This window comes from Sciurus vulgaris, assembly GCF_902686455.1.
Source record: "Sciurus vulgaris genome assembly, chromosome: 12".
Lineage (NCBI taxonomy): Eukaryota > Metazoa > Chordata > Mammalia > Rodentia > Sciuridae > Sciurus > Sciurus vulgaris.
The window spans coordinates 113094506-113164331 of record NC_136473.1 but is presented as its reverse complement, the minus strand read 5'-3'; the positions used below and the strand labels follow the sequence as shown (position 1 = coordinate 113164331).

Sequence of the window (69826 nt, the reverse complement as noted above, 5' to 3'; positions counted from 1 at the left end):
TGCCTCAGGATGCACGTCCTAGCACACGTCCTGTTAAGTGACATGCAGCTGAACATCTATCTCACATACCTCATGACAGAAACGCGAGAGGACCTGAAGAATTTCAGAAGAAATACGTGGATGCACACCGGTACGAGGTCAGAAGATGAGGTCCGGATGCAGCTCCGCGCCTCTCCCACCTCCGCTCTGCTCCAGGAGCAGCCATGGGAATCGTGTGCACCTTTGTTTCCGTACAGAGGTGTGAAGGCCCCACGCAGCTGCTTTTTCCAGGAATAGAACCATACTTCAAGCATCCGTTGCCCCCACCCCTGGCTTGACACAGAATTGCACATGGAGTAAATTTCCCTCCTACACCCCTGAGGTAGAGGTTTGATCTCTGTTGGTTTCTTGAATTCTGGGAAGACCCTGACTGGGGCCAGGCCTTGGGCGAGGAGTGGTCCCTCTGCTTCCTCTGTGAGTGGACAGGCGCAGGTGAGCTCCTTAGATGCAGAGAAGAGGCTGAACCAGGCACTGCCAGCCCTGGGGTTTGGGCGGCACACTCTGGAGGTCGGGTGTAGACAGGGCCTGTGCCCCTCCTCCAGCTCTCCACATTCTGCTCCTTCCCTTGGAGAAGCAGAGGGCCCCTCGGTGCTCAGAGCCTGCACTGAAGACCGGGACAGCCAGGCCAGGGTCTTTAGCTGTGGTGAAGGCAGGCTTAATCCCTCGGGCCCACCTCCTGAGCAATTCCAAGAATGGAGCCAAGTACACAGGAAGGCTGCAGCCCACCTGCCTGCCACCTGGCTGTCCACTGTCCTGGACAGGCCCAGGAAAGGAAGGGGCATCTGTGACAGCCCAGCTGCTGTGGCGGATGCGCACAGATGAAGGAGCACTTCCCTGTCCACCCAGTCCAGCCTGCTGAGTACCCGCAGAGTTCCCTGCTTCCACCTGCATGGGCTGCTCTGGACTCAGCCCAAGTGAGCGCCCACGGGTGCGTGCGTGCAAACTCCCCATGGTCCCTGCGGCACACCCACTGCCAGATGGAAAGACAAAGCCCCCAAGAAAGCCTAGCAGAAGGACCCCCAGACAGAGTTTATCTGTCTCCAGGCAGCCTGTGTCCGAGTCATGGACAATAGCTGGGCGCTTTCCAGCTTTTAAATCTCTTCGAGGAAATTGGAACATGACGGATCTCATCCTGGACCAAATTTCAAAATACATTTTTGCACACAAATTAACTTCCTCCTTGTGTCCCCTGACTTACTGCTAACCACGCTGTCTCCTTCCATCGACCACATGCCCCCCAACAGGAGACTTGGCCTTCCAGTTCATTCCTCATGAAGGAATTATTAATATCAGGCATTTGACAATGCAATTTTGAAAGAAGAAACACAAGTCACTTTTAAAACACATATGACACATTTTTGCTCAGTTCTTATTTTTACATTTTTCCAGCATTCCCCCTTCTTTCTTAGGCAGAGCAATGCTCTGCAATCCAGGGATGGCTCCTGGGCCCGCGGCTGTTTCTGATTACTGCACATCTAGAAGCAGTTCCAGACGGCTGCTCAGAGTTACGTTCCCACCACCAAAACCTGAGAGGCAGGATTCCTGGTTACAAAATGCTGAAGTTGAGGGTTGAAAGACGACTTGCATTAGAACCTCCTGTTTTCACTCACTTATAATTGTCAAAAATTGTCCTTTTGCTCCAAATCATTCCATGCTCTGTTTCCATCCCAGGGAAGAAATTGCTTGGAAAGTCTGAACAGACGTGGTTCAGCCAGTTTGGAAGCAGGCAACATGGGGGTGAATATCCTTCTTCAGCTGAAAAACAAATAATGCAAAGCTCTGGCTGTGGACAATCGCAGACAACTGTCCCCCATCACCTCTGCTCCCGGTGTGGGTGGCCAGTTCATCCAAGGGAGGAACAGACAGAAACCCAGAATGTCGAGAAAGGACTTGGAAGCAGTGGAGTCTGCACTGTGCCTTCTGGGGGTGGAGGGGTGCGTGTGCTCTCTGCAGAGCGAGGGCCAAGGGCCATCCTCTTCTTGGAACCAGCTGTCTGGTTTGTGAGGAGTGCAGAGGCCACAGGTATGTGACTGAAGGTACAGCATTCCTGGGTCTGAGCTTGGGTCCTGCCCATGACTCACTACACGAACTCAAATTAAGTTAAATAACATAGATGAGCTTCGATATCCTCACCGTGAAAATGGGGGTTGTGGAGCACCCCACCTCCCAGGCCTGCCTGAGCTGAGTGAGGCTTTGGATGGACATGGAACCCTGGCCCAGGGCCCTGCACATCACTGCCCCCCAGGTCGCCTGGAGGCAAGGCCTTGGCGGTAAGGAAGGTGCAGGTGGCTGCCTGTGAACCCACTGCTTGCCTCTGCATCTTGGGTCCTGGCCTTCCAGGACCCATTCCCTGTCCTGGTGATCGCCCCACGTTTCCATTTTGGGGAACCATTCCTCCCCATTCACAGCACCTGTGACTCACGGTGTATCTGGGACCCCATTCCAACCAATCGGAGTGCTGACTATCTGCCTTGGGGACTCCGCTGGACCATGGCAGAGAGCAGCGCTCTTCTCCTGGTGAAGGTCGCCGGCCTGTGAGAGCCGGCTTAGAGCCTGACATCACCTGTGGCAAGTTTGCCAGGAGGGCCTCCAACAGAGGAGAGCAGCCCGGGAGATGGCCAGCACTGAGGCTGCCTCTGAACCTGCCTGCTGGGCCCGCAGCCAGCCCTGCCCACAGACTTCGCAGCTTCGCAAGGCAGTGTCTTCTCTGCGCCTGAACCAGTGGCTTGCTATTCACAGTAGCTCCCCCGGAAGAGAAGCTCCAGGTTGGAAGTGCAGACTGTGAAGAAGAGCGCCTCCTGGCTTGTGGGAAGCACCTACTTCTCTGCCTCTCTTCCTACTGCCATGGGCAGGTCCCCTTGAGCTCTGAGTCTCCAGAACCTCAGCAGTTGGATCAGACAGTGGGAGAATGGTCCCCAGACTCTAGCATCCAGGGGGTCTTTGAGTTGGAAGAGATAGAACAGAAGAGATTGCGGTTTGTACTTTAGTTTTTAGAGAGAGGTTTTGAATTCTGGTTCTGCCACTTGCTGCGTGACCATGGGCAGTTACTCAACCAATCTGAGCCTCATTCCTGTCAACTGCAATATGAAGATATTAAGATTATCTAATGAAAAGAACTGTTACACTTTTCTCTTTCTGATCTTGCACTTCCATTTCAGCCCGAAGATGAAGACTTACTTCTCTGCTAGAGATAAAAGAACTGAAAGAACCCCTTTGGCTTCTCTCTACCCTGTCATGTGACTGGTCCCATCAGGGGACCGGTGGCCATTCACTCAGCCGTGCTTCTCTGTGGGCAAGGTGGATGAGCGAACGCTGGACCTGCGGGCTGGACCCGCATGTTAAAACCCAGTGGGCCCGAGCTCCCAGGAGCCCTTGAGCAGGCCGCTCTCCCCCACTCCCTTCCCCTCACCAGTGGCGAGTCAGGTCAGCCCTGCATGTGGCCATGGGCCGCTTGGCCTCAGGAACCAAGGGGCAGGAAGACTGCATGCTCCACAGCCCAGACCCACCTAGACAAGCAGACCCTTTGCCCTGCACTGCCGGGGCCTGTTGTTAGGCTGAGGAAGAGACTGCATCTGTCGGGACAAAGGAGGCTTCTCCAATAAGACTCCAACGCTGCAAACCACAAAGTGAGGACTGGGCGGACTGGACCACATCAGAGCTGAAGACCCCGCTCAGGTTCATGGCGGGCATCAGACAGCAAAGCCGTGCGGAGCACCTGCAGCTTTCAGAGTGCTCGAGAGGAGGTGTCCCGGGAACTCCTGCTGCTGGGTAAGGAAAAGTCGAGACACCACGTGAGGGAGCAGAGGTCCCTGTGTCTCCCAGCTGCCGTGACAACGCCACGAACCGTGTGGCAAACACCAGAAAGTCGTTGCTCACAGTGTCGGGGACTGCCAAGTCCAAGGTCAAAGTGGGGCAGGTGTGTAGGCTTCGTGTCTGGTCAGGGCTGCCTCCACTGATGGCCTCTCATGATGTCCACACATGTAGAAGGGCGCGGAAGCTCTCTGCGTCTCTTTTATAAGGGCACTAGCCTCTTGCACCAGGACTCAGCCTTCCCAGGCTGACCGCCTCCCAGCGCCCACCTCCTGACCCATCACCTGGCTTAGGAACCGAACACGAAGCAGGTGCATGAACCATCAGTGCCCTGCAATCCACAGGAGGCACTGCCAAAAATGAGAACACTACCCCATTCTAGGCCAGCTTGAGTTGTAATTCAAGATGAGCAACCGAGCAGAAATGGGAAATCCGGACAGGGAAGAACAACGAAGAGGCGCCCAACGTTTCCAGGAACACAGAAGGGCGAATCAGATGCCGGGGCCACTGTCTGTAGACCCCTGACTGAGTAGACACTTGCACCGTGCCACGCGCCAAGGGAAGCGTGGAGGTGGGCGCCTGCATGGACGGCAGCATGCACCTGTACCCGAGCGTGGAAGTGCTCGTGAAAATGAGCGTGAGTGTTACGTCAGGCAGGTCCCACCAGAGAGGCCCCCACACAGGAGAACAAGGAGGCCCCTGGAGTGTCCACCGAGGCAGGGCTCAGACCACCTACCTCTGCTGGAATCCCGTCCAGCCACAGAAGGACTGGAGGTGCAGAGAGTAGTGCCAACAGCTCTCAAAGCAGAGTCCGCGCATAACACGGAAGGGAGATGGACAGCAAAGCACTCAGCACATTACAAAAGCACACAGAACAACAGATCTGCATGGCGTCATCCGTGGCAGTGACCACATGGAAGGCAGATTTTCAAGGAAAAAAATAAAAAGTAGGCAAACTTTAGAGGAATTTGAATCTGAAATTGCAGATTAAGAAGAAAAAGAAACAAAGCAAACGGATGCCTCCAAGTTCCCGTCTATCAACTGAGGAGGAGGCTCTGATTCCGTCCTCCTGGGGTGGAGGCCCCTTTAGAAATGGGCCATTCGACAGCACCCATGGCAGGTGCCAGATTCGTGACTCAGTCACTTTTAATCTGTGTGTTTCCTCCATATTCTAGGCTTTCCAAGAGAAAGGACTGTCCATTTTCTCTGGGACCATTTCCTAGAACTCAGGGTGATCTGCTGCTTCCAAGTGAGGCACAGAATTTCAACCGATCTCTGAAAGACAGTATCCATGCAGTGAGGAAGAAGGGACCTGAGGGATCATTTGACCTTCGATGTCACCACACAGGACGCCAAAGCCCTGTAAGGTCTGGGTCCCTGCGAGGTCTGGGGCCCTGTGAGGTCTGGGGCCCTGGAAGGTCAGGCCCGGGCCCACTGCACGCCCAGCAGAGGACACTGGCCCCTCGCTGCCCTGCTCTTCCCACAGGTGTCCTGGCACCAGCACTGCCCCTCTGAGTGCGCTGACGACCTGGGCCTGCTGGAATGCGCCTGGCTGTGCTGGCCTGCAGATTTGGGAAGGGCTGGTCTGGCCCCCTCAGACTCTGCACTACCAAAAAGAAAAAGACCACAGGAAATCTCCCTAGAGCCTCGTCCTGAAAACTGACAGGCAGCCACTCTCAAAGTCCCAAATTCTACTTCCCAGAGGGAGGTCTGGTTGCCGGTATGGCCGTGGGAACCCGGTTGTTGGAGTGGGGACGCCCCTGTTGTCTCTGCAGTGCTGTGGCTGGCAGCCCCGTCCTGTCCCCTCGGGCGGGCGCGGGCGAGGGAGATTGTTCTCTCCGGCCTGGTCCCGTTTCTGCACCTTCTCCCTCAGTCTCGGACCTTCCCCCCTCTTCGAGCCCTCCTGCCTGGAGTCTGAACCACGCAGTCGCAATGAGACTTGTTTCAGCGCTACCTGGCCGGGCGGGAGAGATCACCGCGCTGCGGAGGCGGAGGGGAGCGCAGTGCCCTGCGCCGGCGGCAGAGGGCGCCCGTGCCCAGCGCTCCTGCGCGCCTGGCCGTCCAGCTGCGGATGGGCGGGCGCAACCCTTCCGCAGCTGCACAGCCTGAGGAGCCTCGGGGCGGAGCCTGGGCCCCCGGCCAGTTCTTCTGTGGTCTGTGGTCAGAGATGGCGCGCGCTCCAAAACTGCCACGGGAGGCATTTCCATGGAGCTTTCCGGGGAGGAGAGTAGGGCGGCTCTCCGTTCTCATCGCAGGCTGGCAGGGGCCTCCCTGGCTTTCCCTGCCTGCCCGGGGGACAGGGCCTTTCCAGCTTTCCCTTCCACTCCCTCTCGGCTCCCGGCAACGCCCTGGGCTCATCCCCAGCCAGGGCCCCCAGGAGGACACCACTGGTCTGTTGCCTGAAGTTCTGAGATCATGGGCGGGAGGCTCCGTCTGAATTTCAGAGGTGGCAGCAGATTATCACTCGCACGGGAGTCGGAGTTGGAAACCGTCAAGTGCCATTCAGCTCCAAATCCAACGAATAACGCAGGAGACGCCGTGGGGAACGTGAGGTGACCAGCGAGTCCGCGTGCAGAGTTGGGGGTCGGTCGGTGCATGAGTCCGGGCCACGTGAAGATGAGTCTAGTTGTTCAATGAGTTTTTAATACAAAACCATGAGATGGTTTTCCTTGGGAAGGTGGCCGCTAAACCAGTTCTGAAGGCAAAATCTAAGCGAGAACTCGCCAAAGAAAATGCCTCGGTGGTAAAACCCCTGAAGGAGAGGCCAACGGCCCCGGATCTGTGTCTCAATTCCACATTTATTTAAAAACACCCTTCCTTATTATTTTGTGTTTGCTCCTTGCCTACTGATTCCTCAACCTGCAGGTCCTTTTGGGGCACAAAGACCACGGCCCCTGGGTGTCATGGTACCTGTTCTCATCTGTAGGGTCCCCTAAAGGTCATGTGAGAGACAATGCAAGAAACTTCAGAGGTGAGGTGATTGAGTCATGAGAGCCTTAGTCTAATCAGTGAATTAATCCCCCAATATGGATTAACTGGATGGTAACTGTAGGCAGGCGGGGTGTGACTGGAGGAGGTAGGTCACTGGGGGTGTATTTTGTCCCTGGGGAGCGGAGCTGTCTTTGCTTCCTGGCTGCGTGTCCTGAGCTGATTCCCTCTTCCACACCCTCCCACCATGACGTTCTGCCTCAGCTCAGGCCCAGAGCAATGAAGTTGGCCATCCATGGACGGAACCTCTGAAACCATGAGTCCCAAATAAAAATTTCCTCCTCTAAAATTGTTCTTCTCAGGTCTTTTGATCACCGCAATTAAAATGTTGCCAAAAACATGCAGTGAGGGTAGCTGAGCTTCTTAACTGACCACAGGGTGTGTCCTGCAACCTGGCCTCTCTAGAGCCTTAGTTTCTTCATCTTTAAAATGGGTGCCTCATAAATACACAGAATACCATGTGCAACATCAACACAGGGGAAAAGCAACAGCAAGGCAACAGTTCCCATCAGCTCCCCAGGCCAGGACCGCCTCAGGCTGGCCTGTGCTCTGTAAGCGGAGGCGATACAGACCTAGTAATTCTTATTGCCTTAATACTTTCTGCTTTTCTCATTTTAAATCCCGTGAGGACAAGAACATGCCTCAACGCCTTTGGTCAGTGGCCACCACCTGTGAAAGGTGCAGATAGCAGAGGCTCTGCGCCTCCTGCCAAACCCAGCCCCTGGCAGCAGAGGGTGGCCTGGGCTTGCTGGGGCTGGACCTAGCAGGGGACCACCAGCCCCTGGGACAGAAACTGAAGGCACCAAGGACACTGTAGCTGGACTGAAGCCAGCGTGGGCCAGGCGCGCTGCTCAGAGCCCCTGTGGAGACACAACGAGTCAGACTGACCTCTGCTCTCGAGGAGCTTACAAGGGAAGTCGATGGTGTAACTGGTCACTAATGCCACCCCAGTGCCAAACGTGCTCAAAATGCAGGCACAAGTAATGGTGGAGTTATGGAGAGGGAGGGCTCAGCAGTGCTCCACAGAGACGTGGTCTAGAAGGGTGAGCAGGGCCTGGGCAGGAGCTGTGGGCGCAGCCGTGCCGCCGAGCAGTCTGACAGAGCCGCAGCAATGGAACACTGGAACTTCTCCTCTGGGCCCTGACCCTGGCCCTGCCAGCCCGGGCATCTCGCTGGAAAGCCTGTACTTGTCTGAGAGGCAAAACGAAGTCATCGCCGGAACTGGGACTGTTCTGCTTACTCGGGGGAGTGAGGACCGTGCTGCAGGGCAGGGTGCTTCTCACAGAAGGCAAACCAGAAAGGCACGTGTCCCTTCAGGCAGCTTCAGGCCAGTTCTGCCGCACTCGCTCGCCCACCCGGCGCTGAGGGCGAAGCTTGGCCTCCTGGGGAATTGAATCGTCGTCCTGGTGCCAGTTAGTGGTCGGCTCTCGCTCTCCCCGGCCCCCTACTTCTCTTTCGGGTCTTCCTTTGCCCCTCTGCCGAGGACTGGGCCCTTGAGGAAGGCTGAGGACCAGCGATGCCCCATGCAGCGCAGACGGGCTCTTCCTAGCAGCAGGTTGCTTGGGAAGCCCCAGGGAACGTGCAGAAACAGGCGACTGGCCAGAGGCAATATGTGCTCTGCAGGACCTTGCGTGTGACTCCAGTTCTTGTCCACCCTCTGATGGCCCCTGTGTGCCCGAGGCTCTACTTCCTGGGGTTCGGGACCTCCAGTGTACTCTCAGCTGCCCTCTTCCAGGTGTGCAGGTGGCCACCCACAGGAAATGCCTCATCCTGGGCCAACCAAGCACCGGGGCTGGGGGCATCACTGTCCTTTCGTTCCCTGCTAGCCCTGTCTCCACACTCACGGAGCTTCCACCTCCCAAGCACTCCTGCCCGATGGAGCTGGGTGCTCCCCCGACTGGGGTGGGTAAGGCGCCGCTCTCCTCAAGTTCCCCTGTTTCTAGGGCGCTCTCAGCTTTCAGGCTCAGGGAGATTAACAGGCGCAGAACCATCTCTACTTGAGGAAGCCCTTTGTAGAGGCATCTAGAGGTTTCTCTCTAGAGTAGGAGGGGACCTCCTGGCCTCACCCTTGGGTGGGCGATACAATAATCCCCTTGGGTACCATGTCCCACCAGCGACCTTGGCAGTGGAGGTCAGCCTGCGCTCTCTCGGCAACTGGAGCTGACTCTTCTTCCTTTGGCAGCACCCTGGCCTCTACCCAGTTGGTACCCCCCACACACCACAGTCAAAATGTCTGCAGACATTGCCGGACAGGAAGGAGAGGTGGCAGGGACCTTTGCTCACTGGTGAGACAGCTTAATAGACAAAAGAAAGCCCCTTGAAGTTTTTGAGCAAGGAGATGCCATACGATTACAACCAGATAGCACCTGGTCGGCTTCCCTGAGCACAGGAAGGGGAGGCAAGGCCAGCACCTGCTCCTCAGGCAGCACAGGGCTCCGAGGAGGCCGGAGCCACGTGCAGGCGCCCTCAGGGAAGTGGAAAAGGCCGTGGGCGCAGGGAAGGCTCTGCAGGGCCCAGACTGGCCCGCAGAGCAGGAGTCCTGTAGGAAGCACTTGGATCCTAATAGACATGGCCCTAAAGTTAGTTAGGCCTCCCGCCCACCCTCTGCTTTGGTTCTCCCAACCAGCCCCTGAGACCAAGCACCTCTGCTGTTCCCAGTCTGGGTCCACAGCCAGCACTGAGGGCGATGCCCACCCAGGTCACTGGTGCTGCACAGGCTCTAGCAGGGCCAGCTGGTGACTCAGCCCTGGCCCCCCTGGGCAGCCTCCCACAGCTGTGCCCTCTGAGCTGGCTGCAGACACATGGTCTTCCCTTCTGGGGCTTTCCCACTCACCAGCACCTCTCCCTAGCTCCTGTTGCCCTCCCAGAACCTTGGGGTGCAGAGGGTGTGGTCACCCATCCATGGTAGGCAGCTGAGGCCCGGGAGAATCGGGCCCCTCAGAGCACGGCACAGGTCAGCAGCCTGAGTGTGTCTTGTGCCAAGCACACGCTCTGCCGCTGGGCTTGGTGGCTCCCTGGCCTTTACCTGTACAAGGTGGGGGAGGAAGCAAGGCCAGTGAGGCTAGGCAGCTTCCCCAACGGGACTCCCAGCAGCAGGCCAGAGCCCACACACTTTCCGCACTTTCCGTCCAGAGCCCTGGGCCTGCCTTCTGCCATACTGGAAAACAGCCTGAGGGTGGGTTAGGGTTAGGGTCAGGCTGGATCCCGCTGGCGTCCCCTGGGTAAGTCAGGCTGGGCGCGCAGGGCTGTGCCCCCACAGGCCAGCCACTCCTCTGGGAGGGGTGCGCAAGGAGGAAGGGCCCGGCAGCCCAGCGACAGAGCACCCAGGGCGGAAGGAGGAGACCCCTGGGGCCCCAATGTCATGGCCCAGCCTGTGAGGAGGCCAGCCCATCTCCGGCCGAGTTTCTGTTCTGCCCCATGAGGCTGCGTCCCAGCAATTCTGGGAGACTCAGCTGGTGGGTGCGCAGACCCCCACACCCTGGGCCCTGGTCAGCGTCAGGCAGAGCTTGGGTTTGGCCAGACCAGGAAGAGATGAACGTGGGGCAGGACGCTGCCGGGTGGTGGAGGCTGCCATTTCCTGAAGGCCCCGCTCCCCCTGAGGCACTGAATGTGTCCTCAGAGGGTGGAGGTCAGGAGCCCACAGTTAAACCCAGCCCCTGCCAGCTGCTCACTGCAGCTCACAGCAAATGCAGTAACACAAAAAGGACACAGCACGGGTCCGAGATTCCGACAGGGCTTTGGGTCCAAGGCTAGGGGTCCAAGACTAGAGGTCCAAGACTAGGGGTCCAAGGCTAGGGGTCCCAGGCAGAGGGGTCCAAGACTAGTGGTCCAAGACTAGGGGTCCAAAACTAGGGGTCCAAGACTAGGGGTGCAAGGCTAGGGGTCCAAGGCTAGGGGTCCAAAACTAGGGGTCCAAGGCAAGGGGTTCAAGACTAGGGGTCCAAGACTAGGGGTCCAAGACTAGGGGTCCAAGACTAGGGGTCTAAGACTAGGGGTCCAAGACTAGGGGTCCAAGGCAAGGGGTCCAAGGCAAGGGGTTCAAAGCTAGGGGTCCAAGGCTAGGGGTCCAAGGCTAGGGGTCCCAGGCAGAGGGGTCCAAGACTAGGGGTCCAAAACTAAGGGTCCAAGGTAAGGGGTTCAAGGCTAGGGGTCCAAGGCTAGGGGTTCAAAACTAGGGGTCCAAGGCAAGGGGTTCAAGACTAGGGGTCCAAGACTAGGGGTCCAGGACTAGGGGTCCCAGGCAGAGGGGTCCAAGACTAGGGGTCTAAGACTAGGGGTCCAAGGCTAGGGGTCCAAGGCTAGGGGTCCAAGGCAAGGGGTCCAAGACTAGGGGTGCAAGACTAGGGGTCCAAGACTAGGGATCCAAGGCTAGGGGTCCAAGGCAAGGGGTCCAAGACTAGGGGTGCAAGACTAAGGGTCCAAGACTAGGGGTCCAAGGCAAGGGGTCCAAGACTAGGGGTGCAAGACTAGGGGTCCAAGACTAGGGGTCCAAGGCTAGGATCCAAGGCTAGGGGTCCAAGGCAAGGGGTCCAAAACTAGGGGTCCAAGGCTAGGGGTTCAAGGCTAGGGGTCCAAGGCTAGGGGTCCAAGGCTAGGGGTCCAAGGCAAGGGGTCCAAGACTAGGGGTGCAAGACTAAGGGTCTAAGACTAGGGGTCCAAGGCAAGGGGTCCAAGACTAGGGGTGCAAGACTAGGGGTCCAAGACTAGGGGTCCAAGGCTAGGATCCAAGGCTAGGGGTCCAAGGCAAGGGGTCCAAGGCTAGGGGTCCAAGGCTAGGGGTCCAAGACTAGGGGTCCAAGGCAAGGGGTCCAAGACTAGGGGTCCAAGACTAGGGGTCCAAGGGAAGGAATGGGTCCAAGGCAAGGGGTCCAAGGTAAGGGGTTCAAGGCTAGGGGTCCAAGGCTAGGGGTCCAAGGCTAGGGGTTCAAGGCTAGGGTTCCAAGACTAGGGGTCCAAGGTAAGGGGTTCAAGGCTAGGGGTCCAAGGCTAGGGTTCCAAGACTAGGGGTCCAAGGCAAGGGGTCCAAGGCTAGGGGTCCAAGACTAGGGGTCCAAGGCAAGGAATGGGTCCAAGGCTAGGGGTCCAGGGGCTTTGGGTCCAAGGCTAGGGTCCCTCTGCACTTCCCGGGGTCCCTTTGGGCTCCCAGGCTCAGGCAGTAGTTGTTGCTGTGCAGTTCCTAATCCCTGGCCGGTGTGTTTGGGTAGAGTCCACACTGCAGAGGGGCGTTCCAGAGGGCCAATGGTCAATGGAGAGAGAGAGGGTCCTGTGGTCCAACCTGCCCTCCAGGGAACTCTTTCCAATGTGTGGAACCCAGTTCAACAGCACACACTACAGTGCACCTACTTGCAGGTCCTGGGTCAGGTTCATGGTGCAGGGAAGGAAGCAGGCCGGTCACGTGCAGTTGTTCAGGTTGCACGCTTGCGACACTAGGGGGCACTCTGTGGAACCTGGCACAGGTCTGCACATCAGGTACACCCCACTGCAGAGGCCGGAAGATGCCTTGGAGCCGGTGGGCTGCACACAGACCCCTTCTTCAGGGAGCTCGCTATCCAGCAAACAGGAGCTTGGGACCACGTGGAGAACCTAGGTGCAGACAGTGGTTCCTATTTCTGCCTTGGAGAGGAAGGCTGTGTAGGCTGGATGTGGAAGGAAATAAACGGGGCGACCTTGGACATCAGGCTGGATGTGGAAGGAAATCAACTGGGCGGCCTTGGACTTTAGGCTGGATGTGGAAGAAAATAAACTGGGCGGCCTTGGACTTTTTGCTACAGTTGCTGGTTAGAATGGACAGAGTCCATTCCTTTGCTACCAACCCCCAACTCCCAGGACGGACAGCCTCCCCTCACCAAGGGAGTGTCCTGTGGCCTGATACTCAGTCGCTCCAAATCAGAACAAGGCTTTCTCGGCTGGTTCATCTTAAGAGGGACAAACAAAAAGACAACTCTGAAAGCCAGTGTCCCTTCCCTGTCTCCCCAGGGCCACCTGGGGCAGAGCTGGCTGCCCAGAACCCCAGCTGGACCCAGCGCCTGGCTCTGGGGTACCCTGTCTCAGGACCTCAGGGGCAACGCAGCCCCTCCCCCAGGAGAAGAGCCTCCCCTGCACAATAACGCCCACGCTCCAAGCAGTGCCAACATCATGTTTATTATTCTGTTCTTTGTTCGCTTTCCATGGCAAGTGAAAAAATAATTTAAACCAGTCCTATGTACAGAGGCTTGGTTCGCGTTCCCAAAACTTCCAGAAAGACCCAGCCCCGTGGGGTACCGTTAACGCCTGTGCGAAGCCCCACCTGTAAAAGGCTCAGTGGAGAAAGGTTTTATTGATCACGAGCATCGCATCGGGGAGCAGAGGGGCGGGGCGGGAAGGGCACAGGTGCGCCGCACACCTGCGGGGTGGGCTCAGGAGATCTGCAGCGGGGCCTCCAGCATCTCCATGAGGAAGGTGTCGATGGGCGTGTCCCCGATGAGCTTGAAGAAGAAGAGGTGCTCCAGGCACTTGAGCCCGATGGAGCGCAGGGCCGGCAGGCGCAGCAGCAGTTTGGCGAACCTGCAGGAGAGCCAGAGGACGCTGACCGCGCACGGGCACTGGCCGGGCACGGGCTCGCGGAGGCGGCTGCTGGGCTTCGCACCAAGCTGGCACCAAGCCCAGAGGGAACGGGGCCGGAGCCGCAGCAACACCGTGCGAGCGGGGCCGGTCAGGGCAGAAGTGGACGCCCAGGACCCCTGGGGCTCTCGAATTCTGCACATGTGCAGGAATCGCCATCGTCACAGGTGGAGGGGGCCACACAGCCAGCCCGTTCACTCCTGGGGCGCCTGCAGGGGTGAGCTGGAGCCTGAGACACCAGGAGCTCTGGCCCAAGCAGCCCCTGCCAGATGCGCATGAAGACCCACTGTGTGCTGGGCACGTAGGCTCTGCCACACAGAATGAGCAGGGGCCGAGGGAGCCCTGCTCTTCCGGGGAGGGAGCTTGTCATGCCTCAGTCGCTGGCCGCGCAACCTCGGTGTGCCCCGTCACCAAGTCTTGACAGCCGGTTTTGAGCCAGGAGGAGAGGGAGCCCGAGGCAGCTGCCTGAGCCTCAGGGCCCGCGGGCTGTGCAGGGAGGCCACACACGGGTGTGCACACGCACCTCACACGAGTGTGACTGCGTGGATTTGCGAGGGCCTGTGCACACGTGCTCTCACTCCCCACTGGCACACGCCCTGCTTCCTGGCTTCCCACCCTCTCACCTGGATACACTCGCCCTCACATGCACTTCCCTATCATTGAGGACATCCGCGAGACCAGCGTGCAGAACTTGTCCCCTGTGTGCATCAGCTCAGGACCCTCGCCCCGTGACATTTTCTGCTTCGCCTGTGCGCCCTCTGTCTCAAAGTCCTTTCTTGCCAGTGAAACTCATTCTGATGTTCAGGGCCACTAGAAATTCAGACACTGTACCCACAACTTTCCATCAGCAGCACAAAGGCCAAACTGGCCGTCTTCACAGCAGCCCTGACCCAGCGATTTCTGACTTGAGCTGGATCTTTACTGAGTGCTACGTTATTTCACGTTTCACACTGGAATTCCAATGCTCCTTGAAAATGTGAACGTGTGCATGTATCTACGTTCACATCGCGTGACACGTTAAGAACACGCAGCCCTATAAGAAAACACTGGTGCCATCTCAAAAAGTAGGAATTGCTCTTTCTCTAAATGAACACACTAAAGGTGAAGGCCGCTGCGGGGCAGAGCTTGGGAAGCCCTGGGAGCTGAGGCAGGCGACCGGCAGCAGGAGGGGGCTGGAGCCCACCGAGACACGGAGCCCCAGACACAGCTTGTCTGTCGTGTGCCAAGTCAGACTGAGACGTCAACTCTGAGGGTGGACTTTTCACTCCAAAAATGTTGAGTTTTACATGTGTGACAAGCCACAGCTGTTCTCTTGGCTGTCTGTGCTGGATTTAGGGGCTAAGCTCAGGACAGTGGCAATGAACTCACTCCTGAATGGGCACAGCCAGACTGACCCTGATTCTTCACTTGCTTGCACATTGCAGCAAGAAGGAGCCGCGGCCTGGGAAGGTCCTGAGCGGGGCACCTCCGGAGTTGGGGCCTCTGCTGTGTGGTGCACTTCCCCTAGGTGTCCACGTGGTGGCAGCACTGCACCGCTGAGGAAAGTGCGGGGACCTGGCAGCCCGCATCCCTTTGCCAGGCCCTGCAAGCCTGCCAGCCTCCTCATCGCTGCCCACCCGCTTGAGCCAAGCACCAGCCCCGGGTGCCTCTGAGCCTCGAGGACACTTGGAGCAGCGCCCTCTGCCAGGCTGGGTGGACAGAGCACACGGCCCACCGCCTGCCTGCGTTTCCGGGCTCTGCCCTCCTCAGGCAATGGGAACTGGCATCCCCTCCCAGCTGCAGTGGGAGCCAGGCCCCCAGCAGCCTCCAGGAAGAGCCACATTCCAGAGTTCTAAAGGTGACATTCAATAGGAACAACCATAGGGATAGTGGGAACATTCCTTAACATTGTAAAGGCCACTATGCTAAGCCCATGTCCAATATCATTCTAAATGGTGAAAAACTGAAAGCCTTCCCCCTAAAATCTGGAACAAGGCAGGGATACCCTCTTTCACCACTTCTATTCAACACTGTCCTCGAAACTCTAGCCAGAGTAATTAGACAAACCAAAGAAATTAAAGGGATACGAATAGGAAAAGAAGAACTTAAACTACCCCTGTTTGCTGATGACATGATTATATATTTACAGGAACCTGGAAATTCCACCAGAAAACTCTTAGAACTCATAAGTGAATTCAGTAAGGTAGCAGGTTACAAGATCAGTGCTCATAAATCCAATACATTTTTATACATAAGTGATGAATCTTCAGAAAGAGAAATTAGGAAAACTACCCCATTCACAATAGCCTCGAAAAAAATAAAGTACTTGGAAATCAATCTCACAAAAGAGGTGAAAGACCTCTACAATGAGAACTACAGAACACTAAAGAAAGAAATTAAAGAAAACCTTAGAAGATGGAAAGATCTCCCATGTTCTTGGATAGGAAGAATTAATATTGTCAAAATGGCCATACTACCAAAAGTGCTATACACATTCAATGCAATTCCAATTAAAATCCCAATGACGTACCTTACAAAAATAGAGCAAGCAATTATGAAATTCATCTGGAAGAATAAGAATCCCAGAATAGCTAAAGCAATCCTTAGCAGAAAGAGCGAAGCAGGGGTATTGCAATACCAGATCTTCAACTCTACTACAAAGCAAGAGTAACAAAAACGGCATGGTATTGGTACCAAAATAGACATGTAGATCAATGGTACAGAATAGAGGACATGGACACAAACCCAAATAAATACAATTTTCTCATATTAGACAAAGGGGCCAAAAATATGCAATGGAGAAAAGATAGCCTCTTCAACAAATGGTGCTGGGAAAACTGGAAATCCATATGCAACAGAATGAAACTAAACCCATATCTCTCACCATGCACAAAACTAAACTCAAAATGGATTAAGGACCTCGGAATCAGACCAGAGACCCTGCAGATTATAGAAGAAAAAGTAGGTCCAGATCTTCAACATGTCGGCTTAGGACCAGACTTCCTCAACAGGACTCCCATAGCACAAGAAATAAAAGCAAGAATCAACAACTGGGATAGATTCAAACTAAAAAGCTTTCTCTCAGCAAAGGAAACTATCAGCAATGTGAAGAGAGAGCCTACAGAGTGGGAGAATATCTTTGCCACTCATACTTCAGATAGAGCACTAATTTCCAGAATATATAAAGAACTCAAAAAACTCTACACCAAGAATACAAATAACCCAATCAACAAATGGGCTAAGGAAATGAACAGACACTTCACAGAAGAAGATCTACAAGCAATCAACAGATATATGAAAAAATGTTCAACATCTCTAGTAATAAGAGAAATGCAAATCAAAACTACCCTAAGATTCCATCTCACCCCAATTAGAATGGCAATTATCAAGAACACAAGCAACAATAGGTGTTGGCAAGGATGTGGGGAAAAAGGTGCACTCATACATTGCTGGTGGGGTTGCAAATTAGTGCAGCCACTCTGGAAAGCAGTGTGAAGATTCCTCAGAAAGCTTGGAATGGAACCACCATTTGACCAGCTATCCCACTCTTTGGCCTATACCCAAAGGACTTAAAATCAGCATACTACAGAGATACAGCCACATCAATGTTCATAGGTGCTCAATTCACCATAGCCAGATTGTGGAACCAACCTAGATGTCCTTCAATTGATGAATGGATAAAGAAACTGTGATAATATTACTCCACCATAAAGAATGATAAAATTATGGCATTTGCAGGCAAATGGATGAAATTGGAGAATATCATGCTAAGTGAGATAAGCCAATCTCAAAAAACCAAAGGAAGAATGATCTCGCTGATAAGCGGATGATACACATAATGGGGGGTGGGAGGGGTTAGTGTTAGGGTTAGGGTTGGGGGGGGCAAGAATGGAAGAAGGAGGGACTGTGTAGAAGGAAAAGAGGGGTGGGAGGGGTGGGGGAAGGGAAAAATAACAGAATGAATCAAACAACATTACTCTATGTAAATTTATGATTACACAAATGGTATGCCTTTACTCCATGTACAAACAGAGAAACAACATGTATCCCATTTGTTTACAATTACATATATATTATATATACATAATATATATACATATATATGTATATATACTTATAAAAAATAAATAAACTATTTGGAAAGAAAAAAAAATAGGAGCAACCTTCATGCCATCTGCGGGGCAATGGCTAAATGCATACAAATACATCCACACTGAGCGATGTCACAGAACTACTGAAAATGGTGATTTTACACTTCCAGTAATCTGATGAAATTTCCAAAATGGCTGAAGAGAGAAAATAATGCGCCACACTCTGGAATTTCGTATTTGCACATATGTGTTGTTGCCTGCATCTGTGTGGATTCATAAGGACTTGGGAACAAAACATACCAACGTGTTTACAATCCAATTGTGTTACCTGGTTTAAAAATGTGTTTTCTTTTTCCTACCAAAGCAGACATTTCTTTTATAATTAGGAAAAGAGAGTTGGGCTGCTTTTTCGTTTTTTAAGATTAAAGTGGGAATTGGAGCTGATTCCGAGGAAAGGAAGGGTACCCCAGACACACCTGGTGCTGCTTTAGGGTGGGAAGAGTGGGCAGAAAGCACCAGCCGGGGCCCCTGGCACCGCGGCTCACCCGGCCTCCTCCCTGTGGCCAGGGCAGGTCTTCAGTGTCTCCTGCTGCAGGTGAAGCAGAGGTGCCAGGCGGGCCCTGGATCAGTCCTCTCCTTTGATGACCTGCAGCCAGGCACAGTCCCAGCCTGTGTGGCTGGCGGGGAAGTCGTGGCAGGCTTCCCACGCCTCTCACAGGCAGCCTCCTGGACGCTCCCCCCCCCCCCAACCACTCTTCCCTTCAACCAGCGGGAGGCCAACCACAGGAGGGCTACAGGCAGGGCATGGCCACAGGGAGGAGGGTCGGTCCCTGAGAGACAGCCTGCCAGAGAACCACCCACCAGACACTATGAGTGAGGACCAGTTGTCCCCGCAGGGAGGGCTGACCAGCTGGCCTATGGTCCAGGATAAGCAGCCAAATCCAAATCAGACTTCACTGAGGAATAAAATCTCAGCGAGGACTGCATGGAAATTCATCCTAAAGACTGTCTTGAAGCCCACCTGTCTTTCCAGTTTCATTTCCAACTTTCTGTGAGATTTGAGGACATTTCTCATTTTAGTTACAGTTTGCTGTACTTGGGAAAACGTGGGGATTTCTTTTAATGACTCGGGAATAGCTGTACTGCCAGGCAGCTTGGCGAGACCACACAGAGGGAACCCCAGGGAGCAGTGGCCACGCTCCCTGACCCCAAAGCCTGTACTTTCTACTGCTTGGGGTTTCCAAGGGGGCCTGAGAGCAATGCAGTCACCACAGCGCAGGCTGAGATCAGACCACAACCTCCCTGCCTCCCCGGGGCTTCACTTCCCTAAGCCTCTGTCAGTTCTCAGACTGAAGACCACGATTCCCACAGCGATGCGGTCATACATGCCTGTTTCAGCACTAAAGGTGTGTGTCTAGCCCCCATGCCTGCCTGAAATGAAGGTACTACCAAACCCTGTGTATACAGACACCGCTGGTAAAGTCTGATCCATAAATTAGGCACAGCAAGAGATCAACACCAATACAGGAAAATAGAACTATCTCAATGGTGTATGTAATGAGAGCTATTTAAACTTAGGAATTTCTTATTTCTGGAAAGTTCCCTGTAATCTTTGGACCCACCACGGGTGCTGAGACACCCTCTGCTTGGGCATCTTCCAAGTGGGGGAGGAGCGGTCAGACAGCCCTCCCCTCGCAGAGCTCAGGCTGGGCCTGTGTGGAGCCGCGGCGAGGCCCAGTACTCTGCTCAAAGGCCTGTGCTGCCCAAGAGGGGGCGAGCCCTCCATCCACATGGCTGCCCCGGAGCCTCACCTGCCTGGCTGCTCCGGGTACTTCTGCTTGGTGTAGGCCTCCAGGGTAGCATAGACCTTCTCCCGCAGGGTCTCCACCTCCGAGGGGTTAGACAGGCCTTTGGCATCTGCGGAAGACAGTGGCCTCAGGCTCATTAACCCCTGAGCGGGCGCCCTCCCCAGAGGTGTGCCCCTCACGCTGGTCACCTCCCTCAGAGTGGAGAGGACACCCGCAGGCTCCACCCTGAAGCACCTGACCCCAGGAGGGCAGCTTCATTTTTCTGGGTCATTCTAGAAATACCATCTTCACACATGTGTTGAGAGCCTCCTATGGCTGGGCATGGAGCCAGTGGGGAGCTGAGGTGCCAGGCAGGCCCGCCTCCTGCCTCGGGCATATCCCAGCAGCAGGTGGCCACACCATCCTCTCTGTGCCTGCAGCTTTTGGTGAAGTTCCTCCCCGGAACGTCGTCCCTGGGCCTCCGCACAGCACCCGTCCACCCGCCCACAGCCCTGTCCAGTCCTTTCCTCTCGCAGCCAGCCCAGGCCCCAGCCTGCTGCCATCTTGCCTGGCTCCCCAGCCAACCCTGCGCCCACAGCTTCAGGCCAGGTCCTGGCTCCTCCGTGAAGTGCTACTGCCACCTCCAATTTGAACGTTCAAAGACAAAATCCTGAGTCCCACCACCCTGGATCGGAACTCGCTTGCTCCGGAATGTCTCCAAGTCAGTAAATGAGAGCTCGGGTCTCCCAAATGTTCAGGCCTGCGTCACACGTGGCGCCTCTCTCGGGCATCCTGCTCCCTCGTGGCAGCCCCGGGGCACTGCCTGAAGGGACCCCATGGCAGGGCCACCTCCCCGCAGCCCGGCCTCCTCGACCTCCCAACATGCACGCCCCAGGCCACACGGGCTTTTCAGGGAGGCTGTGGGGCAAAGGCGTGGACGGTGCACTCATGCCTCCGATCCCTGGCCCTGCCTGGCTGGCTCTGCTGAGCTGCAGGACCAGAACCTCGGGAGTCGGGAGTGACTGAGGGACAGCCCCGTTCCTGGCGGTCACCTGGGTTGAACAGCACGATGGCACGCAGGCAGCCCAGCTCCGACTTGTCCATCTGCATGTCCTTCATCTTGGAAACCAGCTCAGTTAGGACTCTGCTTACGGGAAAGGCGGCTGACAAGAAGGCCGTGAGTGCCCGGCCCAGGACCGGCAGGGTGGAGCCTGCAGACCTCGGCCTCCACTCCCCCGGGCTTCGGGCGAGGCTCCGGGAACCGGGGTGCAGAGGTGAATACGAAGCAGAGCGCCTCGCAAGGAGCCCAGACGCAGAAGGCAAGCGGAACACTCAGCAAAGAGCTGCTGAGCAAAGCAACACACGCCGAGCCGGCCACAGGACGGGTCTGTGGGTGCAGCAGGCGGGCGAGGCCATCAAGGGTGCAGGGAGGGTGCAGGGAGGGTGCAGGGAGGGTGGGCCCGCCAAGCCCAGGGAGCCTGCTGCTCACCCAGAGGCACTGGCTTCCATAGGGAGCGTGCGGAGAGGACAGGAACTGGAGGCACCCTGGGTGCTCGCACATGGGCCCTAGATGGCCACGGATGGCGGGCGGAGGGGCTGTGCTCTGGCAGTGATGGGGACTCTCCCTGCCAGTTCTCCCCTCACCCTACTGCTGCCCTCGAGCACCTTCTAAGGCACCAGACCTCCGCCGGGTGCCACTGCCTGACGGGCGGTCTGCCCTTACCACAGGCCTCCCCCAGAGAGCCCACTGAGTCCGGCACACCCCAGCCAGGCTCACCCGGCCTCCTACAGGCGGCTCCAAGTCCCAGCTCAGCCTCCCCAGCCCCGCCTACCAGTGGATCCGGGGACCCATCTCTCCCCGGAGCCCAAAGGGCACGAAGGGGTCTCTACGGTGACTCAGCCTTCCTTTCAACCCTCTCACTCCCCAGCTGTACGTCTTCCAGTGCTTAATGTTCCTGCACAGCCATGAGCACTGGTGGGCTGCTCTCCTGCATCCCCACACTACCCACAGAAACACACGGGCGTGGTGTGTGCACACAGGTGCACAAGCGTGGGCAAACGCTCAGACCAAGCAGAAGGGAGGCACCTGTCAAAGATGGAGCCGACACCGGCACTGTGGGCGCTGCTGCGGTGGACGTGCAGACCTGTCGCCAGAAGGATGCCGTCCTGCACCGAGACCGAGCGGTGGGAGAAGGAGGCGATCAGCAGCTCGTTCCACCCTGTGGAGAGGAGGCCTTAGGGACCCACACAGCCCCTGCGCTGGGGACCCAGAGCCTATGTCATCGCCCCACATCAGGAAGCAGCTCTGGACAGAGGAGGGCGAGACCCAGCTCAAAGGCCACTGCTAGCCAGAGAGGACAGGAAGGGGCGGCCCAGGCCTTCCGACCCCAGGGCTCCTGGCCGTGCACCCGTGGCCTCTCCATGCGGCCCATGCGGCTTGAGGACAAGGACTGATTCAGGTGGACCTTTCCCAGGTACCGTGTCCACGGCCATGAGTAAGTGGAGGAACCCGCGTCTCTGCCCCAGGACCTGGTGACCCAGTCTCGCTGCTTGGGCCATTCCCAGCCACACCAGCAGGACGTGAGGCTCTGGGGCAATGCTCAGAGATGGCCCACCATCTACAGGATGAGTGAGTGGCCTGTCCCAACGCTCATCCCGCCTTCTCAACCCCCCCAATGGCTCCATGACAAAGAGGGGACCTGGCTGATGCCAACGGACTGCCCGGTGTCCCAGAAACAGCGAGAGAGCACAGCACAGAGTCTGAAGTCAGGGAACACTTGACGTCCACCTGGTATTGACTCAAGCACAGACCTGCGGCCTTCTGATCTCAGCTGTGAAATGAGAACATCTCCATTCACCAGCCCCATGACAGTAACAAGGCACCGCTGCAAATGGTCCTCAATACCAAGGACTAAGAGTCTTTAAAACTTAAGTGCAAATCGTAAGCCACGGCCCTGCTCGCGTGGGGGAGTCCCACTGTGCAGGGTTTCACTGGGGAAGGACTGTGTTCTGGGAAGACCGTCCAAGTTAAGACTCTACAAATAATGGGAGAAGGACAGACCCAGAGAGGGTGGCCTCGGCATCCACTTGCCACACAACTGGACGGGCGACAGCCTCATCGAGCCAGGGCGCTCCATCAGGGCCCCCGGTGTGGCAGGGAGCCTGGTGTGCCCACCTGCCCGGAGCAGGATGACCTGGTCCTCCAGGGTGAGGTCGGAGAAGTGGGGGATGCGCTTGGCCCACTCGACCAGCGTGAAGAGCTGCTTGTCGGCCGCGTGGCAGATGTTGGTCACCGGGTCGTTGGTCTAAGAAAGGAACGCAGCCCGTGAGGGGCAGGCCCTGGACTCACGACACCCTCCTCGCCCAGCCCACCCGAGAACCGGGAGACGCCCGGAGAGCCAGGGCCACCTACAGAGTTCTCCACGCTCATGTCCCCACAGGACTCGGTCTTGGGTTCCACAGCCAGCTCGGCTTCCAGGATCCTCTCCACCGGCATGTCCTCGTGGCCGCCGCTGGTGCACTCCGCCTCACTCTCCGCTCGCTCCCGGCTCCTCTGTCTCTCTTCCTGTACGGCTGGTAAATGGCAGGACACAGGGAGGTCACCGTGAGGCCCAGGCACGTGCAGGAGCGCAGACCTGTGTGAGCCTCAGCTTCCTGCCGGGTGGTCCCGGCGCAGAGCCAGGGCTGTTGTTGCCTTGGCGGAGGAGCGTGGGAGGTGCCTGCACAGAACTGGGGTGCCCCCTTCCCTCCAGCGCACCGCAGTCCACACTGTCTGCAGGTCAGGCTTGACAGCTGCAGTCCCACCCTCTCTTGGAGGGAGCGGCGGCCCCGAGTCCACTGCAGCCTCCCACGCTCTCCTTAGCCTCCCACCCTGGTGAGCACACCTCTGGGCCCCCGGCAGGCCCGGGCATCACCCTGGCATCCATGTTCTGCCAGGCCTGCCGCTCAGGCAGCGTGAGCAGAGCACCACCTGACCCCACTTGTCGGGCAAGGTGTTCAGGCAGCCACGTCAGTGAGTGACCGGCTGGGAGGAGTCACCCAGATGACGTTCCGGAACCAGTGCTGCCTCAGGGCTGGGAGGCCTCTCCTGGGGCTCCATCCAGGTTCCCTCCCACCCAGGCAGACCCCAAGGCTGCCCTCCTCAGCAGGAGGATGGTCGCCGTCAGCTGCTCCGGGGCCTGGACACCGCGCTGTCGTACTCAGTGTTTAAACAGTGCTCACAGCCCAGGGCCGGGCAGAGCCCCTGTAGTGGCGGCTGGCCTCAGACCCCATGACTGTCCCGGCCCAGCAGCCTCTGCCCTTCCTTCACAGTCCACTTCAAAAGCACCCCCTGCTCTCTGAGAGGTGGCAAGCAGGCTGGACTGGCACGGGGGCTGACTCTGACCTTGTCCTGCCAGTGAAATGGCTGGTCTCAAGGTTAGCCAGACAGGGCATGCCTGGAAGTCACCCCTGTACACCAAAGCCCAGCAGACTCGCCCAGAGGCCTCAGGGACCGTGGCGTCTCTGACAGGGAGCAAGGCCGAGGCCGAGGCCGAGGGCGGGAGCAGGAGCCTGTGCCTGGGAGCACAGGGCTCCCTCACCAGGCAGGTCTGCCACTTGCTGCTGTGGCTGGCACACTCCCTAGCCCGCTAAGCCTTGGTTTCCCTATCTGCAAAGTGAGGACCGTAGTGGCTACTGCAGTGACCTGTGACAACTCCCAAGGTAGCTGTGGGGGCCAGAGAGCCTCTACTTCCTCAGCCCAGGTCTCTCGGCCCCTTGGGCTGGCCTCTGGTCCTCTCCTCCTCCTCCCTGTCCTCCTTTTGGTCCCCTCCCGGCGTCATCCAGGACTCCGGTGGGAGTCACAGTGCACATTTTCTCAGGTGGATTCGCTGGCTGAGCCTGAATCCTTCCTGAGTTGGTTTTTCCGGGTCGTCCGCAGCCTGTCTGTCTGACGATCAGAGGCGAGGAAGCAAGCTAAGCAGGCTCCTCTGTGGACCCCAGTCAGTCCACTCGCGCGACACCGAGGAAGATGACCTCAGGCTTCACCGGAAACCACTGGCTTCGGGAACTCGGGCTTCGCTGCTGCCCTGAGCTGAGCCACTGCCCACAGCTCCTTGGGGAGGCTCACTCAGAGCCGCGGCTGCTCCAGCAGGGCAGGGCCGGAGAGCCACCTGGAGTGGACCAGACCTCGCCCTCCCGCAGGGTCCACCACAGGTCCAGCCCGAGCTTTCTGTGAGCTACGGTGTCCTGAGAGCCAGAAGTCATGGGGCTCTTTCTCTGGGTCAGAACTTGGCTCTGCACTTTGTGCAGATGGCATTTCACTTCACCCTCTCAATGACCCTGTGGGGTCGGGAACTGCGGAGAAGCTGGAGGTCGAGCTAGGGAGTGGTAGACCAGCACCAGCAGGCTGGCTGTGCCCAAACCTGTCCCTGAACAGCTCTGCCTCCGGGCACTGGCTGGTCGTGTTCATAGGCCAGGGGTCCAAGCCTGCCACTGCTGCCACAGATGGCCCGAAAGACAGCCCTCCCTCTAGTTGTGAGCCCACCATGTGGCCAGTCCTGAAAATAGCTTCTCCAGCACTCCCAAGGAGCACTGGGCATCAGAGACTCCCATTCCTGTACCTGTGCTGCCCTTTGCTCGCTGTGTGAGCGTGGGCAGACCCCTAGCTTCCTGAGCCTCTGTTTCTTCTTTCAGGAAGTGGATGTAGTATGGCACGCTTCCACAGTTGTGGTGGGAAAGCTACAAGCTATCAATTTTATCCTGTGAGAAGAAGCGGGCTCCCCCGGCAGCCGGGCCACAGAACTTGCTCCAGTCTGTAAGGTGGGACCCGGCTGCCACAGCGTGGCGGAGCATGAAGGAAGCACTCCACACCCAGTGGATGAGCTCCACTTTCAGGAGTGCCTGCAACCTGAGGCTTCTCACTTCACCGTCCAGTAATTCACGACATGACTCTAACATGCCAGTCACTGGTGATACACCAGCGACAACACAAACAAGGGAGCCCCTGCCACACACAGCCAGACCCTGGGCAAGGTGAGCTCATGTGTTGGGAGGTGACAGATGCTGCAGAAGGAGACGTGTCGTGCTGATGGAGTTGAGAGGCAGCCAGGCAGGGAGAGCAGCCAGTGCAAAGGGCCTGTGGTGGGAGCAGCCCTGATAATGCCAGGCCTGAAACAGATGCCTGGCCTTGACATTTCACAAGGAGGTGGCGTTCTATGTCAGTGGGAAGGGAAGCTTTGGGGGACTCAAGTCCATTGCTCAAAGCTCCTGCTGGCTGCTCTACGAAGATTCAGGAAGCCAAAGATGGAAACAGGGAGAGACATGAGGATGCCACTCGTGTGCTAAGAAAGATGCAGCTGGTGGTAGTGACAGCGGTGACGGTGCCAGGGACGCTTCTGCAGGGCTCTGAGGGAGAGACGAGGCTTGCTCACCAGTGGACGGGGTGGGAGGATGAGGCGGAGTCTAGGTGGCACCTCTGGGGCAGGGACATGCTGGACAGCCAGGCAGCAGTGGCCAGGACCTCAGCTCTGGGTCTGCCACTCCCGAGGCCCTGCCAGCCATCAGAGCCAGGGCTGCGCCGAGCTCCTCCTCCTGCCAGCACAGGCTGTGTGAGCCAAGCCCAGCGCCCACTCAGCTCCTGCCACGGGACTCAGAAAACCCTTCACCCTCTCTGGACCTGTGTCCTCGACTGAAATGGCTCCTGGGGACAGGTGACCCTGAAGGCCACCCTCTGTGCACATCCCCTTGTGGCCACATTCCCTCTTCTCAGGCTCAAAGGACCTCGCCCTTCATTGTCCTTCCCGCAGACACCCAGCTTCCCACAGAGCGAGCTCAGGGGCTGCTGGGCAGGCGGGCCTCCCTGAGCAGAGGGGACGGGGCCCTCCCGACCCACTGAGATGCCCCTCCTAGGCCAGGGCTGCTCACTCCCCTTATGTTCATTGTGCTGCTCAGCGGAACGACTTCCCAATCTTTCAAGGGAAGAAAATCCCATCTGGATGTGTTTATTCTTCCACCAGAGCAGCCCATTTAGCTGCTCTGTAATTTAAAGATGTGATCTTTCAATGCACATTGACAGCCCTAGAGGCTACATCTGTCACCCTGACAATGCTAGCGTCCAAGACAGACCTCCAACACCAAGGGTCCGCAGCAGACCAGGTCAAGAATATGTGCAGCATTCCTCAGAGGGAGACCCAGGACCAGAAAGGAGAAGACACCTCCAACAGAAAGGTCAGCGTGACCTGCATGGGACAGCAGAGCACAGAACCAGAACCACAGCTCCTCAGCTCTGAGATCCCCCATCCAAGGTCAGAGCACAGGACCAGGACACCTCAGCTCTGAGAACCTCCATCCAAGGTCAGAGCACAGGACCAGGACTCCTCAGCTCTGAGAACCTCCATCAGAATGCCGGGGCACAGGACCAGGACACCTCAGCTGTGAGATCCTCCATCCAAGGTCAGAGCACAGGGCCAGGACACCTCAGCTGTGAGAACCTCCAACCAAGGTCAGGGCACAGGGCCAGGACACCTCAGCTCTGAGATCCTCCATCCAAGGTCAGAGCACAGGGCCAGGACACCTCAGCTCTGAGAATCTCCATCCAAGGTCAGGGCACAGGACCAGGACTCCTCAGCTCTGAGAACCTCCATCAGAAGGTCAGAGCACAGGACCAGGACACCTCAGCTGTGAGATCCTCCATCAGAATGTCAGAGCACAGGCCCAGGACACCTCAGCTCTGAGAATCTCCATCTAAGTTCAGAGCACAGGCCCAGGACACCTCAGCTCTGAGAACCTCCATCAGAATGCCGGGGCACAGGACCAGGACACCTCAGTTGTGAGAACCTCCAACCAAGGTCAGGGCACAGGACCAGGACACCTCAGCTCTGAGAACCTCCATCTAAGTTCAGAGCACAGGACCAGGACATCTCAGCTCTGAGAACCTCCATCTAAGTTCAGAGCACAGGACCAGGACACCTCAGCTCTGAGGACCTCCATCCAAGGTCAGGGCACAGGGCTAGGACTTCTCAGCTCTGAGAACCTCCATCAGAATGTCAGAGCACAGGACCAGGACACCTCAGCTCTGAGAATCTCCATCTAAGTTCAGAGCACAGGACCAGGACACCTTAGCTCTGAGAATCTCCATCCAAGATCAGAGCACAGGACCAGGACATCTCAGCTCTGAGAACCTCCATCTAAGTTCAGAGCACAGGACCAGGACATCTCAGCTCTGATAATCTCCATCTAAGGTCAGAGCACAGGACCAGGACTCCTCAGCTCTGCGATCCTCCATCCAAGGTCAGAGCACAGGCCCAGGACATCTCAGCTCTGAGAACCTCCATCTAAGTTCAGAGCACAGGACCAGGACACCTCAGTCTGAGAATCTCCATCCAAGATCAGAGCACAGGACCTGGACACCTCAGCCTGAGACCTACTGCTTAGGTACAGCGAGGAAAATGGAGAGGGCCACTCTCTGTGCTCCAGGGAGGATGGGTAAGTGTAGAGGAGAAAGATCCTCCTGTCTCTACTCTGGGAATGCATTTTTCGAGAAACTGTAGCACCCAAGGCCACCTGAACCCCAAGCCGCCTCCCAGCTGCTCCCGCCCAGTGTCCAGGATGTCCGCTCCCCTGAGGGAGGGGTGCCTCACCCTCCCGCTTCATGCCCATGACCAGGCACTTCTGGTAGCGGCAGTACTGGCAGCGGTTGCGCTGGCGCTTGTCGATGAGGCAGTCCTTGTTGTCCCGGCAGGTGTAGACGAGGTCCTTCCTGATGGTCCTCTTGAAGAAGCCCTTGCAACCCTCACAGCTGTACACCCCGTAGTGCTTTCCTGCCATGAGAAAGAGACACTCAGCAGATGCCCTCGGCTCCCCAGGAACAGCAGATCGCATGGGCTCCGGCACAGAGAGCAACCACCAGCCAAGCAGCCACCAGTGTGCAGGAACCTAGCTGAGACAGGGTGACGACGCCCTTCCCCCATGGCCCTCTGCTGCCCAACGCCAGAGGCACGATCAGAAAACACGTGACCCAGGACTTCACTTACATTTATTTCATAAAAACAACCCTTGGATTTGGTTAAGCCAATGTCCTAACTCAGTTGAGGCTCTTAGTGTACATGACAAATAAAAAGATGTCTACCTGTCCGTATGCCCAGCAGGGAAAGGACCTCAGCCTAGCACTTCTCCAAATGAGGCTCAGGCCAGGGAGCCCACTTAGAATTCGCACCCTTTGCCACAAACCATGAGTGGAACCCTGTGTCATGAATCTCCGAGTGTGCTGCCTGCTGGATCAAGCTGGCTGTGATCTTTGTAGCACAGCAGGACACTCCACCTTGAGGTGCGACCCGAAGATCTGACAAAGGAGATTTTGCTTATCTAGAACAACCTACCACACGCTCCATTGCCTTTATGACCCAGTTGCCACCAGCAGGAATGGCTCACAGGTCAGGTGAGACACCAGGCCACCCCACACAGGCGTCACGGAGCTACCACAACGTCCTGCCAAGTGCTGTACACCGGGCAGCTCTGTCCCACTGCATGACACTGTGATTCGAAACACAGGAGGAAGCTGGCCACTCGAACACCCAGCTCTGACTGCTGAATGTGCAGCCAGGTGCCAGTTGGCTGCAGGCTGTGTGACTCCAGGTACGTGAATTAGGCTGATGTTGAAATGAGTCCGGAGTCCCTGAGAGCGAGCAGATGGGAGCCTCTGCCCACTGGCCCGGCCTCAAAGGAGCGCCCGGTCGACAGGCAGCAGGACACAGCGGCTGACCAGATGGACTCCCTGAACGCACAGCAATGACCAACGCAGGGCGTCCTCTTGGGCTCAAAGCCCCTGGTGCTCTCAGCTCTGAAATACGTCTTTGAGAAGCCCGGGGCCAGTTCGTCCACCGTACGGCAGCCCCTCTGTGCTTCCCAACATGGGGGTGAACCTCCAGACACGTAACTGAAGTGACCCTCACCAAGCACATGCCTGTGGGGCTGCGGCCCTACGTGACCATGGCAGTGGCCAAAAGGTTGCAGCACGCGGGACTCTGAACAGAGCTGCGCTCTGCAGGAGCGGGGTGGGAAGCAAGGAGGAAGTATCCACCAGGCATCAGGGCGGCAGTAGCAAAGGCCGGCGCCACCCCGCCCTCGCATTCCGCAAGACGCCACCACGGATTCCATGTGCTCAAAAAATAACTTGGGCAAAAGTGGAAGAGGATCAAAGAAGGTAATTCAGTAGAACACATTTGTTTATGCCTGGATGACATAAAAGGAAATATGCTCAAGTAGGGTTTCTCTTTCTTGGGAACTTTATGGGTGATTTTTTTACTTTTCCTTTGTTCTTTTCCAATTCTTCCAGGTTTTGACAATTGGGATATTCCTTTTATAATTATTTATTGGGGACATTTTATAATTATAAAAATGATTTTTAGAAGTCAAGGAAAATCTAGCTGAGCTGACGATTGTACCTAGTCCCGGGAGAGAAGAGCCAGACCTGAGGTCCACCAGGACTGCAGCCTATGAACCCAGGGCAGAACTGCAGGACCCAAGGGCATTTCCCGTTCCTGGGTGCAAAGAGTCCAGGGCGCAGGGCGGCCTCAGGACCCTGCCCCACAGGCTCTGCTTCTGCACGTACCTGAGGACCTGTCCCCACAGATGGCACAGATGTGTTTGACCAGAGACCCGGGGCTGGCAGATGGGTAGCTCATGTTTCCAAGCCCAGGAAGCCCTGGTAAAGGCTTGATGTCCTCTGAGCTGCTAACGCTGTTGACCACGTTGAGCTGGAAGGAAAACACAGGAGAGGGCTCGGCCGGGGGAGCAGTGCCCGAGGCCTGCGCAGGGAGCGTGGCTCCAGAAGACGCCACTCAGTCAGTAGCAGTTTCCAAGCACAGAGGGGCTGAGCTGCCTGTGCCCCGTGAGCCTGCGGCAGCAAACCGTGCAGAGAGGAAGGTCGTTTCCAGGGCTGCCCTGGCCCTCAGGCTGCGAGGCGCTCTGTTAGCTGCTCTGCTTTTCTCCAGCCTCCTCAGGTCCTGCTTGAGCTAGAAACCCCTGCTTGCTGTCCAACAGGGCCAGCCCCTGTGCCCAGCTCCTGGACACAGAGGCAGACACAGATGCACACCCTGGTGGAGCTCCCCATGAAGTGGAAGAGAAGCACAGTGGACAGCCCCACGAGCCCACTGAAGATGCTACCAACCACCCAATGATCGCAGAAGGACCAAATCTTGTAGAAGGCCCCAGAATGGGTTTTTGAACTTGTCTATAACTAACAAATGGTCTTCCCATGAAAGCAGAAATCCTGCAGACGGTGTCTGCTTCGTCTCTCCAGTGCCCCATGTGGGGCCCGGCAGTGGCAGGGAGCTGGCAGCCCTACATGGCCAATTGGGTAGAGCTGGCCTGCCTGCCCCCTAGCTGCCGCCCACCCACAGCACCCGGGGCTCTTGGGCAACTGAGAAGCTGCTGCTCAGCGCTTTGCATCTACCAGAGAAAACAAGTCAATAGCTACGAGGCCGTTGTCGAGCCCAAGTTCTTCTGGGTTCCTGTGGGCACAGTTCCACCAGGCCAGGCACTGGGAAGGAGGCACAAACCCAGGTCTGTCTCCTGCTCCTCAGAAACAGTTCACCGAGGTCGGCACACACAAGCACCAGAGCACCACAAGCAGGCTTAATAAAGGGAGAGCAGGGTCCGTGTGTCCCTAGATACCCGTGGCCGCCAGGCAGGCTTGAAGGGAGGACCCAGGTGTCCCCCAGCCCCTCTGGGATCAAGTCCTGTCTCCTCACCAGGGCAGTCTCAACTCCCACGCTGAGCCGGGTGGGCTCTCCACCTCTGCTCAAGGACAGGAGGGATGAGCAACTGAACACAAACACCGAAAACCTGAGTCTGGTTTCTGCCAATTCAGCTTTTCAGCTCACAAAGTAGATATTCACTACGCCTGGGGTGCACAGAGGGTTAGGTCTTGGCCAGGTCTGAGGGGTGCAGAAAGAAAAGACACAGCCTCTGTGCTTCACTTTGAAACCAAAGTCGCCCTCAATCTTAAAATCTGACTGTATAACAGCTAAAACGTGTGGTGGGAGGTCCCCTCCCTGTATGACACAGGCCAAGACTGGACCCCGCAGCACAGGGGTTCCCAGCCCAGTGAGGAAAACGGCTACCAGGTGCACCTAGAGATCCTGGCACTGGCCTTGCCCTTGGTCCCCCAGCACCCATGCACAGCCTGGTAAGAGCCACTGGGCAGAGTGACTCCGGTCTGCATCCTGCCTCAGCTTTGCCTGAGTTCCACGAGAAAGTGAGAATTAGTGCTTGCATCTCCCAGAGGATGGAAGCTTTAGGTCTGCTGATACCACGGGAGTCTTCTAGCTGACCAGGGCTCTGCCTCAAATGCTCAGATGGGCAGAGAGGCCATGGGAATAGGAGGAGGCCACCATGGCCTCAGAGGATCTGGCCATCCCCCTCACATCTCCAGCAGGACCAGCCCGGGGCTGCCTGCCCACATGGTCGCGGGATCGTGACCGCGTTGTTCCCTCTGAGGAAGACTTGCTCCGTGCTCAGTGACCGTTCTACTCCTCAGAGCGACCCGAAAGTCCTCCTATTTCCCACGTGAGGACCCTGAGCTGAAAGGTGGCTCGTCGATTTGTTCATTCAGAAATGACATGAAGATGCAGAGGAGGGAGATGCTGCCCTGCCCCCAGGAACCGGCCACCAAGATGGAGTCAGTGGGTAGCAGGAGGAGAGTGCGTCCTGCCGGTCAGGGAAGGCGTGCTGGAGGAGGGACTTTAGAACTGGCCCCCAAAAGTGGGCGGGACTTGCGTGGACCAATGTAGACAAGGGTTTCCCGGGCAGGGCTGGAGGGAGCCCAGGTGTCTGGAGCCGGGGCAGCAGATGAGGCTGAGGTGGGCTGGGACAGAGCCTAAGCCTTGATGGACAGCGAGGAGGGCGAGGTGGTTCAGGAGGCAACGAGCAGCCACTGGAGCCTCGAGCGGAGGAATCATGCCCTTGACATTCCTCCTCGGTGAAAGCCAGAAGAAGCGCAAGAAGATGGGAGCTGCCTGAGGCTACTGCACCTGCCCCTACTATGTGATCTTGACTAGGTGCCTTCACTTACCAGACTCCATTTCCCCATCCCTAGAGTAGATCAGTGGTGTCCAAATTGAGAGAGAGAGAAAGAGAGAGCCAGGAAGTGGGGAGGCTGAGATCACGTCACATCTCCCAGGCCTTGCTTGACTGAATCTGATTTTATTTGACATGTAATGGGCTTTCAAATATGCTTTCACATGAAGAAAAGACTTTGTGGCTTAATTTTTTTAATCATCAGATTAGATGAAACTTAAGATCTATTCCAGTTCTATTATTGGTGATTTTTTAATCTAAGTATTTACTATAAAAATATAAACAGATTTGAGAGGATAATAACTCAGTTATCAATGAATACCTAAGCGGTAATTAGTAGGGACAGAACCAGGTCAGGCAGCAGGGTCAGGTGGGAGGATTCTGAAGACTTAACGGACCTCTCCAGATTCTCTGTCTCTCTCATATACACACACACGCGCGCGCACACACACACACACACACACACACACACAACTGCAGCCCAGACCACTTTATCTGAAAAGTGCATAAGTACGTTCCCAGTTACACACTTGGTGTCTCTGGAAATCACTCCGTCCACTTAGATGCTCCCAGGGCAGGAAGTGACCCTTACATCGTCTGTGCATCTCCAGTGTCCCGTGTGTGGGAAGGAGCCTCTCTAGAACCTTCTGGCAGCACACAACACCTGGGTCAGCCAGGTATAGGAATCATAATAACGTCGCCACATGCCTACCACAGGGCACTGTGCACGGCGCTTTCTCAAATCCACATCCCCTTTGACATAGAAGTCCCTGCTGGGTGACCAGGGCAAGTGTGTGCAACCTCAGCAGAGAAAAGGAAAGCAATCAGAAAGCCAGCTGAATGGTCTGCAAAAGGTCACACGGTCCCTGTGTCCATACTGGTCAGTTCTCCCCACTCCTCAAGATCAACACCCAGTGAGGGCAGACAGCAGCTCACACGGCAGAGGTGGGGAGACCTGCAGCGGCCCCAGCCCAGGCTCCCCCTCTCCACACCCAGCACGCTTACCGGTCACAGGAGCACACTTGTTCACGAGTCCCGCTCGGGCCAGTCCTGGGCTGGGGTGTGGGGAATATAGAACAACCTGCCTGAGTGTTCGGAGTCCACGTCCCACATTAACACGGAGGCCTTCTGTCCCCAGGAATTGGGTGAATTGGGCAAAGTTCTGCTGCCGTGTGGTTCCGGAGCCCCAGCCCAGAAGGCTGGTGTCAGGTCACTGAGCTCTGCCAGCACTTGGCAAGCTTAATATAGCTCCCAAAGGCCAAACTTGGCCTGGCCTCTGCACACAGCCCAGTTGGCCAGGACCAAGCTCCCAGCTGACCTCTCATCTCGCCCGCTGTGCCGACAGAGGGCCGGCACAGCCCTGCCACTCCTGCATGAGATGAGTACTCTGGTCAGGACTGGTTCAGCTGAGCATGGTTGCTAAAAGCAGCCTCGGAGGGTCAGTGGCTGGGCTGGGCCTGCCCCAGGGGCCTCCATGCCTGCTCAGTTCCCCACTCTGCTTCTTGGGATGGCAGGATTGTCATGGGAAATGACTGCACTCATTCCTCGAGTCACAGCTTAACTGCCATAAGACAAGACTCTGGCACCTCACTCGTGTGTGTCCCCAGATCCAGGGGACATCGAGCAGCACCTATGCATGGTAGGTTTCAATGAAGTTGGCACTCCTACCCCAGATCTGCAGTGTGTCTGACTGTTTCTGGCTGCTAGGAGCCGTTCACAGGAAGGAAAGCAAAGATGTCTGGCACGTTCCAAAGGGCAGGCCCCCACGCTCTGCAGATTCACTGGGTTGGGGTGGCATGAACACAGGCTCGGCCCACCACTACCCAGGACCCATGCCCCGAGCAGTCTTACACTCCCACTAGGGCAAAGGCAGACAAGGTCAGGCAAGCGACAGGCCCCTCTCTGTTCCTTGCTCTATGATAGTACATCCAACATGGCATCCGCTGCGTGAGAGTCCTCGGGCTATGATAAGGGATTGTCTCCTGTGGTTCTGGAGGCTGCTGCCTCTCAAGATCTGTGGAGAGTTGGCAAGCTGGGGTCCTGGGAACCCAGTGTGCTCTGAGGGCTGCAGGCTCATGACCCAGGAAGAGCCCGGGTTTCACTTCAAGTCTAGATCCCGAGGCTGTGGACTGCCAGGCTGGAGAGCTCTTTCTTACTTAGGGAGGACCAGCCTGTTGCTCTGTTCAGACCTCCAGGGGACCGCAGGGGCCCACCCACACCAGGGAGACAATCGGCTCTGCTCAGACTACCTGCAGTCCAGAAACCCTTAGAACAATGCTTACACAACTATCTGTTTCCCTGTGGCCTGGAAACTCAACCATTATGGCCAGCTACCCCAGGTGTGCTGGCAGTGGGGCAGCAGTGCTGGCTGTTACCCAGGAGGAGGCCCAGGCAGGTATGGCGGGGACTGTATTGCTCGCTTGTCTCTCCTCCCAGGGCTTCCTGTCCTCACGCTGTGACTAGCGCAGACAGCCTGTTCCCTGTCCTGTCAATGCTGGAACCAGCCACACAGTTTTCTTTACTTTTTCTTTTTTTTAATATTTTGTTTTTAATTGTTGGTGGATGCAAGGCCTTATTTTATTTATTTATTTCTATGTGGTGCTGAGGATGGAACCCAGGGCCTCACACGTGCCAGGCAAGCACTCTAGGGCTGAGCCAGCCAGCGGCCACCGTGTTCCTCAGCCATGCTGTGTGCGGGGGCTTCCTTGTGCCTGCTGGATTTGGATTGGCCCTTGCACTCCGAGCGGTACTGTGGGACGCACACCCAGCTGCTGCTCCCCTCGGGGTGACCCCGGAGCAGAGCCCAGCAGGCCCTCCAGGGAGGCCAGGCTCGGAGCTGTCTGTCCGCAGCACTGTTGCCGCAGCAGCCAGGCACCCAGCACCAGTGGGGAGCTCCCCTGCTGGCCACCGCTCCGGGGCCCAGGAGCCATCCACTCCCGGACTGCGGACCCGAAGGCGCGGCCAGCGCCCTGCGGGGGGCGGTCATCTCCCACGAGCATGCGCGGGGCTGCAGCTCTGCTCCGGAGTGCCGGGTATGAGGCCGGCAGAGGTGCTGCCCAGCTGGCGGGAAAGTGCCTACCTGAGAGCTGGGCGGGGCGACCAGATTGATTCCCGGAGGGGCCGCCAGCGCTCCAGAGGGGGGACCCATGGCGGCAGTGATGACGCGGTACGGGGAGCCCAGGGCAGCGAGCGGGGTCCCCACCGCACTCAGCGTCCGTGGGGCACTCACGGGGGTGTCCGTGTAGCTGGGGTGGCTGTCCATGGGCTTCCCTGTGGACAAGGCTGCCGAGGGGCTCGTGGAGGTGGAGCCGGCGTGGCCAGGGCAGCCTGTGAGGAGAGAGCACAGGTGAAGGGGGTGGGGTCAGGCGGCGGTCGGCCACCAGCCTGCTCGGCTCCACGTACCCGCCCCTCTCGGCCACACCTGCACATCCGTGGCCCGGTGGTCACCCCTGCCCAAGAGGTGGTGAAGACAAGCCAGGATGGAGGGAGCGGGCCTGCCCCAGGAGGGTCACTCCCAACGTCCCAGGGCTTGGGGCCCTGCTTGGAGTCCACAGGCCTGGGCAACGGAGGCCCAGGATCAGGGAGGCCCACCCCCAAGTGGGGGTGGGGAGGGCAGGTCCCAGGCTGCTCCAGACGTCCACTGCACTGAGAACGGGCAGGGGGACTCGTGCACTCAGGTGTGCCCACCTCTCACTGGTAAGCAGGCGCTTGGGATATGGCCCTGGAGGGAGCACAGCCCCGCCACCAGGGTCCACGGAGCCCACGGGGCCTGGGGGCCTGTCCAGCTCTACAGCACAGGGCTAACTAACCCCTAGGGAGGAAGACCTGGAGTGGGTGGTCCCGGCCATGCGGCCACAGAGGCACCACAAGTGCCTGAGGATGGGGCGTGGGCACGACAGCAGCTCGGCCAGTGAGCACCCAGCACACTCCCTGCTTGGCTGAGTGCACGCCCTCCTGCAGACAGTAGCCAACTCAGGAGGAAGGAGAGGGCATCTTGGGAGCCCAGCACCGACATTCCCTACAGGAGAAGCTGTGGACCTGGGGATCCAGTGAGCAGAGCCTAGACAACACAGGGGGGCCCTCCCTGCTCTGGATCCTGGACAGCCACAAAGCACCCACATGCGAAGTGAAGAGCTGCCCTCAGCTCCACAGCAGCACACTGTCCCCAGTGTCCCAGAGGAAGCAAGGGGATGGGTGGTGGGTAGTGCCCAGCAGGGTGGCCCCTGTGGAAGCTGCCACGTCCTAGGAGCTCACTGTTATTCTGACTGCATGCCAAGCAGATGCAGTCCAACCACGAGGCTCATGCTCATGAACAGATCCTGGAGAGTGCCATTAGCTGCAGGCACCGTCCGAAGCTTTAGGAGACAGCAGCGAGTGGGACACACAGAGGGACTTTCTGCCTTTAGATTCCAGGGAGAGCAGGGAGTGTCCCAATTGAAGTGTCCTCTGCTTATGGAAAGGTCACACTTGCATCCCCGGAAACTACAGCCTGCTTGTCATTCCGCCCGCACAGCGTCAATCCATCAGGACAGCTGCCTCATAAACCAGAATCCCCAGACCATGTCAAGGATGAAACTGGAGCTGTGGCTCCCCAGGCAAGTGGCCTGGGGGGTATCAACAGGTCAGGTGAGTGTTGCTGCCCTCAGTGGCCCCAGGCAATCTCCACACAAGAACTCTATCCCAACAAGCCTGCAGGGTTGTCTCAGCCTTTGACAGAGGAGAAAACTTCAGCTCCTCCTCACCCCAAGGCCGTCCCCAGTTCCAGGACAACTTCCCCCACCACCATGGTTTGGAGAGCTCTGTTCATCCTTCAAGGGTACACTTACATGTCCCTCCTCCATGAGTCCTTCCCTGGCATCTCTGGTCTGGTTTGATACCCTTACTATTACTGGCGTCTTAGCACTTATCATACTATATTTTCATATTTGCTTATTTTCCTGTCTTTTCCACTAAACAAAAGGAAAAACTATGTTTGTTTGTGTTCCTTAGTACAATGCCTGGCACTGCCTGAGGGCTGAACGGCAGAGCCCAGTCCCAGACTGTCACCCTGAAGCCCACACGCTGTCCTGTGTCTGCCGTCAAGGACAGCAAGATGATGTGGAGAACCATCTGCATGACAGAGCTGTAAGATGACTCAATTATTGAGTGATCTGAAGCTGAAAGTTCACCTGAAGGAGAAAGGAGAGGGCGGCTTCCAAACACTCAAGCCAGGAAATTTCCAGACAGCCGCAGGTTGCAAAGAATAATTGTAAACTCTTCGGAGGCTCCAGAAGGCTGCTGGCCAGCATATACCTGAGTCTGCGATGAAGACAGTGTGGCAGGCAAGTTACAAGCCAGCCTGACTTGATGGTCCCAGGCAGCAGCTGTCCTTCCCCACAGCCTGAAGAGAAGCCGCCTTCCAGCAGTGCTTTCCTGACCCGCGTCCACGGCCCCTGCTGCTATTGTCACTCTGCTTTCAGTGGGCATCAGGAGGCTGTACCTTTCATTTCTGCACCCCCAGGGTCAGTCCGGGACGGCATCAGGCCTAGGGCACAGAGACCCGCAGTAGTGAGGGCGCTTCATGCAACGGCCCAGCCGCGCCGCCCCACCCTGACGAGGGACATGGGCAGTGTGTGGCCCAACCTAAAGCACATGGCGAGCACCGGGGTTCTCTGAAGGGGAGGGTCCTTCTGTTTATAGCCAAGGACTGGCCTTCCTGAAGGTCGCTGTTTAACAGACAAATGAACTAAACAGACACTTCCTAAAGAAGAAACACAAATGGCCAACAGGTAGGTGACGGCTGTTCAACATCAGCGTCACCAGCAATCCGGGAAACGCAAATCGAACCTACCCCAAGATCCGCCTCACACCGGGCACAGTGGTCCTGAACACAAACAGTGATAAATGCTGCAAGGGTGTGGTGGAAGCGAACGATTTTACCCTGTTGGTGGGACTGTAAGGTAGTCCGACCACTGTGGAAGTCAGTGTGGAGGCTCCTCCAAAGCCTGGCCTGGAGCCACCTGTGACCCGGCTCTACCGTTCCTCAGCGTTCACCCTGAAGAACCAAAGCCTCATACCCCAGGGACACGTGCACACCACGCTCACAGCAGCGCGATTCACAGGTGTCCATTGACAGGTGGACCGATAAAGAAAATGTAGCAGGTATGCACAATGCAGTTCATTCAGCCATAAAGAAGAATGAAATGATGTCATTGGCAGGAAGACGGATGGAACTAGAGATCATCGCGCTAAGTGAAATAAGCCAGATTCAGGCCCGGGGTCCTATGTTTTCCCTCACGTGTGGAAGCTAGAGAGGAAAAAGGAGAAGAAAGGCGAGGCAGATCTCATGGAAATCACAGGGGGGACAGAAGAGGAAGGGACGGGGGCGGGACGAGGGGAAGCAGAGGAGAAGGGCTGAGGAGTCTCGGCCAAATTACATTGTTACACGGTGTGCTTGCACAAATGGTAACAACGAATCCCACCATCATGTACGACTACAATGGGCCAATAGAATGTGAGACTTAAAAAGATAGCTGTTTAAGCTTTTAAAAAATAATAAATTGATTTCAGGAAAAGTCCAAGTGTATAAAATACTCTGCATAAAATATCATGAATATCAGAATGCAAATTAATAATGTTTTAGAAACATTGCTGCACGGAAGTACACAGTTAGGGTCTTTGAAAAATTCACAAGTCATTTTAAAAATAAAATCATCAAAGTGACTTGAAATTCATAGTACATGGTTGTTATTGTTATTAATAAAAATTAGGGTGACTTGACCACTCAGTGCAGTGGTGAGAATAGTAAATTGTGAGAAGATGAAATAGCAAGTTTAAGTTTGGTCTTTAAGGATCTTAAAAGTGTGGTTTATTTCTGCCAAGTCGATGACCCAGAAGAGGTGGACTATTTTATAACATTTTAAAAAAGTAAAGTGAAATTCTAAGACACACATACATCTCACATAAATGACTTTTGGTACTTTGCTTCTCAAAGGAGTTAGAAATAAACAGCTCTGCTTTTAGAAAAGCTGGAGAACAATGACTTTTAGGACAGAAGAGTTTCTGCATGGACAGTTAGTCCTTCTCGCAGAGACACTGCACACCCACCTGTGACGTCATCAGCTTCTCCCACGTCCTTGTCCCTTTTTCTCCAAAGCCACAAGAACGACCACTAGTACCAGAGGTACCGTGAGTTCTCCGGAAGCCTGGCTGGGTCCAGCTCTGCCTGCTCTCTTCCCTCAGCAAGCCGTTTGCCTACGCTCTGAACCAGCTCACAGCCATCAACAGGTTCCCTTCAGCAACACCAGGAGCAGGAGGGGAAGGTTCCTTTTGAAAAACAAGTGGCACGTCCTGCAAACTGACGCAGAGTCCATGCCCTCTGTTGCTCTCCCAGGGCATGCTGAGCCCCAATCTGAGTCCAGCTGTCTCTGTGCCAGTCCACTCTGGCCTCTGCTATGGTTTGAATGGGTGTCCCTCCAAAGCTCATTCTAGAACGTGGATCCAAGAGGGTAGTGTCGAGCGCTGGGGCCCATGGACGGTGAGTAGGCCACCAGGGCCTCCACCACCAGGGCCTTAGGAAGGGGCCCTCCCGCCTCTTCCTGGTACAAAGACACAGGGCTCTTCCCTGCTTCACTCCTCCCACCGTGTGAGGCTTCAGAACTCAGCGAAAGGTGCCATGTCGGAAGCAAAGATGCAGCCTCTCCAGCCCCTGCATCTGCCAGCCCCTTCCTGGCCTCAAAACTATGAGCAAGGCATTTCTATTATGTGTAAGTTACCAGGTCTGAGGTGTTTTGTCACAGCCACAGGGATGGACTGAGAGAGCCCAGCCCAGGTCCCTTTGTGTGAGGACCCTGCTTTCTGCCAGATGCCCAGAGGTCAGGAAATGGGCACCTTCCATATTCTGCAGGTTCCATTCTCTGCTCCAGCGATGGCTTCATAACACGACCTCACTGATGGGGAAGTGCTGGTGGGGTTTCTCAGGAGGTCCCCACACTCCTGGCAGCAGACCAAGAACAGTGTTTTATATTCCCGAGCCTCCTTTCCCCTGGAGAGGCTGGCACTCGGTGACCTCCAGACTCCCCTCCGGCTCTCACACTTCACGATCGCTGGGTTGAACACGGCTCCCCAGCACCGAGAAGAGAGCAGTGCCAGAGGCAATGGTCGGGCATGTCTGAGTCTGGCTACTTGCCGAGGCTGGAGCAAGCTGCTTGTCAACTGCAGCTTGAGATGCTAGCTGTCACCAGAAGTCAAACCTGGACAGGAGTCTCTAGCGTGCCTGAGGCCACAGGATTTCTAACGTGCCTTTGGGTTGGGTTGCAGCTCAGCGGTGGAGCACTTGCCTAGCACGTAGGAGGCACTGGGTTTGATCCTCAGTACCACATAAGAATAAATAAAATAAAGGTACTGTGTCCATCTACAACTAAAAAATAAAAAATTAAACATGCAGTGCCTGCGTGCAGTGTGGCCGCAGCCTCCATGGTGCGCATGTGGAGAAGGGCGATGGGGAAGCCCAGAAGCCCCGGCTGGACTCCGGGCTCCCCCACGTTCCAGACGGGACCTCTCTTTGCTGCAGCATCCCCAACCAGACAGAGACAGACATGTGACTCAGAAGCTCACAAGAGCACCTGAGCCAACAACCCAGCAGGAACTCACCACCCGTAAGTGTCGTGAGGTGGGGACTGAACATCGGGTGAGGCCGCCATGGACCAGGGTGTGTGCAAAGAGTGGCCTACAGCAGGTGAAGAGCGAATCTCAGCTGAGGGTGGTCAGTGCCAAGCACTGAATCTTCAGGATGATTCAGAAATAGCCACTGCTCTGAGCCCAGAGGACCCTCCCCCATTATGCCAGCCACCGACCCTCCCGGGGAGCCCAGATCTCCTGTAACTCAACCTGACACACGACACACATTCTGAGCTCCTCCTGCTTTGCCAGTGGCCACGTATTTGAACTTCCTCCCTTTGCTGATGGCACCCGGCACTGTGTCTGGAACACGGTAGGCACCAAAAAATAGTTGGTGGCTGAGTGACTGAGCTGAACGGTGCTTACTAACCACTGTGTGTAACTAGAGGCAGAGCTGGTCAACATCTCACCTGCATAAGAAATCAGTGTCGCTTATGTTTACCAGAACGAAAGCCCTGGAATCTCTGAGCAGCACACAGGTGTGTGTGTGTGTGTGTGTTCACTCAGGCAAGCAAGCAAGAGAGCAGAAGAGGAGAGAGACTTGCTGATAAAGAGGAGAGAGAAGCCCAGGCAGGAGAAGCACTGATTCTCACCAAGGTGAGGGAGTCGCCTAGCAACCTCGTCCCAGCCAATGGGAGAGAAATGTCAAGCCTGAGTCCCTCTGACTGGCCGGCAAGGGAGCACGTGGCCAAGCCGTGCAGCCTGGGCCACTGTGCTCTGTCAGCAACCCTCTTCAGGAGGGAATGGGGACTCTCAACAAGTCACCAAGCTCTCCAGCAGGAAGGTCGGATCTCCTCAGGAGGACCTGCCTCTTGAAGTCGGGGTGCATCACAGGGCCCCAGCCCACGGATCCCACCACGATAGGCCAGGCCACACCAAGCCGCCTCCGTTTCTCCAGGGGAGAGGTGGCACAGGAGCTTGACAATCAGAGAACACCAGACCCTGGCTTGTCCTTTGTCCTTTCCCTCCTTGGCTCAGCAAGCCGTGGGACCAACCGTGAAGGACTTTAACTGACACTTTTATGTCTTCTCCTCTGCCAAGCAGCAACAACAACAGCCACAGCTAGCATTACGAGCAACTGCCAGCAGCCAGGAGGCCCACACACACGACAGCCCGTTCCGTGGCATACCACTGGAGCTGGCCGCTCTTGTTGCCCCTCACTGTACAGACGCAAAGTCCCCAAAGGAACGTGGCTAGCAGGTGAGGCTTGTGTCATTTGAGGCCAGGGAAAGCAGCAGTGTGGGGTTACTCCCAGCCCCTGCGTGTACGGCTGTGGCACTCTGACCTCTAGCAGTTACCCCACAGCTCCTCCTGCCCCTTGGCCTGAGGATTCCAACCCTGAGTCTTTGGGATGGACGCCCGCCATCCTGGCACTAGCCCCTCAGGATGCAAACCCTGCTCTGGTTCCTTTCGGCTGGGCCCCCACCCAGCCCAATGCCCCCACCCTCCATAAAAGACCCAGGCACCTCATGTTCAGAAGCACTCTGATGTGAGCGTCTGGCTGCACGACCATCCTGAGATTGGCTGGGACGGCATCCGACACCTGTCCTGAGATGCAAAGCTACACATCTTCGCAGATGTGGGAAACAAGACTTAGCCATGAGCTCCCCAGCGAGGGGCAGCAGAGAAGAAGCTGCTCTAACAGGAAGCTTCTCTGTGCTCAGGGCCCTTCCTGGCTTCCTTACTAAGGAAGATAAAGGAACGAGAGCAGAGAGTGTGGGGAAGACGCTCCTCCTGCCCTGGCTCAGCTTCTCCCTGGAACCTCTGCTGGCATCCGCCTGTGGGCCAATGCCCTGCACCCAGGCCCCTGACCCACTGAGCCAGCAGCTAGCCGGCCCCCCAGGAGCTCAGGACAGGTCCACCTGGACTGCTGAAGAATGGCTTCTCCAGCGCTTGGTGGGAGGGGCAGTAGTTCCTCTCTCCCTCTCCCCCACCACCCGCCCCCATTCCTCCATCTCCCGCACCCTGCCCCTCCCAAAAGTCGGTAATGATGGAGGCAGCGAGGAGCAGGGAAAGATTGATAATCGCCTCATTATTACTAGCATTATATATAATTATAGCAAAACCTCACTCATTTGGATCAATTGAGAGAAAAATCAGTCTAAATTCGTGACAAGTTGGCAGATTACTTTTAAATTACAATTTTATTACTTCTAAGTAACACACGTGAATAGTTTGTGTTTCAAGTACCACAAGCTAATGGTTACTAAGTGGGGATTTTATAAAACCTGCTTTAAAAGACTCTTTTGTAATTAACACCCCGTTAATATGCTAATGATGCTCCTACTATGCTTTTTAAATTGCTTGAAAACAGATGTGTCTTAAATGGGCTCAACACTTCTCCTATCATCTGCTTAACAATCTTTTTTCCTTATTATTTTTTGTGAATGAGCAAATACAAACTAGTTCATACCATGACCTATTTAATCACAATTCCAAATTAATTATGCCATAAATTAATAAAGACCAGATTGTTTTTGTTTAGAAATTAGACTTTTAAGACTTCAAAGACCATCTCATTTCATAGATGAGGGAATCATCTCAGAGAGGTTGAGAGATTTACTCAGGGCCACAAAGCATAGCACAGAATCACCCGGTCTTTCAGCCCCTGAGTCCGAGTCGATGCCAGCCACTATGTAGTGCCTGACATTCACAGAACTCTATGAATGTATGCTATCATTTCCATGGCAATTGCTGGTACGATTTTGTGCCTGGCCCAAGTGAAGCACTGGAGACCGGAGCAGACCCACCCTGGAGGCCACAGTCTCCGGCAGATGAAGTCCACCTGGGAGGGATCTGTAGCGCAGGAACCGTCCCCTTCAGACAGACTAGGAAACAGGTTCAGGATGACAAAGTGACCCTTTCAAAAGGGCTTGCCATGAGTTGTTTCAGACCAAAGAGCCGAGTCTAGTCTCACACGATTCCTGTCCTCGTTTCTGCACGTGATCCAGCTCTTGGCTTGTATTCCACTTTCCCACCCAGGAACAAATCATAAGGCTTGCTGGCGCAGATGGACATGATGCCGCTACTAACAAATGAGCGGCACCTGGGGGTCCCGCTGCAGAGGCACTGCCTGCCTCTCTGAGCCAGTTCTACAGGCTGGCACACCACGTGCCCATTAGTCCATCCAGACACCTGCCAACGAGACTCTCTAGCGCGAAGTCCTGGAACCCCAATTCCACAGGCACAGCATTGAATCCTGGACCTCCATCCCTCTCCCCAGCCCTCTGGACTCTTGCAGACAGGCCTCCTCGAGCCTCTACATGTGAATTGACTCCCCCTGAAGACCACGATCATCTTGCAGAGGATGAATGACCTCCTGGTGCAGTTTCCACTGGGCAACGTGGTTGAAACCGCCTCAAATGTTATCAGGCACTTCCGTTGCCGCTCTTTAACTTCTCGAAAGTGCCTTTTGAATGGGGCTTCTCTGTGTTCAACGTGTGGATATGAATCATGAAATCTTGTCGGGAGTTTAGAGTGGTCTTTAACCTAGACCTCCCCCACTCACAGTGGCAGATAAGAAGGAGCAAGGAACTCTAGGCCCTTAGACTTGCCGAGGAGGAAGCTGGCCTGGTCAGGACTTGCTCAGGTCCCTGGCCTAGGGCCAAGGTCTCCAGAAAATTACAGGGTTGGAAGTCCCTAGTAATGGCTCCCTCCTGAGCTCTGTCTGGAGATAATTTGTTGAAGTAGGGTTTTCTGAGACCCGGGCTCCCTGTAGAGCAGAATCCATGCTGTATTTATTTCACTTTGCCGCTCTCCTGGTGAGCTGCCTGGCATATTAACAACAGGCATACCTCTTCTAAACAAAGCAGACACACGGAATTCTAGCTGAATTTAATACCAGTCTCCAAATTTTCTACAGAAAGAGAACAAACTTTTATTGTGTGTTTACAATCTTCCAGGCTTTTAAAAATTCAGTCCCCAGGCTGTGGAAGGGCAGCCTCGGCCCACAGTTGGTACTGGGGAGGATGACCTGTGGCTCAGCTCCACTCCTCCTGTCACCGCAGGTGGCTCGGGAGGACCGGAGAATCCAGCTTGAGGACTGTGAACACCCACAAGTCCTGGGTGAGCCCATCTGCCTTCCCAGTGTCTTTACCTGAAACTGATCCGTCAGACCAGAGGACCGACAGGCCGCTGTCCAGCTCCCGATAGGGGAGCTTGGCAGCGTGGGTCAGAGTGCAAGTGCAGGGAACCAAAGCTGAGGGAAGGGCAGTCAGGAATGGCCACTCCACAGTGACCCCAGGGTCAGCCCACCTCCCAGAACACAGCCTGCTGAGTCGCAATCAGAGACCACACAGCCTGAGTCCACTGTCTGCCCTAGAGCGGGGAGCTGAGTTCTGCCTGTTAAAACGACGTGTGGTCCCCTGGGAAGGCCTTCCGCCTGTCCAGGGCCTGGCCCTCCCCAGTGTTTCGTCCACTTTCAGCAACTACGTGTGTTCTAAAGAAAAATGTGGACATGGAAGTGAAGAGCGTGGGGGGTGCTGAGCATCTGGGCTGGGTCTGGGGCTCTGCTCTGCCCAGCCTGGCACAGGCTGCCAGACTCTGCTCTTCCTCACCAGCACAGTCTCCTGGGCAGGGTGCTCAGCCTCCCTGTGGTTCCACGTCCTTGCCAGAGCACGGGGAGGCGGTGACACTGTCTGACCCCCAAGGGCCCTTGTGCATGTTAAACAAGGTGAGCACACCCACACCATCCTGCAGCTCTGGGCAAACAGAGGTGCCTAATAAATGTTAACTGCTGTTTTCACTCTTTGGTGAGGATCACTGAGCCAGAACTGAGTTGGCCCGTGAGAGCCACCCAAGCCCAGGCATTTGGGAAAACAGACTTCCATTCTCTGGGCCTCCAGGTCCTCTGCTTTCCTAAAAGAGAAGAAAACGCCAGCCTCCTCTGGAGTCCCCGCCAGCCAGACGCCAGGGCTGGTGGCAAAGTTCTCGCAGATTCAGAGGCCACATACTGAGGGAAGGAGAAGGCGGATCAGTTAGACTACTCTGCACGATTTCTTCTTCCAAGTGTTGCTCAGCTCTCCATCTCTTGGTAAGATATAAATGTTTCAGAAAACAGTTTATACTAGATATGCTCCTCGGAGACCTCATGAAGTTATCCCTTCCTACATAAACCCTCACCATCTACACCCAAGGCACGTTCCAACTCACCACCCACACCTCTACGGAGGGAGAAGCGTGTTGTGGCAACGCAGGCCTGTGCACACGCGTGTGAGCTGGCACTGCCATCTTGACCCTCCACTGTGGCTGTGCCCAGGTGGAAAAGGGTGTATTCTACACCGATGGCCAAGTCAGGTGGGCAGGACCCACGCACGGCAGCAGGTCTGCAGAGGTCACTGCTGCTCCTTGGTAGCTCCCACTCTGCTCTTCCCTCGTGCCCAGGCCCCCGTGTCAGTGCTGAGGCTGGATTCTGGGCTGGCGGGGAGCTCCAGACCCTCTAAGGGGCAGCCCACCAGCCCCAGCTTTGCAGAGCAAATGTCACCCACAGAAGCCCTGAGAGGTGGCTCAGTGGGGCCCCACCCCAAGCCAGCTGGCCTGCTCCGGTCCCGGGCTGAGCCGCTGCTAGCTGTGAGGCCTGGCTGAAGGGCCGCACCTCTCACTGCCCTGCCCTCCTCCTGCACAACAGGACCGCAAGAAGGACAGCGACCCTGCCTGCTCCGGGCTGTGCCAGAGCTTGTGACAGGGGCCAGCGTCCGTGTTTCAGGGTGCTGGTTGAGGGACATGAGGGCAGCCCCTCTGCTGACCACCTCCTGCCCTGGGGCTCACTGCACACTGGAGGGGGACTTCCAGCACTGCCCCGCGCCAGGGGAGCAAGCCTCTTACAAGAAGCAGCCAGGGCGTGGCCGAGGAGGAGAGAAGGGGGTTCCCCATCACCAGGCGGGTGCTGGGCCACTGCAGCCCAGAGCGCGCCAGCCTCTTCTTGGCCAATGGAGTGATGCTGGGGCACCTGGTGGGCACAGCCCCCCACCAACTCCCAGGTACTTCCAAGTGCGGCTTCGCCTCCCAGGGATCCTCCTGGGGTTCCCGGGGTTCCCTCTGCTGGTGTGGACTGGGCGGGAGCTATCAGCCCAGTCATTCCGTAAGCCGGTACAGCTTGCGGCATCTGGGCACAGGCGGCAGGAGGCTGCAGGTGACCTCGGCTCTTGTCCTCGGTCCGCGGTCCCAGGGGTCCTGTCCCCTCCCTCCCCAGCATCGCAGGCCTCAGGCCTCCCTGAACTTGGTGCAGGGTCCTTCCTTCTGTGCTCAGCCTCCTCTTGACTGGCATGTGCAAACAAAACGGAAGGCATCACAGAGCCCACCCGACTGTCCCCGCAGGAGGTCTGTCAGGGAGAACGGCTCCAGGGAGACCCAAACAGCCCGAAGGTCTCTCCTCCACTTGTCTTCAGGCTGCACCCCGTGTCTTCTTCTCTCTGAGACCTCCTTGCAGCAAACACTGGAGCCCCACAATTATGAAAATCTACGCCACAAAATATGCCAGTCAAAATATGAGGTTTTGATTGTATTTCTCCAGATCCCCATTTCATGATTCTCCAGTAACGTCTGCTGTTACATTTATTCACTTGTTAGCATGAGTGAAATGGAGGAATGGAAACTCGATACAAACGTGTGGACGGCACGTGGCAGCTGCTCTTTCAGGTGCCAGCTCACTTCATGCTCCAGTGAAACTAAGGTGGAGATTATAAATCCCATTTTAGAGATGAAGTCACTAAGGCCCAGAAAGGTTCATAGCTTGCCTCAAGTCACACAGCTAGTGGGTGAAAAGCTGGGAACCAGACTCAGGAGCCACCTTCTTTCTTTCTTTCTTTCTCTCTCTTTCTCTCTCTCTCTCTCTCTCTCTCTCTCCCCTTCTCTCCCCCCTCCCTCCCTGCCTCTCCCCCACCTCCTCATTCTTTTCACTGCATCAGCTTAAAGCAATACCACCATGATTTTGTGTGAGAGACTTTTCTGCAACTCAGCCCTCAGTTGTCTCAGGCTAGTCCCTGATGTCCTTAGGCTTCGGATTACACATGCAGGACCAGAGGTCCAGGGCACTGTCTGGGTCCCGTGGATGCCAATATTTCAGGTGCCCCGCAAGCAACCCCAGGTGTTTAGACTGAGCTTCCTTCTCCAGCCATGACATGAGCAGTCTCCTCACCCACTTTTTTGCCTCCACTGTACCACAGGCTTTCTTAGGCATTGGAGAAGCTACCATCAAACAGGCCCCGGTGGACTCAGGAATCTGCCTGAGGATAAGCCTGATCCTCAAATGACTGGACTCAGAAGCCCAGAGGAAGCAAGTCTGAGCTCCGCTGGCTGGTCCCAGACTGCCCGGGGAACAGGAGGCCGCCACCGGAGCCTCCCTGCCTCCCGCCTCCCAGGTTGCTCACTTAAAAAGCTGCCCCAGCCCGAGAGGCAGAGAGAAGCCTCACTCGCTCTGTCCTCCCAGGGTCTGACTCCATGCTTGGCTGAAGGAATGAGCAACGCCCCAGCCCACTGCCCCGCATCAGGGGCCACATCTACCCTGCAAGGCCCACCTTGCCTGGGGTGGGGTGGTCCGCCCAGCCACACAGGGAGGTTTTACCCCCTGCCTGCTGGTGAAGCAGCCGGCTGTCTAGAGGAGACCAGTAGGGCAGGAACTTTTCAGTTCTCAAGACCTTACAAAAATATCTGCTTTGTCCCGGCGCCCAGAATCCATGGGGGAAAGCTCCCCCTTTGCTCCCGAATGCCGGCTACATGACACCACCTGACGCTCTGACCCAAGAGGCCAGCTGGTCAGCTGTTGGCCCCCTTTACCCAGAGCTGGGAGGCTGTGCTGCCGCTGTCACTGAATGAGGGAGGCTTGGGACGGTGGACCTGCACCTGGAGGCCGCTGCGCACCCAGTCCCGGAAGCTTCTGCAACAGCACCTGGGCTGCCCTGCCTGGCGTGGCCACTGGGTCTTCAGTTTGCCTGTTGCCTCTTGTGAGAGGCCGGGCCCCCTCCCCAGATCTGGACCCCCAAAGGGGAAGCCCAGCAGCAGCCTTGAAGGGAGTGGGGGGCAGCTGCAGGGGGCAGAGAAGAGGCATCAGCAAGTCAGAGGGAAGAGCGGCAAGTTAAAGGCTTTCTTGTTGAAAATCCAATTACAGCCAAAGCCGCTTTCCACTAAAGCAACCGTGCAGCATTTCTGGGAGCTGACGCCTTTGGACCCACATCTTTCCTGCTCCAGATTAGCCTCAGGTTGGAGCTAGCGCTGGGCTCCTCCACTGCTCATCCCCACATGTGGGGTAGGACGATGCTCCGATCCACCTTTGTCTCAGACGCCCCACATGGACGCTGTCCTTGGGCCCCAGACCCCCGCCTGGCACGCTGCGGACCCGCCGGCCCTCGCCCCGCGCTCAGGGCAGCGCGCTGCAACGCTGAGTGCGCGTAAACACGGCCCCTCCTTCAGTCGGGCGGCCTGGGTCCCGGCCTCTCCGACAGGTCCTGGCCGCCCAGCCCCGGCCGACTCACCTCCAAAGCCTGCGGGAAACTTCATGAAGTGCGGGTAATTCCCGTACATGTTTGCTCCTCAGTTCATCGTCCGCCCGGGCGGCGGGGATCGCGCCCTGGGGCTCGGCACAGCCCGCGACTTCAACTTGGGCTGGCGAGAGTGGTCATCGCTTCCTCGCTGCCGGCGAGCAGGGGCTGGGCCAGCCCTCCGGGATTACTCAGGAATCTGCCTCCGAGCCGGCGTCCACATAGCGCGGAGCCGCGGCAGCTGGTGCCTGTCAGTAATCACGCATAATGCGCCGCTCCCGCCGCCGCTCCAGATCCTGTTGCTAGTTTGATTAACTCGGGCTGGGTCGCCGCCTGCGACTCCTCAGCTCCCAGCCGTCCCCAGAGGTCCCTGCCGGTGGCGCGCTGTCATCTGCTAACAGATCGATGTGTGGCCGCCCCAGCAGGTCCGGAGGGGGAGGGGCAGGCCGCGGAGACTCTTTAGGTGCTTTTTCCTCGACTTGCACCCAAAAAATCAATGGGGCTTTATTGAGATGCGTGTTCTCACGCCGGCTCCGCTGCACTTGGTGTTGACGGGCAGGGTGGGGCCAGAGAACAGAGCCCTTTCATGAGCATCAACTCAAAAAAGAGTGGGACGGGGGCCAGCTGTGGAGACGCTGGGACTCAAGGTGCTCCCGCTTGTCTGCTCCACAGAGGCTGGGGAGGAGGCTGGGGAGGAGGTGCTGCATGAGCTGGTGGCCCTCATCCCCCACCATGTCCCCAAGGGACACACTCAGCTCAGATTCCACGCACAAAGACCACGCTGGGGCCTACTGGCACCGCCACCCCTTGGCTGGCACCCACCCACAGATGGGAGTCTAAGCCCCTCTGATGTCGGGACTGCTCAGCCTGTTCTTGAACACCTCCAGTAACGGGGAGCTCGGTACTTTCCCAGTTCAGCCCTACATCACCCCCACCATGAAAGCACTCCCAGCTGACCTGGAACCTGGCTCCTCTCCAAGTCTCTGCCCATAGGACCGTGGCTACTTCCTGAAGCCACACAAGGGAGACCTGTGGGATCCATCCCAGTGGGGTCTCAGACAGATCTGCCAGGCCCCTCACCCACTGGATCTGGGCTCTTGCATCTCTTCAGTCCAACTCTGTATCAGCAAGTGTTCAAGTCCATTCAAAGCCCACCTTGCTTCTAACAGATCTTCAACCTGTAGACCCCTCAGGGAGAAAGAGATCAACCAGACTTAGATGCAGTTCTCCAGAGGGCCCAACTCCTTCCCTCCGGTGAGCCAGCAGGATGGTAGCTACAGTCAGCACACTCCCCAAGGGCCAGTGCCCAGGGGCAGTTCTGTCCACCCCAGCTCACTGTAATAGAGTGACCTGGAGCAGTCCCTCCAGAACAGCCTGGCCAGCTCTGTCCACCCCAGCTCACTGTAAGAGTGACTTGGAGCAGTCCCTCCAGAACAGCCTGGCCAGCTCTGTGATGCTACATCCGATGCTACATAAGGATCCACTGAGCTTCTCTTCCCCAGCTTTTGACTGATGCCACTTTGACAGACTGGACTTTCAAGTCAGCCTCTGTCTTTGAGAAAGTTCAAGGACTATGTCACTTCTGTCTGCAGCCTAGTCCTTCTCTTTGGTGGTCTGCAGTAGCCAGAGCCTTAGCAGAGCTGGGCTCCTGGCCTCTGCTCACTGACTTTCTGGATGGGTTTATCTTTATAAGAACATGATACAGTGATCAACTGGGTTTTGACCAGGAAGTTGGCTCTGTGGACTCTGCCTGCATGTCTTAAGGTTTTTTGTTTTGTTTTTCATAATTCCATTTAATCAATAAGTATTTATTGACTTAAAATGCAGATCAATTAAAAAAACTTATTGGAAGAATAGCATTTGCCCGTCCCCTTCCCCAGAGGCAGCCACTTGCTCTTTCTGCCGTGACTTCTCCCATTGTCTCTCTCTCTCTCTCTCCATCTCTCTCTCTCTCCTCTCTCTCTCTCTCTCTCCCTCTCTCTCTCTCTCTCTCTCTCTCTCCTCTCTCTCTCCTCCCTCTCTCTCTCCCTCGCCTCACACTGGAGATTGACCCAGGGCCAGGCAAGCGCTCCGCCCCTGAGCTGCAGCCCCGGCTTCCCCTCACTGCTTCTGATTTGTGTAAATGGAGGGAACAGCGTCTGATATCGTGGCCGTTTTTCCACGTTTTCACTGGTGCTTTACGGCTGGTGGCATCGTGATGGTGGGGTTTGTTGTTGCCTCTTCGTCCAGGCCCACAAGTGGCGGTATAACTAGGCCAGTATCCCTCCCAGCACATTTGAGACAGGGTCTCCCTAAGTTGCCCAGGCTGGCTTTGAACTTGTGACCCCCTGCCTTCGCCTCTGATAGCTGCAGGTATAGGCCTGTGCCACCACGCCCAGCTTCTCTCCATGCTCAACATCGTGTTCACATTGCTCTTTGCTAACTTTTGATATTACCGTCTTCCTAATGAGGAAGATGGTAGCTTATCACTCTTCCCTGTAATGCAGGGATCCCCTTCCTTTATCACCCAAATTTCAGAGTGTTTATTAGATAAATGTTCAATATTCACACTCTCTACATTTTTAAGTAAAGAGGACACCAGGCCCCAACCCTGATGCTGCCCCTCTCCCGAGTGACGGGCCGCCTCCATGCATTGCGCTTTCTCTACATTATCAGCCGGCACTCGCTGGGAGCTTGTCCCGTCCTCCAGCGGGTCCTCGTGAGGGAAGAGGGATGGCCCTCGCCTCCTGGAGCTCGCGGCTGCAGCAGGAGCTGGGTGTTGACCCCTACGTGATCGCGAGCCGTGAGACGTGCCAGAAGGACCGGGAGTGGACAGTGAGCGAGGCGCAGCCTCCAGAGTGAAGGAGGGGCAGGGCACCCAGATCCAAAGATGCCTGGGCCACCCGGGAAGGAGGACGGAGGGTGTGCCAGGTCCCTGGAGCCCCGTCCCTGGACGGGGACCACTCTTGTCTCAAGCTGCTCCTCTTGTACCCTCATGGCGGAAGCACCCGAAGAACCGTCTTCCTCAGCGGAAACCCCAGTGGCTGGTGACCCAGGCTGAGCCTCCATGACAGCACCTCGCACAGAGAAGAAACCGCAAGCACCACAGTTACAAACAGGCAAATGGAAGCTGGTTGGCATGGCGCCCGCCCCAGGGCACTGGGCGGGGGCCAGTGTCCTGTTCCTAGGTCCAGCGGTTTCCCGGCCCAGGTTCACACTGGCATGGGTGCAGTCCATTGGGCCTGGAGCCTGAGTTGCCCGGATGGCAGACGTGAGAGAGGATGATTACTTCCTGTGAGAACTGTCTCCGCTACCACCCAAAGCAGTGCACTTCCTGTGGCCTACATTGCATCTCCCCGTGTCACCATGACCTAGGAACCGGCTAGTGCGAGTCAGCTGATTAGTCTAGTTGCTGGTGAAACCAGCCCACCCCGTGGTTCACCTTTAAGGAAGGGGTTTGCAAGCTTGTCTAACCCTGGACCACCAGGAATCTCAGGGGTTCCCGGTGCCTGGGTGTCACAACAGCCTAAGAACCCCAGGTGGCTGCTGTGCATCCGAGTTTGAGCAACACTGACTTGAGGAAGGAGCGGCTCCTATGACAAAAGGCTAAGAAAGGCCTATGGGCAGAGAGTCAGCTGCCCAAGATAATTCCAAGGAACCAACAAGATCGGCTTTGCCATCTGCCAGGACACAGGATGGGGCTCCTGAGCCCGGGAAGCTCTTGCTGAACAGGAGATGTGGTTGGCTGTGGCCATCTGCTGCGCCAACTCGGCACACGCCGGCTTGGGCTTGCTGGAACCCTGTGCTCGGCAGGGCAGACGCCCACCCCACCCCCTGCGATCAATCTTACTCCTGTAAGGCCTGTTCCTCCGGCAGATCTTCCCTTATGAGTACTTAATATTTCCACCACTCTCCCAAAAAAGCTCTTAAACCTGCACTCATTTCACTTCCCTTCGGAACTTCACTGGCTGCTGAACGGAGTCTTCTCACCCTCAGGAGGTAGCAGTGCCGGTACAGGACAAGTCCAGATAAACGCACACCGACAGACGCCGAGAGGTGTCAGTGGGCAGGTTCCATCCCCGCTGTCCCGGGGCTGTGGGCGCAGGGCCACCGCCAGAACCCTCCACAGAACGACGTTGTCATGAATCTTCAAAGTGGAGCAGAGCGCCACGTAGGTGTCCCCAGCTCTTGATCCCCAGCCACATGAAGGTCACGAAACCCTCCGTCAGTAGCAACCGGACCACAGGGGCAACACGCGGGGCATGTCCTGAGGACACGGAACTGCAATCCTGTGGAGAGAAAAGCAGGAGCGAAAGGGAGATGCCTGGCCCCGGGGGCAAACGGGGTGGCCCTTGGGTCCAGTGGTCCCCATCCAAGGAAGCCTAGCCCACCCCAGAGGTGGAGATCAGCACTGGGGCTCAGGGACAGCTGCTCCTGTCCCTGAGAAGGATGATGGGATTCAGGTGCAGCCCGCCTGCGGCCACGCCCACCACTTGGACTCTGTCAAGACTGACCACTGCGCTGTCTCCTGGCCACCCATACGCACACATTCAGGTGTGGGTCTGGAGGCTGCCGCCACAGCACACAGGCAAGGCAGGCTATTTTCAGAGCCCACCCGCTCCTGGGGCAGAGGCTCCAAGTGACGGCAGGAGGCTGACTATGGGTGCCAGCAGCTGCAGACGGACAGGGACATTTGCAGGTTCACCCTCAGCCTCGGCAGAACCCCAAGGCCCCCAGAGGGCTATATTTACACAGGCACAGATGCCCATCATGCTTGACCGTTTCATTCAGAGCTCCCGGGGTGGAATTCATGTGCCAGGAAAAGCTATGTGCCGCCCCTTCTGAAGGCCACTGGGCACAGAGATGTCACGAGACAGGGCTTGGGCACAGCACACCTGCTCTGTGCTGGGATCGTCACAACACAAGGAGGACTTGCCGCTACATCAGCAAGAGTCCCGAGCCTCGGCGTGCACAGCGCCCGAGAGAGGACAGCAAGCCGTCTTGGCGCCTTCGTGAGTGGACACCAAACACAGAAAGGCAAATCCAAGACAGCTGTTGTCGGGAAGGGTCCGGATTCCAGGACCTGGGACCTGAGCCTGCTGGAGTGCTTCCTCTGCTACAGGCTTCCTCAACAGGCTCACACCACAGCCCTCAGCACCAGGACAGGCGGCTAGGCCAGAGCCAGAGGAGTCTCGTGTTGCTGGGAATTGGAGGAGAGCTGCAGGACCCCCTGCCCCGCAGCCAAAGAGGAAAGCTGGGTCCAGGCCTGGGGTCAGCAGAGGAGGCTTCACATCAGACACTCAGCAGTGCCAGAGCTCAGGAGAGCTCGTGCCTGGTGTATTAAGTTAGCCTCAGAAGAGGGACGAGACCCACTTTGGCTGTCGTCCATCACAGGACCCTGAAGAGGCACAGTGACATTGGGGGTGATGAGGAAGGTGGGCTCCCAGGCCCAGGATCCCTCTGTGAGGGACCCCCTGGGGGGCTTGGGAGCTACAGGGCTTCCTGGGCCCACCCTACCTCTGAGCCAGTCCTGGGGCTGGAGGGGGCCTGGACACGAGCATCTTCTTCAAGCTCCACAGCCACTTCCTGTGAGCGTGGGCAATGAGAATCCCACCCCTAAGCAGAATCTGCAGAGGGCCAGGTCTAATGGCATAGGCCAGGCACAGTCCAGGGAACCCCATCTTTCCTCTATAGGGTGGGCATTTATGCCTTCTGAGTGTGATGTCCCAAGGTCACAGTTACCAAGCACTAAGACAGAGAGTAGAACATGCACTTGCCACTCCAGAGTCTGCCTGCCTTGGGCCATGCCGTCCTTGGACTGTCCACACCTTATCCCTGGTGAGGGAGGCCAAGGCCCTGGTGGAGTGGGGGGTGGGGTAAGGGGCACTGCCTGCAGCTGCAAGAGAAAGGGGGCGAAGAGGCACAGCCTGCAGGAGCAGCCAGAGGCCTGCCGAGACCCTGCGACTGCCGGCGGGGCAGAGGGGCGGACACAGGCAGCTCCTGAGCCGGCCTGCAGGCAGCGAGGCTTTCTGACTGCCGGTGACTTGGGCCCCCGCCTTCGAGACAGCAAGTGGAAGTCTGTGTCAGGTGAAGCCACGAGGGGCGACTTGGTCCAGCACAGACGCTTCTAGTTCAGCTCCCGATCCTGTTCCTCCCCTTCCAATCCTCCTGCCACAGCAGATGCAAACAGCAGTGGCAACTGGAAGGACTCCCCCTTGTCCCCCTTGACATCAGGCGGACAGAAGAAGTGCCGAGAATTCCAGGCCACCAGACGCCGAGAATTCCAGGCCACCAGACGCGAAGGGAGGAAGCTGCACTCACCCCTCAGGCAGTCCCTCCCGCCTCCCCGCTGTTTGAGGGGCAGGGATGTGCCCTCCACCCTTCGGGGAGGGACCCCGGTACCTGGTGGGCGAGGAAAGCAGCAATGAGCAGGGCTACGAGGGAGGAATGCCCTCGCTCCCCAGAGGGCGCGGGGACAGCTCCCAGGTCTCCACCCAGTGGCCAGCTCCGCGGCAGGGCAGTAAGAGGTGGGGCCAGGCGCAGGCTCCCTCCTGCCATCCATCCTGTGCTCCCTGACACATTAATCCGCCTAATGCACAGCTCCAGGCAACTCCTGGGACCACTCCTGGGACCACGTACTTTAATGGGTCCCTTGCGCAGCGCCCAGGCTGAGCCTTGTCCCGCTTCTCCAAGGCCTTGCCTCTGCACTGGACAGCGCGCAGTCGGCAGGAGAGCCCGCGTGCTCCCCTCAACACTGCCCCTTGTTCCTCAGACCCTCCTCTCGCTCACGCAGTGCCCTCTGGTGAAAACCCTCTTCCCTCGACCTGCCCTCATCCTCCAGTCCCGGCTGGTCCTCTGAACGTCCTAAATGCCACGCTTGCCCCTCCCCAGCCGGCAGTCTCCGTCTGGATTCCCCGGTCTTCTCCCCTGTGTCCTGTGCCTATCTGTCTCCCTGTCTTCACTTGATCTCTGTGCATCTCTCTCTGTGTCTCTCCCTGCTCCTGAAGCTCCACGGCACCCCCCTCCCAGCAGCGTGTCCCTGCTTCTGATCTGTCACCAGCTTGGCCACGTGACCTCTGGATTCTGACAGTGTGCAGCAGACCCACAAACTGGCATCGCTTCCCCTACTGCCCTGAAAACTTCAGCCTCCTGCCCTTTGCTTCTGCCTCTGGTTGGTACCCCTCAGCCTCCTGCCAGGGCTTGGGCCAACTGCAGTGTAGGCAGAGGTTCCATTCCCTCCTGTGGGCAGGGCGTGTCGCCCACCTCCCTGAGTCAGTCGCTTCCTTAGGCCAGGCATGCTGGCGCACACCTGTAACCCCAGTGGCTTGGAGGCTGAGGCAGGAGGACTGCATGTTCAAAGTCAGCATCCGCAACTTAGCAAGGCCCTAAGCAACTTAATGAAACCATGTCTCAAAACAAAAAATAAAAAGGGCTGGGGATGTGGCTCCGTGGTGAAGCATGGCTAGGTTTAATCCCCAGTACCAGGAAAAAAGTCTCTTCTCTAGAAAGCCTTGGTGTTGGGTCCCATCCTCCTGCCCCGTCTGTAACGGAGGCCTGAGTCGCCACCCATTGTACCCGCTTCGTCTCCGGCACGTATCAGGATGATGATTAAGTAATTGTCTAGCAGGCAGTTTCACACCTGTCTCCCTCCAGACCTTGTGGACTGAGCCCCAGGGCGGGTCAGCTGTAGGCAGTGGGCGGCTGGTGGAGGGATGAGGCCGATTCCGTGGGAGTGAGCCTCCTGGGCCACACCCTGGTCCCCCCAAGTGCGGGCCTCTCTGGAGTGTGGCTGATGCAGATCTGCGCCCTCCTCCTTCCTCTCCTTCCTCCGGTGCCCTGCTCGTCATGACTGGTGCTGGGGTGCGGGGCTTTGACATCTACCCTCTGTGAGAAGTGGCCCAGGCCAGCGGCAGTGGGGGCTGCGGCTCCGTCGGCCTGGTGGGGAGAGGCGCCTTCCAGCCCACAGGACTGAGCCCCGGCACCATCCGAGAGGGGCCGGACCCCGAGTGCCTGCCGTCCGCCGTCTTCTCGCCCTGCCACCAGGTGTGGGTAAGGGAGAAGGCAGTTGCCCAGGCCGCGTCCGCTGTGAGTTGGGACCCTGGGCGGTCGCCCCCTCTGAACTCAACAGCCCGTCCCTCGGCCTGCAAAGTGAGTGCAAGACCCCGAGGCCGCAGGGATGCGGTGGGAGGGAGTGTGGCCGTGTTTGAAGGCCTGTCAAGTGAGAAGCATCCTGACCATCGCATGGGTGGTTACGGGCAGGAGAGCAGCACTGGGCTGCTGGCAGGAGCGGGACGCGAGCCCACCCTGGACCCCGTCCTGACCCCACGCACCCGCGCCTCTGTGCTGCAGGCTTGCGGCCTCGCCCAGTGGCCCCGCGCCTGCGTCCTGGGAGGAGCGGGCTTACTAATGGAGACATCTCGGTGCAAAGTGCCCGGGCGCCATGGTAACGGGCATTACTGGATCTGGGAAGAGGAGCCGCTCTTGGTAAGAACCGGGAGCCTGCAGATGGGAAGAGGGGCTGTTGCACCCAGGGTGGGGTGGGGGACAGCACAGAGGTGGGCAGACCTGAGCACGGGGGAGTGTGGGGCAACGCTGCCCCCAGGAACTCTCCTGTCGGCCGCCAGCGGAGCCCCTCCCGCCTTCCAGGAGCCAGCGCGGCTTCAGACCCCTGTGTGCTCTTGGGCGGGTTGTCCCTTGGTGTTTAAACACAAAGAACATGCAAAACCTGCAGGTGTGATTTTACCAAAAAACGAGGAACACAGGATAACGGCCACCTCCTGTGCATGGATGGGTGGCGCCAACGAGTTCTCGCCCTGCCCGCCCAGCGTGGCGCAGCCCCGTGGTTGAAGGTGTTCTCTGAGTTTACTGTGCAGAGAACCCACGTGCCTGTGCACTGTGCCCATGCCAGGGTTGTGTCGGCCACCCTCGTCACCGGAGAAGAACATGCCTGTCTGTCCCGGTCAGGCTGTGTGGCTGGAAGGCGGCGGTGCAACGGGAAGCACCCTGGATGGGGATTCCAGCCTGCGAAGTCCTGCTCCAGATGCTGGCCCGGGCACTCCTCCATCTCAGCCTCTGCCTGAAGTCCAGCAGCTGGGCACCAGCCGTCCCAGCCAGCGTGAGAGCTGAGGGGCTTTTAAGGGGAAGCACGTCTGCTGGACACTCAGCTATTAAAACACTTCTTCAGGAGGTCCTGATGGTCTCCTCCTCGGCCTTTGCTGTCTCCTCTCTCCTGCTCCTTCCTCCGCCATAACCCAGGTCCTGGCCCATGGCGGCAGTGAAGAGGGTCGTCTCCTGCTTGGTTTTGGTAAATACTAGTTGTCTCCCAGGCAAGTCCAGCAGAGCTACCTTTTGTGTTCGAGGTCACTCCTGCTGCTGGGAGGAAGGAGGGAGGCGTCAAAGAGACCAGCCTCCACCAGCAAACCCGAAGGCTTCCAGCTGCCAGGCTGTGGGGCCACAGGACACTAGTAGGGAAATGATTCCTCTATGGATCTTTGAGAGCTGAGCCAGACACTTCCATTCCTGCAGTAGTGCAAGATCAAGTGTCCCTGCAGGAGGAGGGTACCCAGAATTCCTTCCAATATTTCATGTGAATTTAAAGCACAGTTGAAAGTGGACTTGGCAAAAATATTCTTGAGATTGGAAAGAAAAACAACAGAATTCAAACAATGATTCCTTCTGGATCACGAGATGTTGAGGTAACTTCTGTTCTCTTCTCCAGTCCTCTCGAAATCTTACAAATTCTCTATCACATTTACATTAACGAGTACATTTACAAGAGGAAGAATTGAAATAGTCTTAGTTTTTGCACAGAAACACCCATTAGTCTTCTGCACTGTCTGGTCCTGCCACTGGTACATCAGGAGCTGCAGCCACGGCTGTTGGGCATTGTGCTGCAAATAGCAAGCTTCCAGGGACAAGTCAGACCAGCAAAAATAGCCAGCTCCACTGGCCTCCCTGGGAAAGCCACCAGACTAAAGCCAGATGCCGTCAAAGAGGACAAAGATAGCCAGCATCCACAGGGGCGTGGCAGAATGGCAGCCCTGTGCCCTTGTGGTGAAACCCTGCTTGGCACAGGCATTGTGGAAAACTGTGGGGATTTCTGAAAACATGAAAGATAAAGCTGCCACACGACCCGCAATCGCTGCATGAAATTCCGCCTATTAGGTTATCTGCATCTCTGTTCCTCACAAGTTGCACCGGAGACCCCTTGGTGGAGGAATAGGCAAAGGAACTGTGGCACACGCAGACCAGGCCTGCCATTCTGTGTCGGCAGTGAAATGGCCACCTCTTGCCCTGCTGCGACCTGGGCGAGCCCGGAGGCCAGGCGCTACATGGGTGCCAAATACCACAGGTGCACAACCTCACCTGTGCATGGAGTCTCTAAAAATCAAACCCACAGAGCTGCAGGGCAAAACAGGGGTTGCCAGGGCCAGGGGGCGGATGGGGAATGGAGGCCAGAGGATGTGATGTCAGACACGCAGGACGGGCAGGTCTGGAGAGCCATCGTGCAGTGCCAGGTCTGTGAGCGGCAAAGGTCTGGGAAAGTCACCAGCACAGAGCACTCGGTGTCCACGCAGGAAGAGGAGGGGCCGCAAGGTGAGGGGCAGGCTCAGGGCTCCGCTGCAGACCCTCTCACTGTTAGGTATGGACGTGGTGCTACAGGGCACCTAAAACAGACAAGGTGCAATTCGATTTCTTTTTTTAAAGTTTGAAGCTAAAACCGGTTTTTTGAGCATCCTGGGCATGGCCTTCCGGGCACCTTCACCCGAGTTGCGCTCGACTGTCTGTCCTCCTAGTAAGGGAAGCCCCACGGCAGCCCTTCCCCCCCTCTTCATCCCGATGCCTATTCCTGGAGGGGCATGCCATAAGATTCTTGGACCACTGGAGCTGGTCTTGGTCCTCTTGCACCCTGCTGAGCCTCCGCGTGCCTTTGTGAAGTTTGTTCAGTGAATCAGGAGCCGGGGTCCAAATCCTGGCCCAGTGACTCCTCATGTGTATGACTTTGCAAAATGTACTTGCCCTCCATCAGGCACAAAATGGGAGTGATGCTTGTAAAAACAAGACCAAGAAGCAGTAAAAATCCCTGAGCTGACAATAACACGGGGTAGGAGCTCAGTGAGCTTGAGACAGGTCTGCAGTGCCCTGTAAATCTGCCCAAATAAAACCTTCAGCCTCAACAGCCATGGCCCCTGTAAGTCCTCCGTGTCAGCCGGTGGCAATCCTCTCCAGACCAGATATCCAAAGGCCCCCGAACAGCCAGACTCAATGACCCTCGTGCATCTCACACCCTTCGCCACCCAACTAGGCTCAGGACCTTTCCTCCAAGTCTGCTCTTCTTCCAGGGTCTCCATCTCCAAATGGCATTCTACCTACCACACTGTTCATGCCAGAAACCTGGGAGTCACCCCTGAAGCCACCTTCCGCCTCCCCATCAGCTCGACCCATCGCGTCTCCTCCATGTCCAGGTCGCCCACCTGGTTCCACCATCTCCCGCTGCCCAGAGCCCGGCTTCCACTACCATGGCTCCTTTCCGTGAGCCACAGGCGGCCAGATAGCTCTCAAAGCCTAAGTCTGACCTTATTACTCCTGTGCTTCAAACCCTTTAAGGACTTTTCATTGCACTGAGAAAAAATCTGCCCATAACTTGACCTTGAGGTCCCCATGACCTGGCCTCTGGCTACTTTTTATCCTAAACTGAAGTATTGACCGTGGTCACATGCCATAGCCACACAGACCTCCTTTCCCTGCCTGGAGCATGCCATGCTCTTTCCTGCCCCAGGATCCTGAAGCCTGCAATCCATTCCCACCTACCTTGCAAGACCCCTGTGAAATGCCACCTCCTCAGGAGAGCCCTCCTTGGACTCCAATCTGAATTAGGCCTCCCAGCTACCTCCCTGTTATTCATTATGATCAACTTTCATATCCGATATTCCACAACGAAGATGACGTCTGCACCTTTAAGACTATAGCTTCTACAAGCACAGGGACTTTGGGGCCTAGTTGACTTCTGCCTGGTAAGAGGCCTGCTAAGAAAACGGGACTGTACGTCATGCCGACATCAGAAAGTAATCAATTTACTCTTTAAGCTATAACCCCAGTGGCTCGGGAGGCCAACACAGGAAGATGGCAAGTTCAAAGCCAGCTGCTGCGATTTAGCAAGGCCCTAAGAAACTTAGTCAGAACCTGTCTCAAAATTTTAAAAATTTTTTAAAAAAAGGTGAGACTGTGACTCGATGGTTAAGCACCCCTGGGTTCAATCCCTGGTATGAAAAAAATACCAAGGATCCCTGGGTGGTTTGAGAAAAGTCACTACCACAAAAAAAAAAAAATCTAGATGAGTAAATTAAGCACATACCCCAGAGAAAACAAAACAGACTCTTTAGGATATGCTGTGTGTATTTTTTCAGCATGTGTGTGTGCTTTTGAGGCGGGTAGGTACCAGGATTGAACCCAGGGGTACTCTACCACTGAGTTACATCCCCAGGACTTTTTAATGTCTGAGACAGTCTTGCTAAATTGTGAGGCTGGCCTCAAACTTGTGATCCTCTTGCCTCATACTCCCAAGTCACTGGAATTATAGGTAAGTGCCATGGGCCCTGCAAAAACAGAAATTTTAAAACAATTCTAATTGGTGTGCTTAAAGAGACACAAAGAGATATTACATCCATAAAACAAAAACTGCTGCTATAAAAACACACTCATACAGCAAGAAAGAGTTAATTACAAATTAAAGAGACATCTGCTAAAGAATAGGCCAATAGAACAACTGAAAGACAAAATCAAAGAAATCCTCCAGACTCGCAGGTCTGGAGAAAAAGAGGTGGAAAATATCAGAGAAAAGCAAAGAGATACAAAGCAGCAACCCAGGAGGGGGATCATCGTCTAGTGACAGTTCCAGAGAAAATGGAAGGCGGAAAATGAGAAAATGAGAAAAGGGAGCGAACGCCTGGGACTCACACACACACCCCTGCTCAAACCCTGTCAGAGCTGAAAAGCACGGAGGAGCTTTCACAAAGGCATCCAAAGCTTCGGAGAGGGAAAAGCAGAGCTGGTCGCCTGCAGAACCACCACCCGACCGACCGTCACCCCTGAAGCCCTGCCAGAGGCCCGTCCAACCCTCCCGCTCTGCCAGGGCGACCGAGGCCGGAAGCGAGGCCCTGACCTGCGAAGACCAGAGGGGCCTCCCACGCACTCTGCTGCCCAGGACGCTTGCAGGCACCTGCCCACCGACAGCTCTGCCAGTGGACAGTGGGCACCCAAGGAGTGAACATAAGGCTGGGTGACGCAGGTGGCCCGGTGGCAGCCCAGGAGCACCTGGGCCAAACCACTGCAGAAGGCCAGGCTTCGAGGAAAATACCTCCAGGGCCAAGAAGTGTCCGGCACGGCCGCAGGAGCAAGAAGGCCCCTGGGAAGCACAGCACTGTCCTGCAGAGGAGGAGAAAGACGGCAGTTAGGAGTCCCGGGCACAAGAGCAGGAGCTGGGAGAAGCCCCACGCAACCGAGGACAAGGAGCCACCACCTGGGCAGGGCGGGTCCGTGGCGGCCTCCCCAGCGGGGCATCAGCCGTCAAAGTCCATCCTAGGGGCCGAGACACTCCTCCGCTCTGAGAATGTCACCACGCAAATACTCACGGGTGTTCGATCTAGGCGCGTACACAACGCGGTGCCTCACCTAATCACAGAACAGAAGGTAAACACTACCAGACTGAATCAGGCTGGAAAGGCGGGAGGGCCGGCAGATCGGAGGCAGCGGAGGGCGAGCCCCTTACTTCTTAGTGAGAGCTAGGAAGCACAGTCGAGGTGTTGACCACCCATCTCAAAACTATAGACTACAGCCTCCGATTTTAAGTTGCATGGGTCAGGGCTGGGGTGCAGCTCAGAGGCAGGGCAGAAGCTTAGCTGCTTCAGGCCCTGGGCTCAACCCCACCCAAAGATAAAATGAAATACATCGGGGGCAAGCAATGAAAAAGCAAACATGCCAAACGTCCTCTTCTACAGTGAAAAACCAGTAAACACCGTTTAAAGCTGAAGACCAAGAAAAAGACATTTAAGCATCTACATAGTTGAACCCAGAAAAAACATCAGTGGCAGGGATAGCACAGGAAAGTGACCACCAGGAGAATCGGGAACAGTCAATCACAGAGACAGGAGAGGGGGTGGAAAGGGACATTTGTACTCTTCACTTTAATTGTTCCATGCAGCCGCAGCGTGCATTACTGAGCTTGTACTACTCTAACTAATTAAATTGAGAGTGAAGAGCAGGCAGGCCTGAGTAAATGGAAGCTCCAGGCTGAGATTCAGCCACAGAGGCTAAGAGGAGATGCATTTGAACAGGGGCCCACGAGCAAGGCGCAATCCCTAAGAGCTTCCGGGGGCGGGTGTCTGCAAGAAGAGCACCTGATCAGTGTGCCCTTCTCACGCAGTGGTATAGGAGTATAAGGTCTAAAGGGTCAGAGGGCCGTGAGCTCCTGAGGAGCCGATCCTATAGGTGGTCTACACTAGAGACAGCCATGCTGGGCTGATTGAAGGCCTTATGACTCAGTGGTGAAAATGACAGACTCTGGATCAAACAGCCTCACTGACGGTCCTCACTAGCCATGTGACCTCAAGCAAGTGAGGAAGATAATCACACTTTTCTCCTGCAGCGAGGCAAACTTTTGTGCCTAAGGAAGCTGGTTTGTGTTAAGACTCAGAACAAAGCACAGGATGAGTGCTCACAGCCCACGGAGAGAGAAGAGGTTCAGCCCGCGGGAAGGCCAGAGCAAGCAAGGCTGTGCTGGGGGCTCCTCCTCTTCCTAACAGAGGGACAACTCGACTTTGAAATGGGAGAAGAGAATTCCAACTTGGCGACAAGTCTTCCTATGGATACCAATACCAGCAGCCAGTGTGACCACGTGGGCACTGCCTGGGTGCTGGCGTGTGCCCAGCATTTTGCACTAGTCTCTGTCCATCTTCCGAGGCTTGGGCCAGACCCTCCATCCCCGCTGTCCTGCAGGAGAGGAAGCGACAGGAAGCTCCGACCATGTGAGACTGCTGTCACCGTGCCCCTTCACCTGCGGCCAAGCCGAGCTGGTGCAGTCCCGCTCCAGAGCCAGCTGCCCAGGCCGGCCACCAGAGGCCAGGCTCAAGGTGGCGTCCTGCTCACCTCACACAGACGGGGTCACCGCAGGGCGACTTAGGAAGCCCCTGACCAAGCAGAAGCCCTGGAGAAGACTAGACACGAGACACGAACGTTCCGTGGACCAGGGCAGAGGCGTCAGCCCACTCTGCTTCGTGCCAGCCCAGGGACGCGATGGTCCAGGCGGGTCGGGCTCCAGGCTGGTTCCCTTTGAGGGACCATCTTTCCACGGAAGAAAACAAAGTGTGCACAGGAAACACGGGGCCTGTTGCAGGCTGCCCGTCCAGGGTGTCCAGGCTCCCTGGTCACCTTCAGTGCCCTCCTCAGCCCCTGGAGTCGGTGGCCAGCTCCGTGGCTGAGTGAGGGCGCTGGAAGCCACACCCTGCCCCCTACAGAGACAGGCGCCAGGACCCATTCCACCCCAGGCCCCGTGCTGCTCGTGCCGGGTGGACTCAGTGGGGGCAGTTGCAGCACCCAGCACAGCTGCCTGGAAAGGTGGACACGAGCTGGAAGGACCCCAGGCCCAGTGCGGGCGGTGCTTCCCACCCTGGCCCCCGCCTCCCCTCACCCCTCCCTCTTCTCTCGTCACCTCTCAGTACAGCTCTGCTCCCTGAACACTTGAGCACAGACTCAGGCTTCCTCTTCTTATTACTCTCAGAAAATTCTGTAGGTGGAAAGAAATTTAATCAGTAATAATAATGCTTTCTATTTTTAGAGCCTCTGCCTTCTGCACAACCTGGAGAACGCCACAGCTACTTTGGAATCAGTTGAAGGGTTGAAAGAGTCTTCCAAAGGTCTTCTAGGAAAGTCTCCTGCAGCAAGGCAAACTTTCCTGAACCCCCCTAGGGGGTGGCGGCCTCTCCAAATCTGACCCAGAACCAAACTCAGCTGCCGGCCAGGGAGCTCGGCCCACCTCTCCCACCCAGCCAGACACCATCGCCGCCTGCTCCAGGCGCTCTCTGCGGGAGTAGGTGCCGCCGACTCCTGACGTCCTCCCAGCCTCCTGGCCTCTAGCCTCCACCCAAACCCCTCCCGCTGAGGCACAGTTCTGATCATACCTGGAACGTGAGTTAGATGCGCACAGAGTCATGGGGATACAAGCAGGGAGGGGGGTGAGAAAAGTGTCACAAGTGGGGCACAGAAGGCCACAGGAGTCACCAAAAGGAGCAACCATCGGGGGCCGTGGCCAAGGTTGCTCCTGAGCTCAGAACATGGGCTCAGCAAGGACCGCAGGGCAGCCTCTGAGGCCACAGAGCGGCTCCAGAGCAGAGGGAGCAGGGCTGGGGAGAGCAGTGGGCATCAGGTGGCGGAGCCTCAGTGGAGGCCCTGGGCAGAGGTGAGTGGAAGACCCTGATCCACCAGGGAGAGAGGCGGCATGTGCAGAAAGGAGGCCGCTGAGGGCACGGGCAGAGCACCTCCCGCCAGGCTCCATGCACCATCTGTACCACGTGTCTATGCAAGAAGGCCACCGCTGACCTGCAGCACTGTCCACACAGGGCAAGGGAGAGTCCTAGACCTGGAGCCACGGCCTGGGGTCAGCTCTGCACAGAGGTACTGGTACTGCCAGGCCCTGCTGCCGCTCCCCGATCCCCTCCTCCTCTTCTTTGCAGGGGAATCAAACCCAGGGGCGCGTGTCCCCAACTACACCCCTAGCCCACTGCCTCTGCTTCTTCAGCTCTGAAATGCAGCAGAGGCCCAGGAGCAGTGGAGGCCATGACAGCAAATCCATCGCCGCGAATCTCAGGCCAAGCCTGAGACGGTTCCAGCAGCAAGTACTAACTCAGGGTGACTTTGTGTCTCTCTCCTTCTTTGGTACTGGCCAGGGATGCTTTACCACTGAGCCACACCCCCACCCCTTTTTATTTTTTGAGACAGTGCCTCACTCAGTTGCCCAGATTAGCCTTGAACTTGGGATCCTGCTGCCTCAGCCTCCCCACCTGCTGGGATTACAGGCTTGCGCCACTGTGCCCAGCGGTCAGGGCAGTGTGAGTGGAAGTACCATCCTCTTTGGGACCTTCCCTACATTCCTCTTGAGTCTGTGTCCCCAGACTTTTAGGGAGCAGGGATCCTGACAGCCAAGAGGCATGTGTGTCTTTGGCTCAAGGACTGTCCGCCCTGTGTCCTGGGCTTTGCTGGATGGGCTACCCCTCAGAGGGCTAGGCTGGTGGGAAGGTGGGTGCCCATGTGCCCAGTTTCTGTGCCCGTGGCGGGGAGGGGGAGGAGAGGCAAAGGAGCATGATTGGGCGAGGAGAGAGGGGCGCCTAGCTGCCCGAGGGAAGGGGCCGGGCCCCAACCAGCCCAGCCCTCCCTTCTTGGTGTCAGTGCCCTGGAGAGCAGAGACCAGGGCAGTACCCACACCCTCTCTGTGGAATCTCCGCTGGGGGCACGCAGCCCCAAGGACCCTCCCCCAGTGTGCTGCCCCAGGCTGGGGTGGCCTTGGGGCCGTCCAGGACTGGGCGGAAGGGGAGACTCTGCTCGCTGCCAGAGACCCACCCGCAGTTTCCAGGGCCTCTTCCCAGGACAGTCTATGAACACGTGCTTTTCCATGACATCACTGTTGGTGACCTTTGGGGCCAGCAGGGTGGAGTCGGAGGGAAGGGGACAGGCCTCGATTCTTCAGTCACCACAAAGCTTGGGATTGTAAGCTGTGCAGAGCTGGAGGGCAGCCTCCGTGGGGACATTGTCTCCAGCTGGATGGGGACGGCTTTCCTGCCCTTGGGTACCAGGACTATAGTGGGCCTGTTGTTTTTGCGCTTTTTCTATATTAAAAAGCACATTGTTGAGCACAGAGGCTGCGTGTGTGTGTGTGTGTGTGTGTGGCTTTGCAAAAGTGAATTTTGCTCTTAGAACAAGCGATGCTGATGTGGAGTGGACAACCTCCCTGGCTGCGGAGAAGCGCGCCTCGCTTCCGGAAGGACTGCGGGAGGCGGTGGAAGGAGCAGGGCGGGAGCTTCTACTGCTGCTTAAAGCACCAAGCAGGCTGGAAAATCTCAGCAGGCCCCATGAGCCAAAACTGGTGACAGCCCAGCGGACAGCCACGGTCCTGCACTTACTTAAAGTGACGGCCGTGAAGTCCTGAAGGAAATAACTCAATTACCTTATTGATCTGGGATTTCGGGCACCTCCCCCAGCATGCGACCTACGCAGGCACCATCACTGGCCCAGACATGTCATCTGCTTGTGTTTTGCTTCTTTTGAAAGCTCAAATAACTGACATGACCTATTCCACCAGTTTGGAAAACAAGTAAAATTGCATGTGTTTCTTATGTGCATATTCATCACTGAAGTCCCCACCTGCCCAGGGGAGGAAAGCCAGTACCACCCTCCTGGGCTCCTCCAGGTACACCCTGGTTAGAGTGAAGACGTGACTGAGGAACTCGATCCGTCCCCCAGCCCCTCCCACCCTGTCCCTGATGCCCACAGACGGACCATCAAGGCCAGGCCAGTCCTGCCAGCCTGACCCTGTAGGCAGCAGGGGCCCGAGGGCAGCACTTGTGAATCTTGAGCATGCATTTACACCATGTCCCAAAGCCAGGTCCTCCAAATGACCAACAGACCCCAGCCAGGGCCACTCCTGCTGGGACTGGAAAGGGTCCAACGCCATCGGGTCCAACACTCTGCTTCACTTATGAGGCCATCCAGGCCTCTGGCCGTGACCCGCCCTGAGCCATACCAGGCTGGAAGTGACTCTGCAGGTGGGATAGGCGGGGACTTAGCCCAGGGGTGCTGGTCAGTGCCTGCACGGCAGTTTGACCTGTCCCCTCCGACCCCAATATGCCAGTGTTGAGAGGCAGTGACCTTAAAGAGGCACGGAGGCTTCCAGGGGTCAGTGTCCTTTCAGCGTCTGGGCTACTGCGAGGGAGCAGCAGGAGGGCAAGGCCGCTCCTTCTGTCGGCCTCACCGCACAATGCACGTGTCTTTCCACTTTCTGCCCCGAGTCGGGCAGCACAAGACCTGCACCAGAAGCCGAGCATGTTGCCACCATGCTCTGGGCTTCCCAGCCTCCAGAACCAGGTGCCAAGATGACCCTTTCCTTTACAAACACCGAGGCCCAGGTATTCTGCCATAGCAACAGAAATTGATGAAGATACCAGACAACCTTAGACGGAGTCTGTGGGAAGAGGGCCCTCAGTTGCACGGCCTTCCTCTCTAGCAAAGCCACCTCTTGTGCCAGCCATTCCCCAACACTACAAGGAAATCTAGGGGACATTTAACTTGCAAAGAGAAAGGGCTTATCTTGGCTCAAGGTTTTGGAGTTTCCAGGTCAGGATCAAGGGCCCAGGGCCTTGGCCTCTGCCGAGGCAGCACACCAGGGCAGGAGCAGCCCAGCCCTGCAAGGTCTGCGCCATTATCACCTGCCATTTGCTCATCAGGAAGCCCAGGCTCTGGTGTGCACAGTTCAAACCAGCGTGAGCCCCTCCAAGCTCTGCTTTCTTCGTCACCTTTCCCACATTCCGAATATGGAGAGACCCTGGAAGCGTGAGAACCCGGGTGTACAGATTTCAGTTGACCCTCCTTTGAGGTCAACACGCAGCCCTGGTGACAGGTAAGTACATGCCCAAGGCAGGCAAGAGTGCTCCCTGCTCTCGAGGTTCCTGGAAGACGAAAAGGCCAAGAGAGGCCCAGGGAAGCTCTGAGAACCCAGAGCCAGGGCCTGAGCCCACAGCACCCCAAGGTCCTGGGGAGAAGAGGGCCGCCCACCATGGGGCCCGGCGGGCCTGCAAGGAGGCCTCCTGGAGGAGGACCACGTTCATCAGGGCTGAGAGGTGGGGAGAGGCCTGGCTGCAGAGGACACTGCAGGGGGAGGACAAAGCCCAGAGCCTGGCTGGAGGAGGGGCTGCAAGCTCCCAAGAGACAGGGAGGCCCAGCAGGCCCCAGGCCAGGGAGGACTGGCTCACTGCGGGCTCTTGAGCAAGGGCGGCGCAGGGTAGAGGGCTGGCAGAAGCATCTCGGCCGTTCCCCACTTGCAGGTGGCACTCTGCTCACTGTTCTGATCACAGATCCTGGTTCTTAAGACCACTTACCAAGGGACAGTACTGTCTTTTGTAACCAAGGAGACAGCAGGGAGAAATCAAAAGGCTTGCCGACGATAACACACGAGCCAGGAGGAGTGAAGCCTGGGTCCTCTTCACACTTGGGAGGAAGACAGTGAGCCCGGGAGAGAAGGTTCTGGAAGCAACAGGCTGGACTTCCATACGCTCCCACCAGCTCCCAATAAGCCCTCTGAGCCTCCGTTTTCTATTTTTAA

The 69826-nt window shown here is 56.7% G+C and overlaps 1 protein-coding gene across 2 annotated transcripts; it reads right to left on the bottom strand.

The window, feature by feature from the left end:
* Positions 1-12958: 12958 nt before the first annotated feature.
* On the bottom strand, positions 12959-49968 carry RXRG (retinoid X receptor gamma). Of its 2 annotated transcripts, XM_079107937.1 has the most exons (10): positions 49477-49968; positions 35430-35677; positions 29883-30027; positions 27913-28092; positions 22707-22867; positions 22470-22599; positions 21381-21513; positions 20347-20438; positions 19319-19424; positions 12959-13380 (listed from the first exon to the last, which is right to left on the bottom strand). In XM_079107937.1, exons 1-10 carry the CDS (start codon positions 49523-49525, stop codon positions 13233-13235), a joined length of 1392 nt encoding a protein of 463 aa, XP_078964063.1. In that variant the 5' UTR covers positions 49526-49968; the 3' UTR covers positions 12959-13232. The 2 variants fall into 2 exon arrangements, with proteins under 2 accessions (XP_078964063.1, XP_078964064.1); XM_079107938.1 differs by lacking the exons at positions 35430-35677; positions 49477-49968 and adding an exon at positions 33356-33578.
* Positions 49969-69826: the final 19858 nt, after the last annotated feature.

What these genes read in the sequence shown, in the direction of transcription:
- RXRG (XM_079107937.1), bottom strand. Translation starts at nt 49,525, where the DNA reads ATGTACGGGAATTACCCGCACTTCATGAAGTTTCCCGCAGGCTTTGGA. An exon ending in GTTTCCCGCAGGCTTTGGAG is followed by an intron (nt 35,678 to 49,476) that starts GTGAGTCGGCCG and finishes CTCTCCTCACAG; the next exon opens with GCTGCCCTGGCCACGCCGGC. An exon ending in GGTCATCCTGCTCCGGGCAG is followed by an intron (nt 21,514 to 22,469) that starts GTGGGCACACCA and finishes TCCTCTCCACAG; the next exon opens with GGTGGAACGAGCTGCTGATC.